The sequence below is a fragment of the Brienomyrus brachyistius genome, chromosome 10, assembly GCF_023856365.1.
Source record: "Brienomyrus brachyistius isolate T26 chromosome 10, BBRACH_0.4, whole genome shotgun sequence".
Classification (NCBI taxonomy): Eukaryota; Metazoa; Chordata; class Actinopteri; order Osteoglossiformes; family Mormyridae; genus Brienomyrus; species Brienomyrus brachyistius.
In genome coordinates, this window is record NC_064542.1 from 13491613 (window position 1) to 13563178 (window position 71566).

Below are 71566 nucleotides of genomic sequence, written 5' to 3' on the forward strand. Positions count from 1 at the left end.
ATGCTTAATTGTGTTTGAACGCAAAATTAAAGTCTGTTGTTCATAAAAATGGGCGTTAAATAGCCTAGATAATGGTCAGGTTAATCGAAACATATCATGTCAGAAATCCCGGTTTAAAATTCAGTTCTACTCTGTCCCGGACTACTTTGCTCATTTTAACTTAAGGTGTTCCAAGTCAGGCATATAATTCAGCACACTATTCATATAATTCAGAAATCATTCAGCGTTCGGTGTGGAGAGGTATTCTGTCTCATGGTTTATATCCTGGCGTTCCATACCTAAGCCCTCAAAAGACGGGGAATGGGACAGCGCTAAGCCCTAAACCCTCAAAACCTCCACACGCATTTGCAGATCCGAGGCGGCAGAAGTGTAGCAAAAATCATGTTTAAAAAGACAGCAAATTGAGATGTCCGCCTGAGTTGTAACTGATCACTTGACTGTAAATACAGCTCTTGGAGCAAAATACTTACACTTTTTAGCCATTAATACCTATGTACACATTTACAGATTTGTCAACACACATACAAATCTCAGTACACTTGCAAATCTCATTACGCATACGAATCTCATTACGCACTCGGGTTCTGAATACACATTTACAGATTACTGTTCGCATTTGCAAATCTCAGTACGCATTTACAAATTCTTTTACACATTTACAAATCTGATTACGCACACACGCATTGATATACAGTCACGCGACTCTCCATATACATTTGAAGATAAATTTGCTACAATAATAGCGCTATACATTTCCAGTCCACAGATATATGGCCGCCACTGCACCGTGGCTGGCAGCACTAGTGTATGGTGTGCGACGGTTTCCGCACCAACTGCCGGCCGGCAGCGTGAAAGTCCCCGCGAGCCGCTCATTCATTCATCTCGTGCTCAGACTGTTTTATAATGTCCTTATGTTTCATACAGTTTTACTTCAGTGACTACCTGTATTATTTTTCTCTCTTTACAAAGCCGGGTATTTTCCGTTACCAGGTGGTTCTGATTGGTGTTTTTTTGCTTTAACACTCTGGGGATGGATGTTAAAGGGTTGAAAAATACTTCACGGCAAGCAATATTTAGACATTTTCATTAAACATAGGAGCATTTTGGTTCTTGGACAGATTATCAAAATTTCTTTTTTGTTGTAACCTTCACTTTTCCCATTTTTCCATGTTGCGGCTTGATGGTAAAATTGATTACATTCATTTTTTCCTCATCAATCTATCAATACTGCTTAATGACAACAAAATGAAAATAAAAAAGTGAAACATCACAGTAACATATTCAGACCCCTTCCTATGACAACTGAAGGTAAGCTCAGATGTATGCCATTTCCATTATTCATCTCTGAAATGTTTAAATAGCTTACGAGGGACGAAGGACTCGAAGGCTGACGTTTCTGACAAATCAAAGTAAAGCTAAGAGGTAAAGCTAAACACACAGGGACTAAAACGAAACAGGATCATGAAGGATCAAAACAAGAAGACTACAGCGAAGAAAGACACAGGCTAACAAGAGGAGCAATGGTACTGAGCAGACTAACGATGGTGAGACAAACAGGTACTTAAATACATGAATTTAACAAGGGGCAATTAACAAGCATCAGGTGTGGCCCATCAAGCCACGGGAGTGAGGGAGGTGGGCAGGATGTGACATTCGTTGCCCACCAATGGTTAATTTAATTGATTAGACCTGATTTGGAAAGGCACAGAACTGTCTATACAATGGTCCCACAGTTAACAATGTACATCAGAGCAAAAATCAGGCCGTGATGAATAAAAAATTATTTAAATGATTTTTGCATAAGACTTCAACATAACAAAATGTGAAAAGGTAAAAGGGTCTAAATACTTCCTGAATGCACTGTACAAGCAACGATAAAAACAAGATAAAATCAAAGTAAAATTGGCAAAGTTTCTGCAACGAATATTGCATTACGGCTACCTTTACTGCACTTATTAAGTTAGATGGATAATATTGCAAACAGAAATGGTTTATTTTAGAAAACTGAAAAACATTAGCGTCACAAAAACAGAGCCAGGCCATTTCAGAGAAATGAAGCTGGTGGTGAAGCATAGGAGGAGAATGAATCATGAGAACGGTAACAGCGATGTTCTGGGGGGAAGCGGGGCAGTCAGTGCTCAGTGTGCATGAGCGGAGTCAAGATGAGAGCGATAAACACAGAGCTTTACACACTGCCCAGCAAACGCGCCTGGACTGAGTCCAGCACTGATGCCGACAAGCCGGATTAAATGAGGTGAGGCAGCCTCTCTGTTTCTGGGCTTTCTGGGATGATGATCAATCTTCCAGCAGTAAAGCCGCCTTCCTGATTATGTGTGAACACTGCAACCAGCTCACTGCTCATACCATGTTGCAACCAGGATGCTCCCTTCACAACTTTTTTGTGCTGATTTGTTCTGTATCAATTATTTCCTCTACTATTAACCAAAGGTGGTTCATTCCAGCAGTGTTTCCTGCTCAGCCATTGCTAATGAGTGGCCTCATAATGTAACAGGTCAACAGGTCAGCTCCCAGGAACAGCCCTTCTGATCTTAGAAACACTCCTAGATTAAATTACTCCAGTTAAATATCCATGTGTAAACGAAAGAAGTTACAAGCTGTATTAATACACCAGCAAAGCAATTTAATGTACCAACTGAAAGTTTTTAGGACTCCTGCTCTCTCCCTCAGAGCACTCATACTCATACTGAGCACATTCTCAACGATCACAGGAAAAAATCTTGCGATAGCCCAGAAATTTGAGAGTAAAAGAATGAATTTTTGACTTTCTGAGGTTGAGAACTTGAATATGAAACAAGCTAGTTAAAAGTTCCTGGAGGGCTGATGCTTTTTATCCTTGAAGTACTAAACCTTAAGTTGCTCCGCGGAATTGTGGCATAAAGGTACTCCACCACGTACAACACAGGTAAATTACAACTCATTGTACTTAAGACCATAATCTAAAAATGTATACATGAATTAACCATAATAAGTTTTTAGTCACAGAGGAAAAAGTGAAGTCCCAGCAGAGGACATATTTGGTTTCAATATTCACTTAGGAGTTGGTTATCAAACCAAACCCCATCACAAGTGCAGGACTATCTGTGTAAGGTCACCAGAGACACACAATTTATCACCACCACTCATGACTCAAACTATCTGTTTTCCAGATACAGTTTTTTCCATGTTATTTTGTTATTCTTCAGTGCAATTTAAGGTTAGGTGTAATTTATTGTCTGCTGTTCCAGTTGCCATTACTGTCTGATAGATAGAGAGAAATACTTCATCGATCCTGGGAGAAATTCATTACTAGTACTGATTGTTATTCTTTGTTAAGAACCCGTTAACTGTCAGTCTGCAGGAGGCATGACAGTAAGCATCTCATTGTACTAGGAAACACATGACAGACATAAACAGGTTCACTAATGTATCCAGATTTGTGTAATGTGTATAGTTGTAAATTGGTAGTTGTTTATGTTATTGGGTTGGAGAAATAATATTTCCCATGATGCACCTGCACAATCCTTTTCATGTTAACATGAATCAATGCCCTTCCTGCCTTCAGTTTAGCATTGCTGTCGGTTAGCCTTGGGGTCCTGACTGAGGCAAGAGGCAGAGGCAGACATGACGGAGGCATTTCTCCTGGTGAGAACGTGCACGAATAGGACCGTGATCAACAGCTGTGTCGATGCCAGGGGTTTGACAGGAGCTGGGGGTGTGGACAGAAGAAGAAGGTGTGAGGGTTCAGAGATCGATTTTGGCGGAGGGGGGATTCAGTGATGACAGAGACGGTACCTGACAATGCCAGACAATAGGAGACACTCCGCTTTAACATCTCCTCCTCCCGTCCCTCCCCATTGACAGCTCGTAAGATCGACATGTCTGCTGTTGGGCAGAGGCTGACAAAATAACAAAAACCCTGGATAAGCCTGGGAACCCTCACTGCCCAGAAATGTGTCATGCTTTTTGAAGATGGATGTCTTACTCTTAAATCCTTTCGTGTCTTCAGTCCGTGCTTTGGAATAATAAATAAGATACTGAATATTCCATGCATTGTATATTTAAAATGGCCTAAAATAGTGCAGTCCTATCAAAGTTTCACCGAACATGTGACAGCGCCATGCCACTCTCCATGCACACTCCCGGTGAATTCTGAACACAGTGCCACAGTGTATAGGTGATGTGGTTATTTTGCTCTCTTACTGGGTAGAGAACTAGTTTTAGTAGACAGGTATTAGCTCCGTGGTGTTGAACTGCATTGAAGGTGCAGCAGATTTGGGCTGATAACTGATAACTAACGCTGGTTTGTCAAAATGAGCACTTGTGGATCGACGTGGGAAAGTGTAACCTTGAGGCGTCCGTTTTTGCTGCCCCGCAGGCAGAATTGGCTCCACCCCTTCCTCTTTCTGCCAGCTATCTTATGGGAAATAAAAACTCTCACTACCTTGACATGCCACGCCAAGGTGGGCAACACACACAGCAGTGTATCACGCTGGCACAACAGAAGGGCGCCGTCAAGTACGAAGACCATTATCCTCCATATTCTCCTTGGGGGTGGGGGAGGGTGTGTGCCTGTCACTCATTGTTTCACAGGAGACTCTGAGCTCACCCAGGGAAACCAAAGGGAAAATTAATCAAGAGGAATTGCGCCCAAAGTGACAGGTCACTAGAGAGAGCGACAAAAAATTATGTGTCTGTTTAAGGCATTGTCATCTGTCACACATGTAACAGGTCTTAATTACCGTGTTTCAAGCTATAGGACATTTCGGGGGGGGGAGGGGGGGGGTTCCACTATACCAGCAATGCGGCTGGGAAAACATAATTATGGGGTGGCAGCTAATAGGATGCTTAAAATGAACAGACCTGTAATCCCAAGGTGAGGGGCTCCAGCCCCAGGAGAGCCTCCCCTGTTGTACCCCAGATAAAAATAATTAACCTGTATCCAGCGTAATCTTCAGCTCCACTAATGGGCAATGTATCCTTTGTAAACGTGGCGGCAATGTAATAATGATCCAAACAACCTAGAATCAGAGGGAACAGGGATCTGACGGGAGGAGATACAAACTCTGGTAGGTCTCTATGGTTCGATCAGCTAGACAGGAAAACGGTTGTGAAGCACTGAAGGTCCATCTACATGGAGGCGTTGTGCTCACGTAAAACAGAGTATAATTATTTCCTGAGGCATCTCATCCATTAATCGTGGGATGCTCTCTTGCTGTGAGGTGTTGGAAATTTTACAGGGTGATGCTGTGCTGCGTAAAGCCCGTGGCTCCACTGTCCAGCTCCTCACAATTACCCCCCCAGGCTCCCTGTACTATTATCAAAGAAAACAAATTGTTAAATTGCTTTTGGGTGCTCAGTTTTGCTCTGGCCTCACATGAGGGACAGATAATTGACAGTTTAATGTCGCAGGAGTGGATGTGTTTTCTGCATCACAAACAGCACAACAGGTACATCACGGGAAGCTGGAGGACCTGCTAAAACCGTTAAAATGAAGGTTTGGATTTTGGAGTATGGAATGAAGGTCAAGAGATTCGACCTTTTTGGCCACATGCAGATGATTTTCCATCAACATGGTGCCACAAAAAAAATGGCTGAGAAGTGAGATTAAGTGAGGTTCATACTTGTCAGACAGAGCATTCCAAGTGGCTTCGGGTGCAGCAGTATCAAAATTACATCAGGTAGCAACCGGTGTTCCCAAAGGCTGAATCCTTGGTCCTCTCCTCTGGTCTCTCTACATTACCTTTCTAGGTCAGATCATCCAGTCTCATGGTTTGTCCTACCACTATTATGCTGATGACATCCCAGTCTACTTGATCCACTGTCAATGCTTGGATCTCTGCATGCCTGCCTGACGTTGCAGCCTGGAGGAGGGACCATCATCTCCAGCTTAATCTCTCCAAGACTGAACATATTGTTTTCCATAACAGCTCTATCATTCGCCATCGCATCACTATTCAGCTTGGAGTATCCACACTTTAGGAGCAGATTTACCCTGTATAACATAAAGAAGATTGTTTGTCTCAGTATGCAGCTCGGCTTCTAGTCTAGGAACTTGTTATGCCAAAATCTGACTATTGCAACTCTCTACTGGCAGATCTACCAGCTTGTGCTATAAGACCAAAGCAGATGATTCAAATGCAGCAGTATGTCTGATATTCAATCAGACCACCACATCACATCCCTCTGCATCTCTCTTCACTGCCTCTCTATTGGTGCTCGGATCAAGTTCAAGTTCTTGGTGCTGGCTTAGAGGTGCCTGGACAGGCACCCATCTCCATCAAAAGGCTTCTCAAGTTCTATGTACCATCTTGCCCCCTTTGGTCAGCAAACCAACAATGCTCAGAATTCCCTCCACCACATGTGAAGTGTCACCCCAGGTGGTTCTCCAGTGTGATTCCGCAGCAGTAGAACGAGATGTAGAACCATGTTCAGTCATCAGACTCCCTCTCTACCTTCAAGAAACACCTTAGGACCCATCTGTTCCATAAGTTCCTCTAGTAACCTGAATGTTCCTTGAATTTCACTTACTTGAATAGTCTTATTAGATTCATACTTTGCTAACAGATATATGTGTAGTTGTGTAGCTGTTGAGTAGCTAATGCTCCAAAACTGCTTACACGTGTACCTGAGCATTCGTTGTCAGCTCAACCTAGCTGCACTTCCTCCTAGATTCTGTGACAGTATGAATGTCTTCAATGTGCCATTTACCTCACTTGTTTGTTGCTTTGGACAAAACTGCCTGCTAAATATGTAAATGTAAAATGAGATGAGCTTCTGATTGGTCAATAGGAACAATGGTAGGACATGGTAGTGTTTGGGGAGGAATAAGGTTAGTAGTCAGAAAGGAGGAGAGTCTGGCTTCCATGGCTTTGCAGATTTGAGAGAAAAACTATTTTTTGTATGTTGTTCGGTACCCCTGGCTGAAAAATCCTGTGGGTGCTAATAAAACCACCTGGTTCCAACCTCCAGCCCTCACGTCCTGTGGATCTGAAGCACCAGGCTCATAGTCAGTTTTAAAAAAGCTTCAGCAGGGCCTCGTAATACTTTGACAGTCAAAACTTTCTGGCTTTAGTTCACGATTTTTACCAAAATCTGACAAGATTGAGACATTTTTCAAGCTTGTGGAAACTTGACTGTATCAAAAATACTTCTTGTATTTCTGGATGAGAAGAAGGGCCACATGGTATTGGGGACAGGAGAAGGAACTGGAATTTTATTTGCGTCAGGATTTTTTGTTTTTAGGGTTACAGTAACTGGGGCCAAACAAAAAGAAGGTTTTAAAAAAATAACATAAGTTTGGGCATGGGGCAAAAATTGCAGGCGTCAGAATGTGGACATGGACCCAAGTTAACGAGAAGGTCAGGAAAACACAAAATTGGCCCATGTTCTGGCCAGTGGATTAGCCGGTTGGATTCCTCACTCATCGATCTGCAGCAGTGTGTGCTTCTGGCCAGGCACCTATGGGGAATCGAGTGACTCTCTCCTCTCTGTGCATTTCACTGTGTGATAAAGCCCACAGCGCGTACAGTGACAAGGAGCGGGTGGCTGACAGCACACACAAGATAGGAGGTGTGTTTAAGTCTTCCACCCCTCCCAAAATGGCATGTGCGAGAATTGTAATGATTATCAGTACAAGGTTGGGAGAAAAGCAGAAGGAATCAACCCCCTGCAGCACACATCACAGTACGACCCACTTCTTAAGGTTACAGCCTTCATGCTTAACCATCTGTCTTTAGTCCCCCAATTTTCACTAGACACTCCGGTCTGCCCCAAATGTTCCAGATTTTTAGCAACAGTCTCAGCTTCTATATTCCCAGTACTACAACTGCCTGTGTTTACTGGAGGTGAGTCGTCTCCAACCATGAAGGAGTTCTTTTTATTATATAGAATTCTGCATATTAGCAGGAAATAGAAAATAAATGAGGGTAATATAATGACAATGGGCAAGTGGAGTCTCTCAACCATTAGAATCACAATAAATTATGACATTAATGTCAAGAGTGCATGCATGGTAGATAGCAGAGCAGAGGAAGATTATCAGAAATGATGAGCAATTTATTGTGCTCCCACCTGTGTAGAAAATCCACCATCAGGGCATACTCTCCATGCCACTCAAACCTCAGATGTCTTCACTTTCCTTCATCCTATTTAAGTGGGGGGGGGGGGGCTAATGCCCCAATAATGGTCATTCAGAATCTGTGAGCACTGAGGTCATAGTAAAGCTGACAAAACACACTTTCAAGAAGGAACATATCAGTGGGACAAATGGGGGGAGGGGTATTGATTGCCCGTGTAAACCTTATATTTTGTAGACTGGTACCTTGAACCTACGCCTTGGGACTTAAAAGGACAAGGACACAAGAGGGAAGGCAAGAGATGCCCCCCCCCAACCTATATTCCACGACACGTAAGTGTTCCATGATAAATATCCACCTCCACTGCTAAAATGAGAAGTATGTGCATGGCCATGTAGTCTCTGTGGTAAATAAGTCCAGGCGCTGCTGAGATATAATCAGGGTCAGAGTGGGGTGGGTATAATCTACTGTGATGCAGCTCCTTAGTGCACAAATACCTTTCCATGCCTGTAAGAAGATAGCCACAATAAAGAGACCTCACAAGGCCTTGCAGTCTCCTTATCACCTGTCAGGGTGTTCAAGCATTCCCTGTTCTATATGTTTAGAATGCCATAAATTTTCTAAACTCTATGCACACTTCCACTTTTCATAACCACACACCCAAAGCAGGGTCACAGTGAACCTGGAGCCAATCTTCAGATGTACAGGACATGAGGCAGGGAACACTCTGGATGAAATGCCCGTCCATCACTGCAGGAACTCTGCCCAACTGTAGTTCCTCAGAGGAAGTTCCTGAGCATTTCTTTAGTTCCTACACCAGAGTACTTTTCGATTAACCAAAAATACTGGGGTGGGGCTTATATTGATATACTTGCTGGCTGGTTAACCACAAGCACCAGTGCTTACTTAGAAGCTACACAAGGAAGAGAGATAGAAGTAATGGAGCAAAAACTGAGCAGACAGGATTAACGAAAACCTTTTTCGCATGCATCCCCATATTTCTGCACTGGAAAATGTGATCGATAACCAATATGCTTCTGTCCAATATCACCGGTGCCAGCACTTATTATTGGTATGACATTATACTGCTTTTTATTCTGTGGAAAATGAAACATCAATCTGCTGGCCAGATTTAATAGTAAATTATAAACATGTTGTGGGCTGAATAAATAAAATGCTCCGTCCTGTGGGACAAAGCACTCAGGACGCAATAACTAACTGACTGGCAACTAACAAAACGACTTTTACCCTCCACTATTTTGGGATGGATGGAAGAGTTTCATATGAACCTATTTGAGAAGTGTATGAGTTTTTTGCATCTCCCATGCTAATTTAATATAAAGGGCACAATTCCTAAAAGTCACAATTACATACGAAAGTGGCCAGGAGCTACAAAAGTTCCCAGTCGAGACAGCCCAGGAAATTGGAACTAGGAAAGAGGTTCTGGAACTTTATTGGGAAAGCATCTGAAGAGCAAACTTCTTACAGTAGAACTTGATACTGGATGACCGGAGGAGGCCCAGACAAACCTGGGGCACCTTAACCCCACACAGACACACAGAGCTAGACTGGGAATCAAATAAACCCACATCCTTTAAAATGTGAGGTTACGCGTACATTATTACCCATTACGCCACTGTGCTGAAATCTGACCATTTAACCTGCTTGTTATAGCAAGGTAGTTACGTCCCAAAGTATGAACTGAAAAGCTTATTCTGATATATTAATATTCAGTCTGCTCATCTTTGAAGAGTTATGCTAATCTGTGCATTTCTATTAGCTGAGGGGAATCTATACTTCACACAGATGTCTCTCATAAGTGCTGTGGCCAATCAGCAGGGTTAATTTGCATCATCTGTACCAGCAGGTGGGAAAAAAAATGAGAAAGAAAGGTTAATTTCACTAGTCAACCCTTAAAAAATGTTTCTGTGCAGGTTAAAATCAGTGCAAAAGTTAATTTTCTCAGGAGACCATGTTAAAAATTATGCAAAATTATCCGGCTCACATACATTTTGCATAAAATCTATTGTTAATAACATATTATTATAACTGCTTCACCATGCTGTTATATAATCAGACAACCTCGGACTTTTTTTTTTGTCTTCTAGGACAATTCTTTTCAGAAGATGTTGTTCAAGCCATTGAAAGCAAGATCCCCACAATACACTTCAAGCAGGCATTGATGCAGGCCTGTTTGGGTTGTGTGCAATGTGAAGAGGGACATGGAAGGGCTGAGGTCAGGCAACATATCTGTAATTAATTAATTGTTTAGGATATAAAGCAACCTTTTTCAAAAAGTACACTCCATCTTTTTCCTGTCAGTTAGTCTTTCATTAGCGCTGACATGGCGGCTTTGGATGCTGGCAGTTCTCAGCCAGCTTGTTTTATCTCAAGGTTGTTAATAAACTCCCCGTTCCATCTTACAGACCCTGTGTCGCTCCCCATTCAGCAGACACACATCTTACTGACTGATAACTGACAGTAGAGATCCAGCAGAGAGCCCTCATGGTGAATGGGATCCTTTAATAAATTAAAAAACACAGACAAATTATGTCCGACACCCAGAGGCAGTTCAATTCTGACCCCGGTGCCTCTTTCTAATGAGAACGAACCATCGGGCAAATCTGCCCCCCCCCCTTCCCATGTTTAAACAATGTAGCAGTTTATTGTGTTCGATAAAAGTGTACCCAGAACGATAAATACATCACAGCAAAGTGGCCAGTTAAATTCCAGGACAGATGTCATGTGACTAAAACCGAGATGCCCCAAACTACACCTGACACTCTCCACGATATCACATGGTCTGACAGAACACATCAGCTATGGATAAAGGCTGAGTGGCAATAGCACAGTACAACACAGTGACCAGGAGTTTAATAAGCATTGGGCTCAAGATGCAGACATCAAAGGGAAGAGGCTGAACCGTGGAGAGATGGAGGGGAGGCATCATCTGGGTGCTGGCGCAAGGCAGCTGAGCCCTCAGTTGGCATAGGAGCTGGCGCAAGAACAGTGTAAGAGGTACTTGAAGCCACATGCGCACTTCCCCAGGGCTTAGGGTGCGTCTGCATGGGAGTGAACTAGCCTGGCAGCAGCTCCTCGGCCAGGGAACACAGTCAGGGCGGACCCCAGCCAGCCTCCAGACAATGCCTGACCCAGTTTCCCCGAGCAGATAATGCAGGACACTTCAGACCTGGCACGCGTGTTTCTCACAGGCTTCTGATTCTTTCCAGGTGTGTTTGTTGCCTTTCCAAGGAAACACCATAAAAACCAGAAAAACAAAAAGGCCTCAAAAAGCACAGAACAAAAAGCAAGTTACACTGGAGACTCAGATTTGATAGTCACTGTACCATCTCAGCCAAGCGGAGACTCAGGGAGCATAAGATGTCTCACACTTCATTGGGTGGGTTCAGATGGTGGGGTTCCTCTTCTGCTGAAGTTTGGGCACCTCTGGTGCTTACAGAGGAACAAGGCAAAAAACACTTTCCTCTAAGCATGTTACAGCAACCAACAAAGACCGAGACTTGAAAGGTGCAGGTATCTGACAGCACACACAGGGGGTCTCTGCTAAGGAAGCATGGGAAGACCTACTACAGGATTAATTGTTAAAAAAAGAGGAATAAAATGAATCTGTGAAAACTATGTTTTTCTGGTTTGGTAGAAAAAAGTCCATGTGCAAACACACTCACCCCCATCAACAGGATGCAACACCAGCAAAATTACAGACTGCAGTGGTAACGCAGGTAAGTAGGTAAGTAGGAAGCTATTCAGTAGAACACTCAGCCTCCTCAGGCTGGTCTTAGGGATGGTTTATACTCTACGTAAGTGGTGCTGCTGCTCATACTTTCACGTATAGTTTACATCCACCTGGAGAATTAAAGGTCATGTCCACCAGGGGGCAATGCGAGAAAACCATCTTGGTCAGCTCCTTTGTTTCCGGTCTTACTAATTTGTATGAGGTTATAGCGTGAAATGTTGTACATCTTCTAATAGTTAATATTTCGTGCTTAGTATTAGTACTGGAAAAAGATCATTTTTTGAGATAATCACTGCAATATTTGTCAAGCAAAAAGGAGTTTTAAAGGAGAACCTTGGAACTTGAATGCCTCTTAACTCGACCAACTCAGACATCGAACAGGTCTGTCTAACCAAAACTCGGAACATAACAAAACAAAACGATCCCGCTAAAACTTGTACTGATTGAGACGTGTCTCTGTTGGGCTGACACTAAGGCAAACAGACCTATACTGGGATGCTGATGCCTATGAATGGCTCTCAGTCTTATGCTACCTCTCGACCAAGTTCAACATGCAAAACCTGTGTTTCTGTATTGAATGTGATTTTTTTTGTGTTTTATCTACAATACATTTAGTGATACAGTAATAATGCCCCCTAAGAAAGTGAGCAGTGATAGTAGCAAACTAAAGAGAAAAGCAATGAGAGTAACTGTAGAACTTAAAACGGAAATTACTGCGAGACTTGAAGGTCGTGCACGTGTGTCTGCTCTCACTTTGGAGTGTGGGATTGTCATTTATTTTATGTTAATTGCTTTTGTATGTGTGCTTTTCCATTTGTGTAATAGTTTTATATTGATTGTTAATGCTTTTTATCATTAGGTAGGTAGATATGTTTAAATAGGCAATCATTTGGGAGTCTGGAACGGATTAAATTCATTGACTTGGACCTCGACGAAATCGCACCTCTACCAGCCTTGTGGAACGAATTAAGTTCTTGTTCCAGGGTACCACTGTAATTAAATATTTGAGGATCATGGTACATATTTCTGGATTGTCTTTTGTGGGTTACAAATAATAAAGTCCAATAAAAACTTCCATACAAGTGTCACATCCCATGTTACATGTACCCTTGCAAACTGTCATCTAAATAATGAAAAAATGTTGCCGTCGACAGTGCATTTTGTGACATTGTGAAATAAACGATAGAGCATAATAAGAAACGATAGACGTTTTTATTTCATCATTCTATACATATCGCCATATTGCACAGACCTGTATGGCATATTCAGGACAGAGGTCTTCACAGCTTTCAGGCAGCCTGGGACTAATAGGCCCTACCTCATCTACAGGATGATTGGCTGCTGGAAATCCCAGGTGACCCTCTAGGATTGGTGACCCATCATTATCTCCATTACCACTAGTAATGCTAATAGGAATGCTAACAAGCTGAAGTTTGCAGCCACAGGATGAAAAGAGTCACTCCATTACCGAACGGCCATTCCCCACACACACATTAATCCGGCCACTTCATCCTCTTTGCCTTTCGCTTTCCCTCACACATCTCCATTCAGAAATTCTCGGAAGTGCTCCAAGTTGACCCTCATTTCCATCATGCCAAGAAAACAATGCAGCAGCAGCCGCATAAAAAAGCTGAAAAAATTCTGTTAAAAATGATTTCTTTCATTTTGTTTGATTTCACTGCCTGACGGCCTTTTCTCTTTCATAAAAACACCAAACCCAATAAAAACCACAACTTAAAAACAAACAAAATAAAGGAAAAATAAAGGAAATGGCCACTTTCATACATGTGAAGAACTGCTTACAGAGCATATTTTATAGAAGTTTGCTCTGGGTAAAAACAAGAGGTTTTTCAGAAATCATTTAATTAGTTTTAGCGTTCAGTGGTGTTTGGCATGAACTAATGGCAATACAGATAATTATAAAAGCATATAAGAAAACAAACAGGTTATTTTCGTGAAGCCATTAGTCTTGTAAACCCAAACACTTTAAACAGGGGACCTATGAATACCTATGAGAAAATAATAATCACTTTCCACTAAAATCATCCAGTGAACTGGGTCCCATCCAAGGGTGAAAACCATTGACTGCCTGTACTCTACTTTAGGTGCTTAGCAAACACATTTATCCAGTATGATTTACAGGTCTTGCAATATTACCACCATTTTGCACACTGTTTACAGAGGACACCTTAAGGTACTGGTAGAGCCTTCAGTCTGGGAGAAATAAAGGATTACTGTGTTCTGTCAGCCAGGCCGGGTTCTTCCCAGGTTCTGTTAGTTTTCCATATTGGTTCTTACCAGGTTAAACCAGCTGGTGATTGAGAGCTTGCAGTAATCCCACCCACTGGGTGTTATAATGGTGTGTTTCTTTCAACAATACTTCAACCTACAACCTTCTGGTCAGGAGCTGAGCTTCTCCACCATAAAGAAGGTGAGACATAAGGTAGCCAATCATTAGAAACTAGGGCTGAAATTTCCTACTTAGGATCTTCCATTTAAACTCTGCCAGTCACCTAGCACATCATTACTGAGAAACACATATACTATTCATACTTTGCAGCCACTGTATTTTCCATAGTGAGAAACAAATAGAATCAACTGGGAATGTTTTAAAAAGACATGACCAGCTGATTTAAACACTTGGGCACAATAATGAATAATGAATATGAAAAGCCCAGCAGGCAGCTTCAGATTACTTAAGATAGCGATTAACCGATTTCAAATCGAAATTGCGATTAGAAACATCAAAATTAGCAAATGACAAAGGCTGTGATTTAGGAAATGCATTATACAGCATGTCTAATCCAGGGTTTAAAATTGTCATGTGGATAGTTTTACAAATTCATGCCATGCTCCATTCTCACCAATCAGAAGGGACACATGCTCCTCACGTGCCAGTAATTCTCACCAATCAGAAGGGACACATGCTCCTCACGTGCCAGTCATTCTCACCAATCAGAAGGGACACATGCTCCTCACGTGCCAGTCATTCTCACCAATCAGAAGGGACACATGTTCCTCACGTGTCAGTCATTCTCACCAATCAGAGGTGGCCCAAGGTGACAGCACATACGCCCACAAACGGCATACACATGAAACCCAAGGAAAACCTTGCATTTGCAGTGCGAAAAAATATTGATTCCTCTGCTGAACTATAAGTGAATTACCTGCCAATTTCATGGTCAGAGATTGTTTATAGAAAGGTCCTATTGTACAAGCAGTGTTAGCTGCAGGATCTCTATAGTTTTTTTATCACTGGAATTGTTTTATTTTTATCATTACTTCATTTAACTTAACACAGTCACAGCTTTTGTGATAACTGTTTGATTGTTCTCTGCTAATTAAAAAAAAAAGTAATAAACATGTTGGAAGCAATTCACATTTTCAAGTTCTCATCTGTGCATTAGAATATAGACAATTAATATTTTGATGTTATTTCATGTGGTAATGTCTATTAGGCAGTAAACATTGAACTTAAGCCTGACTTTTAAAACATACTGCAAATGAAATTGCAATATATGTCAGAAGGATTAGATATTTTCCCCAAATTGTTCAGCCCTAACTTAAGCAGAGGATGGGCTGACAGAGCACGTACGCATGCCAGCCCTCACACCTAACCAATGCCCCCAGAGGCCCCAATTCTCAGCAGCCCTGTCGCTACCCAGAGAGCTTCGACAGTGTGGCTCACAGCACGCCCAGGGGACCAGCAGACCACCACAACACAGACAGCAATAAGAAGCTGTATCCATCAACTGGCAGTGATGCCAGAGCGCCTGGCTACAAACAGAAGTAAACGCGATTGTCTGAACTAGTGATGGGCTAAGAGGATTTTACTGTGTGCAACCAGCCAAAGGAGGCAAAAACACAGCACGACCCTCATCTTTCACCAAGCGAAAGAGCACTAATTGAGATGAACTCGAGTTGAAAGAAACAAAGTTCCTCGTCTTCAAAAATTCAATTTTCAAAAACGATTAAATATGATTCACGGCTGAGAAAGAAAAATACCAACCCATCACAGTACGATCGGCTTGAGAGGTCCAGGCAGATTGTGTCCCTGAGCCCTGGAGTGGATGGAGCCCCGGTCAGGGTCAGCCCAGGTTGTTCCACCCTGTGTCCCTTCCCCGTTTGGCCAGCAGGCATTGCTGGTCATCCCGTCCCTCGTGTTGTCAGTCTTTGGCTCAACACATTGAGCATGCAGCTGCCTGTCTTTTGTTCGAATCCTGCCTCCTCGGTTTTTGTAGTTTGGTAGATTTTGTTCCCTTGTGTTTTAATTGTATCCGTTTTCTAGCCCCAGTGTTTTTTTATTTGTATTGGGTTTTGGTTTCTGCTCTTGATTGTGTTTTTACCTGTCAGTTTTCTCCATTGTTAGATTCTGTTTCTAGTTTGAGTTTCTTGTTTTAGTTAATTAGTTTCACCTGTGATCTGTTTTCCCAGTCTTTGTGAATTAGTCTCACCTGTCCTATGTTAGTCTTGTTACCCAGTTTTAGCTTCAGTATTTAAGTCCCTGCTTCTGGTCAGTTCCCCAGTGGTTTGTTAATTGAATGTTAGTTGTCCATGGTTAGTTATGCCTGCCTGCCCGCCCGCTCCTTGTTTAATTCTTATTTGGTTGCTGGTATTCCTTGTTTTGGTTTTAACCCCTCGTGGTCTGCTTTTCTTTTATTAGTGTCCCTAGTGGTTTTTTCCCCTTTGAAGAAACCCCAGTGATCCCTGAACCACAAGTGAGTCGTCCGCTCTGTTTCTGCTTGCACGATGTCACGCCATCGGTCCAAATCCGCCCTGGTCCATGACAGCCCCTGAACTGAGCTTCTGTGCCTAGTTTGCTGCAACACTCACATTGGCCTAGCAGAGTAGGGAAGGAAGCAAAGGCAAGGAATTCTGAAGCAGCAAGTATTCAAATGTTCTTGTGCCAACCCTGCTACCAGCAAGAGAACCATCCCATTCTGGCCAGAAAGCTGTGTTGCAGTTGGAGTAATGTTATCCACAGGGTGCAACCAGGGGTTGTACAGAATGGAAAAGGAAAAGAAATGGAAAATGGGAGATATATGCTATGTGAACCTGTGAGATTATGAGGAATTTTAAGATGAGCAAAACAGGAAGATACTAGCATTCAGAAAGCAATGCAGAGAAATGAACCACAGCAAGAACATTAAAATGGGGAGATAAGGATAAAAGTTCTAGAATTGATGGCTGGGAGAAAGAAGAGATAAAGATTGTAAACCTGAAATTTTCTATCAAACAAACACCAAAAAAACAGCTTTTCATGAGTCAGGGATTTTTACAGACACCCAGCAGATATTAGCCTGAAGGGTGGGGAAAACTTCATTAAAGTCTTTGAAAAGGTCACATTATAGTATATGACTGCAGGATAAGGTCTCCTTCATTGACAATACATGTCCCCTGTTTAAATATTCACGCCCAGACTCCACAGCAAGTGGTGTAGCAATGGAAGTAACATACTGGTCTTTGCCAAGCAGATGCTGCTGACTCTGATTATTTTAGTTCTTCCCATTCTAATAGCCATACCTACATTTATTGGCATTTTGTTTGCTTTTACATTTAAGTCAAGATGAACTTTATTGTTCAGCTACACCAAACATTTCACAAGTCCTAGAGATATATGCTCCATCTACTTGTCTTCCATAATTACTTATCTTATACAGGGTCGCCGTGAGCCAGGAGCCTATCCCAGGGAATATTGAGTAAGGAGTTCTGAGTCTAGTTCATTACTGGGCACAGTCACACAATGAAAAAAGCACCACTTTATCTAATGGTGAGTATAGGCAAACTCCATACACACAGTGGGTATGGGATTCAAATCCCAGTTCTGGTGGTGTGAGGCAACAGCTACCCACTGAGGTCCTCTAAGTGTTTATCCAAAGTAGGATCAGTAAGAAGTTAGCCTGGAGCAAGGGCATAGATTTGGATAGGGATGGTAGGGTCATTTTCCTACCAGTACTGCAGGTGGACTGCATGTGTTTAGGGTTTGGGCCTGATTTGGTCCCTAGTGTTGAAATCAAACCACGCCCTTGGCCTGGAGCCTCTTCCAGGAAACGCAGGAGACAAGGGCGTCCTTGGATGGGATGATTATACCTATGCTATATATTAATTTTTTTAAGGACAATTTGATTGGTGATCTCTCTGAATCAATCATTGTTCCTTCTGCCCTCAGAACATTTTTTTGTGTAAAAACCCCCCTTCAGAATAGCTGGAGATGTAAAATATCATTCTAAGCCTCAATTCAGGTGAGCCCAACATTTATGAAGTTATAGATCTTCAAAGTTAGAGATGAGGAGGTTGCAAAGTCATTGACTACTGGAGGTTCTAAAATTACTTACACATAGTAATAGATAGAGTTGATCAGGAGTTAAGCTATTCATAACACCTCACTACAGCATGAATAAAAACAAATTATTAGGATTATTTAAGATTATTCAGTGGTTTTCCCATTAAGACAGATGTCTCACTGAGGAATCAATGATCTTCAGTCATACTCTATGTGCAATATGTACAATATTATCAGAACATCCACAGCTACACAAGTTAAACTCTACTGTCCTTCCAGTGAATTTTAATGCAGGAATTTAATACGATTGAACACTGAACGCCATTCTTACCACAAAATAACATCAACAGTATATCTGTATGCATACATGGTAACTTCTGACTGAATTGTAAATTTTCAATTCCTTTATAATAACTAAGCATGAAGACATGGCTCCGTACGTGATAATTACCCAAGCTAAAAAAGAAAATCTTTGTTATTATTTATGCTAGACAAGTTGGTAGGCTGATAATAAAAGTAGGGGCGGGCAATGAGCTAATCATTTAGTTATTAAAATATTGCATGCCTGTCATTAGTTTACATGGTATAATCTCACACGGAAGCCCAGCTTTTGATCTTATTCAACACAGAAATGAGTTTGGAGTCAAGGGTGTAGTTTAGTTTGTTCTTGTTGAGTGTTTATATCATTTTTGAAATTTGTTTTGAGAAACAGCACAAAATATTTGCAGTTCTGCCTTCGAGTCTCTTGATGCCCCTGCTGACACAGTGCTTAACGAGTAACGAGCCAAATTTTCTTTACAAATTACAGTGTTCAAGAGACTACAAACAAAGCTGTGAATCTGAATTAATGATTCTGTACAGGAGAAGGAATATCAGTTGAGGCTGATCATTTCATTTGAATAACACCTATTCAAATAACGAAATAAATGAACAATATACAATGTTTGATTGCATTGCTCCCTCTCTTGGTCAAACAGTGGTGTTCTGCTCCACTGCTGCTCGTTCATATGACATCTAAAAGATCTTGCACACCTGAGCTTTATTTTTGCTTTTTTTATTTAAAGGAATATTAATCTTTAAAAGGAATGAATAAAAAATGATACAAGAAACCTTATAAAATGTACATAATAAATGGTTGATTTAAATGTAACGTTCAATTATTTTACAAAATATACAAACTGGTAAAAAACAAATACATACTTATAAAGATAATAAATAAATAACACCGTAGCTTCTACTCATTTTTCAGTGTCCAACAGAAAGTTTCTGAAGATAGTAAAGAGGCAGAATGTGCATTAGAGTGAGCACATGAGAAACAGCTCTCATTGCAGATTCAGATTCGGGAAGGGACTGGCTGACAAGCGTGCATGATGATGCCAACCAATATTCAGCAATAAATTTGCAATAAAAAAGCACTCTTAGTTTTGGATAAAAGCTGAGTATCACATCCACAGCTAATCAAGCAAAAACTATGCTGAGGTATGCCCCACTGGAAACCCCTCATCAGAGCAGTTAATTTTCACTGCCTTCAGCATGCAGTGCCAAATCGAGACCAACATACACTGAAGCTTTCTGACCAAGAGAGCAGGTCCAATGCAGCCGAGGTAGGGCTACATAACTAAACGTTTTTAAAAGACAGAAAAGGGTGTCCTCAGTTCTGTTACTACAGATTTTTGTTTCACTGAATAACACTGGAATTTCAGCTTTCTTGTTACTCCATTTTCCATGACTGTGTGACAAAGTGCACATTAGCTTGGGGATTTAGTTCACACCTTATCTTGGATTTAAATTCATAAAGCACATGATCCACTGTGAAAAAGATCTACGAATGATCAGCGACGCGAGCTCGTCTCCGATAAAACACCGTGTCAACAGGGGAATCACGACAAAAGGCAGAGAAGAAAGAGGGAAAGCTGGCAATATTCTGCACCGGAACGTAATTAAAATGGCACAGGAAAGGAGCAGAAGCCTAGCAAGAAGCCTCTCTGTCTTGTCATGCAAGATCAAACACAGGCTGACAAAAAGGATATTGATAATCAGTGTATTTGATCTCAGTTTGCCACATGGTTACATTTTTCCCCTTTGAGCTCCAAGAGAGGCCCTGCTTTGAGTCTTTGAGGAAGGCGTTTAAGCTGAACTGCTGCAATAAATACACAGCTGTATGAAACTGGTGAAAGTGCAGAATTTTAAGGATGTTCTGCAGAAGAGTGCCTGCTAAGCAACCAGAATGAACACATAAATACACATTGATTTGTAATTTATAACGAATAGCTTTCCACTCTGGCCTCTTAACCCACTCACTCTGCTCACCATTCCCCTCCATCCCAGGCATCACATACCATCTGTCTCTTCCCTGCTCATCGTTATAACCCCCTGGGAGAGCAGGGCTTGCTGTTGGAGGCCAGGCAGGAGATTCTCAAGCACCAGCTCAAGTCATAGGATTCCTATACTGACATATTCACACTGGGGAGCACCACAAGGATCTATTGCCATTGCTACAATGAGCTGCTTCTTCCCCAGAATGTGTATATGAGTATGACTGTGAGCACACGTACATTCACAGTGAGGAAATAATCCGTCTGCTGCATGTTCACGTTTCTTGAGTTTGAAAGGTCCAGGCCTCCATAATTGATGAGGCTCACCTGACATGGACTTTTAAAAGTTATGTATTTTTACAGGGCCAAAGGTCAGGCTTACTTTGTAGCTCTGGGCAATAAATGTTAAGTTTCTTTGGGGCTGGCAGTCCAAAGACCCCTGTCCCACCCTATGACCACCTCCACTCCACAACCTGCCACAAAGCCATACTGCATGGTTACTCTGTGATTGAGAAAAGTGAGCCAAAGTGCCCTTCACTCAATGCCGCACTTAATGAAAACGCGCCTGCCCTTCACGAGTGATGTAAGCTTTACCTAAACTGCTGCACAAACACAATTCGCATTTTAATTATCAAATGCATCCAGGCACGGTTTGAAACTCCACACTTGGAATAAAAGCTTAGAATTTCAGCAATTTCATTACTGTTATGCTTCAAGAGAAACTGGGCAAAACGAAACTGTGAGTCTGTGTTAGTCCTTGGGTTACTTACAGTAGGTCACTGTAGAGGTGACTGTATACTTTTATACCAGTATATCAGAACACAACTCGTCGCTCTTGACATTTCACCCTCAAATCTAATTTATAAACCTTTCAGCTGACCATGGCTGTATATATCCATCCATTCAATTTCCATAACTGGTTATGCAACACAGAGTCACTTGAGCCTGTAGGTTATTCCAAAAACAACAGGGAATATGGAAGGCGACATCCTGGACAGGATGCTAGTTCATTACAGGCATGCACACAAACATTAATGCCAATTCAGACAGGCCAAATCATCTAACTGCATATTTTGGGACTACTGGGAAACCTGTGCAAGAGAAGAATATACAAACAAAGGCTAAAGATTAGCAGTGGACCAGCACAACAACACTGGACAAAAAAAGGGTCAGAGAGACGCCAGATCTTAAAGCGATGAGCATGAAATATGCACAAAATTCAGACTAACAAGGAACAGGTTAGTTCAGCTGACCACAACTAATAAGGAGAAGAACAAAACAACATATAAAAGGGACATTTCTCTCTTTGGCTGGAAGTTTGGGTGCCACTTTAGCATTTGCTCTACTAACTCAGTTCACGTTTCAACGTGTGCTCTGCCTGCTCAGCCCACAATATAACCCAGTGACTTCAACCCCCCTTTGGATTTATGCTGAGTATCTCCCTTAAATATTTGAAAGTTTAAGAATAAAGTGATTGAAAATGTAACACAATAAAATGCATATGTCACTGGAACGTATTTGCACTAGCACATGCTAAAGGAGCACTGGGGTGTCTTTACTTATTACTTTGCAAATTCAAGTCATCAGCAGGTATCACTTTTTAACTGACAATTTTTCAACGAAACAACCTACAGTGTTTTGGCAAGTATGTTCTGTCCCAAGCCACCCTTGTCCAGCTACGTACCAATAAAGCACCATGTCATGGTTTAATTCACCATGTCCTCACTGGCATATCTGCTGTGTGCAAGATGACCTGGGCCAAACAATTCATGGTTTTTCTTGACAATATGTGACTGAAACTCAAACCCAGGGAAACCAATCAGAGGGCAGTCCACAACATAGCATTGCGTTGTTTACTAAGGAAATTGGGACCATTTTCTATAAATGGTTCAAATAAGAAAGATTTCACAATAACATGTAAAAGTAAAGCAAAAAGGCATATATCCAAGATTACTGGGAATAACTATCCTTACCGTATTCTTGTTAGTGCAAGACTGTGTGATTGGGCTAACCTTGACCAGAGGGATGCATCCCTCCAGTATGTTCATCAGCAGGTGCCCAGGGTGACATGAAAGGGCAGGATCCTTGCCAGAGGACATCACCATTTCCCAGATGTGCAACTCTCCCTTACCTCGGTCCCTTTTAAGGATGTGAGGTGGACATCTAAAAAGCAAAAGGAGTGGGGGGTGTCATATTTTTTTCTGCTTGTACAAAGCACTGCACTTCAAAGCCAGCAAGCACCTGCAAGTCATGTAAGAAAAGACACGCATGGTAAACCTCTCATACTTAATTCTGTCAAACACGTTGTGAGACTGCAGGAAAGAAGAAATGTTCCAGAAAAAGTGCAAGGTCAGAGGACAAGCCCTTCTACTAATTAGTAATGGAGAATTAATTGTTAAGGATATAAAGCAGAATCTTTTCCATAAGGAAATTTAGAGCATACAGCTGTCTGGAATGTTGGCTCTGTTCGCCCAGTCTGTGTTCTACTAAACATTTACTTGTTCCTCTCCCCATCTATTCACAATCCCAGGAGACTGTAATCTTACATGTACATAGCTACAGTTGAACACATAGAATTTTGACCTATGGCTATTTTTTGGTTCATTTTTATAGAAATTTAATTAATATTTTTTTCTTGGATCCATCTCTTTATTTGAACTCTGGGTCAAGGTGGGTCAAGACACAATAGTTATTTTTGCAATGTGCCCAACTCAACACATTTTCACTGGAAATGCGCAAGGTTAAAAGTATACACCAGTTTTAACTTAACTAATACAGCACACATTGTGGAAAAAAAATACTCAGTTACAATCACAAGAATATTTGTAGCTCATAACTTCACACTATGGGTGTCACAGGGGCATGGATTCCCTGGCAGATTCCAGGGACCCCCCCACCCCTACCCTCAACAAATTCTATTTCTAATTCTTCAGCCCAGGCAGAGGGCCCAAGGTGACATTTTGGGGGGGTGGGGGGCAAAATCTCTAGCTACTGTATGCCCCTGCTTTACAGCCCTGGAAATGAACAGACCTAAGAATAAGAAACCCATATAAAGACCAGGGGCGGCATGGTGGTGCAGTGGTTAGCACTGTTGCCTCACACCTCTGGAACCTGGGTTCAAGCCCCCGAATGGTGTGTGAGTGTCCCCTGCAATGGGCTGGCCCCCCATCCTGGGCTGTTCCCTGCCTCATGCCCATTGCTATCAGGATAGGCTCCAGACCCCCCACAACCCAGAAGGATAAATGGTTTGGAAAACAGATGGATATAAAGACCACTTAATACATTTAATCGAATACACTTAAGTAGGCTGTCATCAGTTGTGTTAAACATCTATACTTATATCTTGCTGGTGTGACATCATTTTATTGGCTATGTCAGAAAAATCAATCACTGGCCTTATTTTTACAAGGTGGGTATTATTACTGAGACTTGTAAAGGGGTCATGGGGTACTAAAAAGTAGCTTTCATTCCTCAAGCAGATTTTGCCCTTTATAGTGATGTGAATATTCAATAATCTTTGAACCCTTATAAAGAGATTGAGAATTGCTTGTAGTGGAGTTTCTTCCCCCATTCTGACGAGCAGCAGATTATTAATAAGGTATCATAAGGTGTTAAAATTAACCAGACATTTAATGCTAAAAGGCCAATGCAACATGTAGCCTAACAGGTACATGTCTAAACCTAAACTACTATTATTGCTATACTAGATAAAATCAGGATGCATGTTAACCCAACCTGTTGATCAGGGATTGTCAACCTGACGTGTTGTGTTGATTGAGAACACGTGTTAAAATACCATGTCGCAGTTAAAAAAGAAACATCTAAAATATCCATCAAAATTCGCTATGGTGTTGAACCCTGTCGCTGAACAGAAAATGTAGACATACATCAATCAGGAAACACCTCGTTTGGTTTTGGCGTGTAGTATAACGGAAACCACTACATATCCTGTGTCTTTCGTTTTAAAAACAGTTTGGGGGAATTACTGCATTCTAGCTACTATCTAATGGGGCGCACATGAGTTACGAGAAGTCGCGTGCTGCAAGTCATCGCGAGGACAACCATAACTGCCGTTATTGACGGCGTTAGCTTTCGCTAAAACACAACTTCAGACATTCAGAAAATCTGCTTGCGCCCGTATTTACGTTCTCTGTGACAACAATAGAAAAATTGTCTGAACGAAGGACGTATTACATATTTTTGAAAATAATCGGGATATGCATTGTGAAACTTGGACGTCTGGTCACTAATTATGAAGGTAGCAGCCTATACCTGCATAACAAGTACCGACATTCCTGTTGGACCTGGCAAACGACATAATCTATCTTGCCAGATATCACTGGCAAACACACGCAGAAAACAAATGTTATATTACTGGGTATCACCAACCAGTTTGTAATTAAAACTGCTACTTTATATTCATATCCTCGCCTAACAGCCAGCTTTCATACTGCCGTCCAGGAAAGTGACATGAGGAAGTTGGAGTTTGCGCCAAGTCATATCCAGCAACCAATGAACTGGGAGATGTCGTCAGTAAGAGGCGGGCTCATTGGAAATTTCAAATTTTATTAGAAGCCAATCGAATTTTCTTTTAATACTACTAAACGAGTAAGCGTTCTCCGTTTTTCTTTCTCTGCCATGCTTCTGAACGAAAACAAAGCTGTGATTCATACACATGGAACGTTTAATAGCAATGGCATATAAAACTCAAGCAAAGTCATTTACCATCAATGCATTAATCTATGCAGAATATCAGACAGTACTGATAGTTGATAATCAGACAGTCAGTTGTATTGGTGATTTTATTCACGATGGCCCGCACACTATCTATCCTGCACATTACATGTAGCTTAAAAGCTATGTATTCAGTTATTATTTATATGGTAATCTGGCTTACTGTTATAGTTATCCATCCAGTACCATACATGTGCTTATAAAATGTATAACGTGTTATTATGTCTGTTTTACTCATATTTTTGTGCAGCCCTTGCCTGGTCACAGTATCACAAAGATACAGAGTTCAGTCCTGGATTCACAAAGGCCGATGAACTGAAAGGACATCAGGCATATGAATTATATTTATTTTTAGGCTAGTGCCATCTGAGTGCAGATATTACATCCCCAGATGAAAAAGGAAGTCGATTTTCATACTTGCAATCTGCTTGTGAGAAAAAGTTTATACCAGCAGTTCTGTAAAGGCATGTTTAAAGCTTAAAACTATAACTTACCAGGCCTAGAAATGCATAGAAAAAAATACTCAGAACGGAAGAGGTCTACCCTGTCACACACATATGCACACTTGCACGCACGGACAGATTTGAAAATACAGCTGGAGCTCTAAAACAGGAAGTGAACGCTGTCTTGTGTTCTCATCACTTACAGTTTCCGCGTGCAGTCTTTACGCAAACTAACTGATCTCTCATTAATTTCTGTCCATCCTTCCGTAAAGGTGAGTTTTGTCTGCTTTATCATTCAGATATCTTTACCTGTCGATTTACTTTGCATTACTTCCTTTTTCTGCCTAACAGTCTGTTGAGAAAATTTGGTTGGGGGATGAAGTGACACTGAAATGGCTGAATACTAATCAGAAGAGACCTAAAAAAATCATAGTTGAAAGGTTTTTTCTGAAACAGTGGATTTATAAATATAACAGGATATATATGTATTTAAAGGTGATCAGACAGATGCTGGAAACCAGCCATGGAAAATGTTTAATGGCTGATTTGGACTGAAATTGAGGTATTTCTGGGACTGTCCACACATTTTTACATGAAACATATGCAACCACTTATAAAGTGGGAGCTAGATCTAGAAAGGTTACCATAGTAATCTGTCTTTGCTGAGACCTGCTAACTTCCTGTGGCCTGTGTATAAAGTATGGCTCAGTCTAAAACAGTATGCATGTATTAATAATTGATAAGTATTCAGACATACTCCAGCCCTGGCAGGACAGGAGGAGGATGAGTCTTGGCAAGTAGATGTGTTTTAAAATGTCCGCACAGTACTGACCATATATTTATTCATTGGTGTGTCACTTTTCTGTGCTTCTTTGACAGCACTACGGACAGAACTGTAATGCTTTACAGCCTCTGGGAACCCAACATATTTCCCAGTAATCATGACCACTTCTCAGACGAAAGTAGCTTTATTTCCTGTTTGTCACATGACCAAGAACTGTGTACTGACGGTTTTCAGCGCTGCTGTTGACTGTCTCTCTGATAGCTTCTGTTTTCCTTCTGCCTCCTGTCATGCTCTACATAATTTAATGATATAATTTGGCTGGAATAGTTGCACATCCAGTCAGATGACTGAAAAGGAGATTTCAAGCTTCGTCTGGCAGTTTAAACTGGGCTCAGGGCAGTTTGTGTGACTAACAAAAGCTCTAGTTTGATATTGGAATTCCCTGAGTATGCTTTGGCTGAGTACTGTTCTCCCGCTATAAGTAGATGGCTGTGGATGAAGATTGGCTGAGCAGCCGACTCAGACTGTGCCAGCTGAACGCGGATTCGCTTCAGGGACACAAACAGGTAGGCCCTGCTGCGCACTGTGCAGATGCTTCCAGCAGGCACCAGGGGGAGACAAAGCTCTGCAGACTCAGGGCGCAAACCAGCCTGGAGTGCCTCTGACTGGACAAAGGGAGATTTACACTCATCTACATTGTAAATAAAGTTTTTAAGTACATTCGGTACCACTTTACAATAAGGCTCCTTTTGCCACTTGTAAATGGTAGCAACTCGTTAATAAAAAGAAAACATTTATGTGTTATAACTTGTTTAAAATTGTCTATTAATAATTTACATAGTGTTACAACCTAATTTATAACCAGATTATAAACCATTTATGAACCTTTTATAAATGAATTATTATTCTGTATTAGAAAATAGTGGTTTTATGGTGCAACCACAAATACATAGCATTGCCTTATGCACACTTCAGGATGGAATTTAAACAGGCCTAATCTGAGACCTAGACTGTGTCTTGCTTCTAGGGTTTATTGGGGGTGACTGTCAATTATCAGTCCTTCCCTCCACCTACATATGAAAAGTCCTCAGTCCTGAGATCACTTGGAACATACGCCCAGGACCTGAAGGATGCTGCTGGTAGGGAGGTAAATACAGGTCAGGAACTACTGGGGGCAATGAGAGATCAGATCCTCAATCAATTCGCCCAGACACTGGCCAGAAATGTCATGCAGTCTGCTAGGTCTCAGTTGGGGAATTCCGTCTGTGGGCCCCAAGAAGATGGTCAGGGTGAAGAGTGGGAGGCTGACAGCTCCCCCAGGTTTCCTGTTCTCATGGAGGACCATGCGTGGGGAGGCTCGCACAGTTCAGATCTTGCTCAGGAGCAGATGGGAGGTGAATGGGGGGTAGAGGGGGATGACGACGAGTCGACCTGTGATGAGGATGTCCTTGATTCTAACGCTGGCCTGCCCAGTGAGGGCTCCATTGACTACCCCAACCCTCCTCCCACCTCCCCCCTCCTGCCTGAAAGAGCCAGCAGCCCCGTAGTGTTCTGCAGGAATCTCAAACGGGGGCTGGCTAATGGATTCCGTCCTTCCCCACCACCCCCGACCCCCAAAGACTCAGTGCAAGGGAGTCCCACCTACAAGGAGGACAAGACAGAATTTGTGGCTCGGCTCCTGCGCTCGCTGTCCCTGGAGTGCATGCAAGGAGGCCTGAGTGTATCGAATGGTGAGCAAGATGAGGTAAGAAGAGATGCAGCCGCCCAGGCGGAGGTGCCCGGACTGTCAGAATATGCCATGCACCTGTCTGCGGAAATCATTGGCTTTCTTGCCACCCACAACATGGAACATCCAGAGGAGCCAAACGGAGGAGCACTCTTTGCTGGTAACCAGTCCATGTGCGCTCGCCGAGAACCTACTCCGTCTCCTGGATGTGACCTCCAGCTGGTGAACAAAAGCCCTGTGAAGACATGTATCTCCAGCAGGTCAATGGGCGACGCATCAGGGTACGTCAGAGTCCACGCATCAGCTGAGCAGTGCGTAGAGAGGGCTCTGGCAGCAGCACTCCAGGAGGTGGCTGCAAAGCAGGAGATGGGTGGTGACGCGTCTTCACCATGGAGGCATACCGTGGACATCATGCCTAACAGCAAGGCTCTAGGGAATAAGGAGGCCTCATTGGCTTCTGAATCTGGGAAAAACAGTCTGGAAGAGTTTGCAAGCGCTCTAGTAAACAAGGCTATGCAACAAGTCGTGCTTCAGATGCAGCTGGACCAGGAGCGGAGAGCACACCCTAATCCTGGAACCCAGAGCTGTGGCAGAGTAAGACCGATGCAGTGTGTTCCACTTCCTCCTCCCAGCTGCTGCTCCTTCGCTGCAGACGTAGCAGAGGAGGTGCTGAGGGGCTCTGTCTTAGAAGCTGCCAAGCAGGAAGTAGAAATGCGGACGAGCCATCGGGGCCCTGGGGGGTTAGAGATCAGGGCGTTGCTAGGCAGCCAGACACCTGGCAGCTTGCAGGTCCTGCAGGCCCTGCTCCTCTGGGCTGCCGCCTCCTACGTGGACGTCAGGAAGCTCCAGCTCACTCTGACGGACGTACGGCTTTACACGCAGGTACGCCAGAGCTGGGTCACTCGCTTATATTTACTGTGGATTTCCCTCAGCTGAATGTCACCACTTAACTAGACGTAGCTATAATGTACAACCCAATAATCCATCCATCCATTCTTAATAAATACCGAATTATGTTATGATGGTCAGGTGTTTTTAAAAAAGTGCTCCAGCAACCAATGAACACACATACATACACACGGTCACACCGAATGGGCAATGTGATGTCACTAAGTAACTCAAATAGCACGTCTTTGGACTGTGGGTGGAAACCTGAGTACTTGCAAAAAACCCACACGGACAAGAGGACGCCAGCTCGTGGCTGGAACCTGTTTCGAACCCATAATCCCGACAGATCTGTTTGCCTACCCGCCACGTTACTCTCACATGATTGTTCAATGCAGGAACCCAATGCGACACCAGCAACCCGTTGGTTGTCCCGAAACCTGAATAAATGTAGCACGTTATTGGCTCGTATGCCTGATTCAGTCCTTTGTGATTATAATGACAGATTCACAGCCGAGACCTAATCCAGGAGGGAAATTCCAAGCAAAAGAACGCACTTAGCGACCAATAGCATTCTCGTGCTCAGGGCTGGTCAAGCCATTAAGCACTCCAGCAACATTCAGCCCAATAATTCCAACTTTCCCGGTTCATTTTATATATCCATTCTGAGTATATATTTTGCATATCCAGTATATTCATATTCAGCATCTGTATATTGTCTGGGTGACACAAAAGTACCATAATGTGTTTATTGCTTTTACAAAGAGATGATGAAACCTTCATAACGGTAAGAGTTCAAAAGATTTATTGTCATTTGTAGAAGTACAATGAAACACTTGCTTCTGTACCTCCCTGGAGACATAAACAATATATAACGATGAAGAACAATAAACAGCAGTGGCAGAAAAGTGAACTATAGCATACAATATAAAAGCGACGTACAATATATACAGTAAAATACAAGTAGGATAACAAGGTACTGATATTTAAAGTGGCAGTGATTAATGAATAATAATGCCAATTGCCATGAAAATTAATTAACTTGCATCCTGTCAGCTGTCAGGCTAGGTTTGTAACGATGTTAACAGCCGCACCACTGATTACCGCTGTTTTTCCGTTCAGTTCTGCACCATAGCCCAGTGGGCACAGCTGACGGGCTGGACTGTGGGAGACCTGGTCGAGTCACTTGTGCGGTTTTGTGAGCAGCTGGCCAATGCGGAAGCCGGTCCGCATGACTCTGCTCTGCTGGAGTGGCTGGAAAAGCAACTGGGACAAGACAGCTGACTGGGGAAGCGGCAGAGCAAGGCGACGGACAGCACAGCCACAGAACTGACACAACGAACGGCAGCACCAACACCAAAAATAAGACTGGGTCAGTTGAGGTCTGCCACACATTTTTCAGTCCATCGTCACATAAATACACATGAAATGTCATTAAAATATTAGGCAGAAGGTGGCATAGTGGTGAACTAGCAAAGCCAGCACCCATGGGGCTGTTATGTACAGTTACACAAAATTTCACCAGTAAAATATTTAACTGTATAAATGTTCTAATTAAAAGCTTTTACTTTGTGTACCCTTACGTGTGTTTTCTTTCTGCCAAAGTAATTCATTTGCCACCCTCGATGGGCCACTTTAGAACTATCCAGTCCCTATGGAGGGGAACGGGAAGCACAGTACAGGATCAAAGCAGGGCAGAGATTTACACACCTTTCATGGTCACATGTTCATAATCATTCTGGAAATTCTCAATCTCTCAAAACCCGCAGATAATCTGTGCGGAAGGTTGCGGTCAGTACTGTGTTTACCAGACACAGTTTTCTATAGGCACTACCACGTCTCATAAAGCTAGTGTTTTTCCTGGAGCAAATCTAGTTAATTCCCTTCCGCATGGGTGTAATGGAGCTGTGTCAGCTTTTATGCGACTTCCTCATTCCACGTGGTGATGTCGCTTCCAGAGAAACCTGTGAAACCAGTGACTAACCACAAATGTTGCCTTAGGCCTAGTCCTATTTGTGAGAATGTGCTAATTATAACACACACTGTAGGGTCACTCCAAAAACTGTTTTACATGAGTAGTATCGACGCTTTCGGGGGGGAACCAAAGACTGCTGCGTGATGTAATATCTTCATTCACACGGTATTGTTTACACTGGATCCCGCCTCCCCAAAGGAACTATGTCACAAATACATAAGAATAGATTTAGCATTAAATCCAGGGGTTCATTTTACATTATTAGCCTCCTCAGAGGCGCTATCTTCATTGATATACATTTCTTCTAAACACCATCTTAATCCTCTCAAGCTTCTGGATCCCATCTTAGCAGTCAGAACGTAGATCTACAGCACCTGTGGGCAGCATCAGTTTGTGTCAACTTGCAATGACTGTGTCTCTAGGGTGGCATTTCTGCTGCAGTGAAATTAGAAAGCAATTCGTGTGAAAGCATTCCGGCAGAGCCCTGGGCTGTATCAGGAGAGTCATGTTGCAGTAACTCAAAGCCAACAGGCTGCCTGTATTATCTTATGCCAGCTGTTAGTATCAATTAAAACAATGATCTTGATGGGTTTGATATTCCAAATGCATGATATTAAACTACAGTGTTTGCTATGCAGCATCAAAAAAGACTACAACAGGTATGTTAATAATGTTAAAAAAGTGCCTGCAAGAGATATTAGACAGGGGTCACCAACCTGATTTATAGTATAACAGGCCGAGGGGAATGATAAAAATCATTTTCTAATGATTTTGTTATGTGAACCAAATACAAGATTTATTTATCAATATCCAGCATAAATCTACTGGTAATGAACAGCAGGCTGCTTGGCAAAGTAGCCCACGTTTTTTGAAAAAGGCTGTACGGTATTTACGATAATTTCCATGACATAATCTTGCCCTTTAGTCTAATTAAAACATGTTGATATCTCCTGGGGGGGCTTGCAATCCAGTTTTTTTTAACCATCAAAAGCCGGACTGTGGTTTACGCCACCATTAGTACAACATCAAAGAGGAGAGCGTGTAGATCAAGTGAGAGGAGACTCGAAGCCACGTCTGTACAGCTTCCCAGTGGAACAAACAAACGCATTAATAATAACCATACATCTACAAAATCAGCTGCAGACGTTATCTACTTTGTCGTAAATTATGTATGCTCCGTTTATACGTATGTTCCCGTGTAGTTACCCATCTCTGTGATCAAGCTTTTTGCCCCCAACCAAAGCCGGTTGTTTTATATTTATTTCACTTTCCTTCTGCCGAGGCGCCCTTTTCTGCAGTTCCTTATTGCCCACTACATTTGCAGTCTACGTGCGTATATGGCCTGCTTTTGACTCCTAGAATAATACAGGCTTTGGTTCCCTTTGTGAGTGCGGCGAAACCCCGAAAATAGTAAATACTTAACACAGACAGCTGTGGCTGTAATGTATATTTATTTATTTAAAAACCGAATCTGATCAGGCTTTTTAAACAGCTGAGTTACCCACTGGCTTATTTACTTCAATTATTTACTTTTGGTGTTCTTTATTTGTCTTGGCTTATCGGTCTTGCGTTTTGAGTTGTTCATGCAAAGTTTCTTGAGAAGCGAGAGTTCAGGGTTACCAGAGTACGGCAAAGATTTAAGATGAAATACAAGCAGTTACCAGGGCAAACGCAGGGCTGCGCTAGCAAGCACATCTGGCAACCTTGTCTTAAGCTTTAGTACCTTGAGGAAGTCCGAACCCGTCTTCGCAATCTCAGTTAGATTTGTTCTGCGCCGCAAAAAGACACACAAGAGTAAACCAACGTGGGAGAAGAAATACTGCCCTCCGACGCAGAAAGTTTCTTTACAGACTCGCAGACGGTTTCCTTCTTCATTGTGTTTACTTATTAGACGGGAATGCGATGGCTACTCAGAGCAACCAGGATTATTTCAGATCCGCGAGTAATGAATCGTCCTCATACATGATGGTTCCTACGAACAATCGGAGTGATGCGCCGTCCAAGCTGTGGATTGCAATGGTCGTTATTATTGTGGTGGTGCTGCAAATAGCCTCCACTACAGGAGTCTTTCTCTACTTGAACATGTCGATTTCTCAGGTAAGATGACAGTACATTGATGCCTATGTAGTGCCTATAGAAAAAAATACAACTCGGAGTTATTTAACCATCGTACAAGTAATACACGGTCCAAACAGACTCGTTTTATGCAGTTTTTGAATTATGCTTGATTTAGTTTTTTCTTGGATTGTATAACTGTATAATGAAATATCATGCTATCTCAATTTAATGACATGACAGCAGCAACTTGACCTGATAAATAAATGTAAGCTACGTTCAAAATATTCCCAACATAAGAACTTGTATTACTATAATCTGTTATTCTCAATTTACGTTAGGTTGTATGTCTGGATGACATATTTTGCATGTTACATATTAAGATATTCTTTTCTGCTAGAATTCAGTAAGGTTTACTTTCATTTCTTTTGTTATAATCAGACCTGCTGCCCAAATAAATACAAGATTAATTTCTTTTGGCGGGTTTTCCTGCGGTCTCTGCAACTGTTTCTGGGCAATATTGCTGCGTTAGAGAAACTGACAGATCAACTGGAGAAAACAACGGCACCGAAGTCATCGACTCTTTGTATAACAAAAATATAGGCGATGATCTTCTGACGGTACTCTTTATATCTCCGCCCTTTTCAATACGTTGCATATTAATGCAAGATAATTGATTTTGCTGTAATTGATATTGATTTTTAGACTAGCTTGCGTTCCTTATTGTGACGAAGTTTAATATATATTTGCTAGTTTATTAAACTGCCCTGTGGAAACAACTTGTGGCCTGGTACACCTAAGTGTATTTGTGCTTTTATTGCTGCAACAAATTAACAGACAGCGTTTACAGATGGAATATATACAGATGGAATCTGATTCAGATTTGTCCTGTCAAATAGCCAAATACATTCGCTAAGAACGCTTATTAGTTCATTAGAATTGTCGACATCCAGACTGGTAACCAATTTGAAGCTGAGAAATCGAAATAAACTTTTAAAAGTTTCAGCTTGAGAAAGCATTAGGATCCTGCCCAGAGTAAATGTGCATAAATGGCGAAAACGTTACTCTACTTTTTCCTGCTTTTTTTAGAATTAAAAAGTAGGTATGTCAGAGCACCTAAGTCCATGTGATTTTTTATTTATATATATTTTGTATAATAACATCCACGCGTTTAATTAAATAGTAAGGGCAAAATTACCATCCATTATCCTTGCATGTGAACCGATGATCTGGTGGAAAAATTGGTGGAATATCTTTAAATTAATCTCACATTATATTCTTCAAAGAATGGAAAGGAAGATGCCATTGGATTTACACTTTGTCCCTTTCTATAGGTAACGTTTATATAACGATTTAGGTTTACACGAGATAAAACTGACATTTTGACTACATTATATGATAAGTAATTCAGAAAGAAACAAGGATAGCTACAAAGCGAGGATTTTTTGTCATAAAGGCAACCCACTAAGCTTTATTTAACATACGTATTACATTTGTATTAACATTGTAATTAATAAACCATGATAATCACCATGCATTAAGCAGTAGTTATTGCCCCTTCAAAATATTTGGAGTAACCGGTAAATAGTTTTTCATTGAATAACTAATGTAAAATTTAGAAATTAGATTTTTAAATATACTGTCACTTTTATGTAGTTTACCGAAAAGAAAAACACACCTTTCCTCAACACTATTTGTCGTAGTCTATCGTGACAGGACTTGAAGTAATTTAGAAGTCCGTCTAAATAAGTTAAACCGGCGAACCAGCATTCTGCCCAGGATCACTACAGGCAATCTGCTAGCAAGCATTGCCGGCGCACCGCAGGGCATTCTGGGAGAAAGAGCATTGTTTTATTGTCTCCTTGGCGATGGCATCTACCGTTGCCCGGCACTTCAGTACATGCACTTGTCGTACAAATAATGGACGGCAGCTTGTGGGTTACTGTTCATGTCGCCATAAGATTGGGGTATATAGACTACCCCCAAGTTGGACCCATAGTCCAAAAGTCACAAGTCTTTTATTTATCATTTGGTTTGCTGGAGATCCCGGTAATAGCCAAGCTGTTTCTTCATTGTACGGGGACACAATTCAGAAAAATGGAGGGGAAGGGAGGGGTATCCAGTGCTTCCATTAAAACTGGGGAGACACAGACAAGGCTCTATGTCTGGCTGATCCTCCAGACACCGTCGAGTGACCAGGCGGATTTAGTCTGTCGGATCATTCCCTTGTCCTGGTCTTATGTGACGTGGATACGTCGTTCGCTGCTAAAAATAACAGATAGTTGAATATGTGTCTTTGGTAAGCTACTGGGTTTCTTCACAGCACAAGTCATTATTTCGCTTTTATTTTCTTGGAAAACACCTGCCAGAAGAAAATGTTAAGGGGGAGTCAAAGAATAAAACAGGAAGTCCTGAGGGCAGAATACTGACCCAGTAAACAGACCAGATGCAGAACAGCAACAGACCGTGGAGAGATGAGTGGGTTAGCTGGATACAGGGTTGGTAGGGGGGTGATCCACCCCCAGCCACGGTGGATCAGGCTAATGGACTCCAGGTCCCAGCTCTATAAACATACTTTAGCTTAGCATAAATATCCAGCACATCACTGTGGCAAGAACTGGTGTTGGCCAATGACAGACCCCATCTGGTCTCTCAGTCAGAGTGGCAACCAATGGCAGAACTGGCCTGCGACTGTATCAAAAAGGTTCAGCCAGTGACAGATTTTGTTTGTGGACACAACAGCCAATGACGGGCCATGTAGTAACATATAATTTCTCCAGGTAGCACTGTGATGTGGGGTAGCAGGGTCAGCTGGAGTGAGCTAACATCACCGCCGGAAGACCGTCTGACACATGCCTCCTGCACTCTGCATGTTTCTTCCTGGTTCAGAGATATTCTGGAAGGAAAGGACGTCTTTGGCTGTCTGGAAATTACTATATTGGGTGATGAGTAAGAACCCGAAGCAGGAAAACACAAGTTCTCACACAAAGCAACTCTAAACAAGCATTTACAAGCAAGCTGACGTAAATCCATTGTAAACGAAAGCAGCGAACAAACGCATCCCAGCTGTCAGTTCACTCAAGGTGCCCGTGACCTCGCTCCGTCCTTAATACGAGTCCAGCGGTGTGGCCGTAATTGCTACAAGCTTCAGCGGCAGTGGTGGATTAAGCAGTTTGGAAGGGGCTTCAGTGAGTCATACGAGTGCCGTGGGGTCCAGGAAGGAATCCCAGCCTGCCAGGCCGACCACATCTCTTCACAAACGCCGTGCAAGGGCCAGCAAACAGCTCCGTTTGCGCAAACCCTGTGAGAACAATTTATGGGCTCGTCGGGGGAAATAAAGCTATTCAGCTCTGCATGAAAGCAGGGGCCTCCATCAGGCAGTCTGTGCAGTGTATGGCCCCTCCTTCCTCCTCTGCCTGCTGGGCGAGTTAATCTTCACCTGTGCACATAGGTGTGCTTTGAACCTGACACTGAACCCTGTGTTTTCATTCCGCTTTGCCTCTCTAGCTTCCAGGAATCCAAACTGCAGCCACAGAGCATGGGGGTGCAAAATGCCCTCATCGCATTCACCCGCATGTTATTAGCTCTGCTTCTCCTCTTCCTCTCGCACTTCCTTGCTTCTGTTCATTCTTCTTTATCCCACTTTCCTTTCCTGTGCCACTCTACTCCGACCTCAATGTCCCTCAGAAGGTCACCTAGGGACATCTTATGAACTTTCTCGTGTGTGTCTCTGGGCTTTCAGAGAGCAAGACAGCTTTGTCAACACTCCTATGTTTCTGTGTGTCCAGGTCTGTCCACACGAATACTCACCCTGCTGATAAAGGGCTGTGATTTTGTTTTAGGAGAACTGACAACACTGAGGAGTCAAACAAAGATTAAAGTCCATGGGTAGAGTGGGCAGGGCGCCGGGTTGGTGTGGGGTAAAGTTTCTTTTGTTATAATTTGCTGCCGTTACTTTAATTCTATAATACGTGCCTTTAATCAATAATGCCTTTGTGCTCAGGCAGCAAAAAAGGAGCAGAGACGCTGCATGGCTGAGGGTGTAACTAAATCAAGTCTGGCAAACACACCGGCCTTGATGGCTCAGACCAGACAGAACGCCGGAGGATACAGATGATGCGGGCGTGGAAGCCTGAAAATTTACTTGGAACTGGAAGTGAAATCTTCACCATCTTAAAAAAAAAATATGGGAAGAGGAAGAAAGAGAATCAGATTAAATATCTGCCGGATTCTTTTGTAATTTTGTTTCTGGATTTTCAGTGATTTCTGCTTATTCTATTGGTCTTATAACCTTGGTATAGCAAAGGAGGCATTTTTAAATCCATACGTTCCTTAGCTATCCCCCCCCCCCCCCCCCCCCATGACCCTGACCAGGATAAGTGGTTCGACGATGGATGGAGGCACAGATGGATAAGCTGTTTGTTATTTTTTTGTCTTGCATTGAATGACCATTTTATATAGTTCTTCTAGTCACAACATCCAGTTTGCCGTCAGTTATGTTTATTGTCGAGGACTGGCGGTTAATTTTGCCATAGAAACCCTCTGAAAATATGCAAGACTGTGGAAATCCAATAGCCACAAAATTAGAGTATGTATAAATCTGGTGAAATATCTATCCATCTTCCAACTGCTTATACAGCAAAGGGTGGGGGGCAGCCTGGAGGGCACAGGGCAGGACACACACACACACACACACACACACCCACTAAGGGAAATTATAGAGGCGCCGTTTTTTCAAGCCAGATGTTTTTGAACTGCTGGTGGAAAGCAGTGTACCAGGACTAAATCCATACAACATAAGAAAAAAGGTATAAAATCCTCACATATGGGTGAGACCTATTTGGAGATATATGCGTGAAAAAAATCCATCCATCCATCTATCTTCTAACCACAGGGTCGCTGGGCCCTGGAGCCTATCCCAGGCAGCACTGAGCATACAGCTGGTAAACACCCTGGATGAGATGCACAACAAAGTAACAGTTGTGTTTGTACCATTTAATTCAATAGAATATTAATCATATAAATATATTAGAGCTGTTCTCCGAATTATGCTCCACCCTGGTCTGAAACCTGTCTGGCAGCTCGAGTTCCTTTACGACGCCAAGACTTGTGGGACCGACAAAGTATGTCTTAGCCTTATGTCCCTGCGCAGAAATATAGCAGAATCATGGTGTAATAAATGCTAGGCCATATATGGACGCTGCTTCTATCTGGCTGTCACGTTTATGGAGAAATGGGGCGGCGGTTTATCCCTAAAATCCATGCACAGACATACACACTCGCATGTGCGTGCACAGAGACACTGCCCCCCCCCCCCCCGCCACATGTGCATAATTTACTACTTTAAAAGTCTGTTTGGGGTCAGGCAGCATGTTCCTCCATCGCTGGGGCCATGCACACAGTCACTTGAACGCACAAGGACACACACACACGCGGGCTCTGCCCTGGAGCCCTTTCCTCCAGCTGACTCCCAGAGCGACTCGTCTTACAGAGGGGCCCCCGGCCCCCGTCGGCATGTGGCACGTTGCCTCTGACAGCCACGCCAATGCCGGCGATTGCACCCCTCCATCCTGGAAAGGCATTAACTGCTGGCACAGGAGTTGGATTTGTGAGCGCGGCCCAGTCGGGGAGGATCGCTGCCCTGCTCACAGTCTGCCTCCCCCCTCTGATTGACAGGTGAAGAGTCAGGGCATGGAAGAGGAGCTGCGCTGCCTCGGTCTGCTTAACGCGCTGGACAGGGATCACGATGTGCCCCTGGATCTGGCCCCGCTGCTGGGGGAGCCCTGCGTCAGGCTGGCCGAGGGGATCCGGGCTTATATCTCCAAGGTGGGTCCACACTGCATGCAATGCCCCAATCCCCCAATAAAAGCGTAACATTTGGTAAAATCGGCCTGATTTACGACTTTCCCAATGCAGGCCCTCATGTCGTAGAAATGACTAATTAATGTCAGATATACCCGAAGACTGCCACCTACCAGAGAGCGCAGCAGAAATCTTCGTCCAATCGGCACGCTCCCCCCATTTCCCCGCCCACTTTCCTAAAGCCAATCATTCCAGAGGCCATCAGCTTCCTCTTTTTGTCTGTAGGAGCCAGTGCATTTCCACCAGTCCTTCCCTTTCTCCAGGAGTCTGTTGACAGGCTTTTGTGGGAGTCCGCGGGGGGTGCCAACAGGCGGTCAGGGTGGGGGTAGGCTCAGTTCCCGATATCGGGCCTCTTTCTGTACCGAGTGGCTGCCGACCGGATCCGGCAGGGCCTGTGTGGCATTAGTGCCTCAGCAGTGTGGCGCCGGAGGGACAGGCGGCTCGTGGAAACCCAGGACAAAAGTTTTTTCACACGTCTTCAGTGACATCTTCGGCTATATTTGGAGCGGGGGAGGTGAATCAGCATTTTAAAAAGCTATTAAGTCCCCCCTGCTGTTTTCTGATGTTTGTCAGCCCTCTCACTAAGAGCAGTTGTTCCCAGCACACATGCCCCTTAGATTTAACCACCTTCTGCCATCACTGGTGTCTCTGGTGAGAGTAGATGTGCTGAGTGGGCACCCAGCATATGATCCAGCCCCACCTACACCCTCTGCTCCCCCCCGACCCTACCCCAGTCCCAAATCCCTTCCATCAACACCCACCCCTTGCCATCCCCTCCGCCTCCCTAGCCGCAGTCCTGGGCAACATCAGTGGCAAGTCCTCTGGTACTAATTGGCCGAGGCTGCTTTCCATTACCGGGGTGGTGTGTGTGTGTATGGGGGGGGGAGGGGGGGCTCAGGCCTGCCTTCGCCCCCCCGCTAATCTGAAACACATGCACCTCTTCTGAATAGAGGCAATTACGGAGCCCTGGAATGCCCTAGCTGAGCTAGCGAGCGGCTGGGAGACAAACAGCCGTGGACATGGCGCTCTCGTCGCACGAGGAACGCGGCCAGATGGAAGCCATTACAGAGACACTCCTCACGCTCCTTTTGCTGCTGAATATCACCCCCCCAGGTCCCTCAACACAGCTCCCCCACCTTCTCAGAGCAGAAGTAAAGATGGGGTGAGGCTTAGGCTGTTTGCATGGTGTTGCAATCCAGGTGTGTGGGGGAGGGGGGGGGGGGCTGTGTTTCACAGAGGGCCTGTGTTTGCATCAGCATCAGAAGCGCTGTGCTTAGGGACCCTTCCTGATTGGCTGGGTAAGCTGTGTGTGGCTTCATGCCTGGGGCCCTCCTGCCCCCGGGACACATCACTGGGTCGTGTTCATTGCTGTGCTGGGTCCTGTGTCAGGTCCTGTAGGAGTGGGGTGTGGCTCATCAGGTTAGGGCACTCTCATTATAATCAGAAGGTTGTTGGTGCTAGTCCTAGGATCAGCAGAGTAACTTAACCTTATTGATCAGAAAGTCACCGGTTCAAGTCCTGGGGTTGGCAGGGAGATCTCACTGTTGGGCCCTTGAGCATGGCCTGTTCAGGGACTGGCTGACAATGCTTTCACACAAAATGTATGTTACTTTGGATTAAAACCTTGGGGACCGCATTGGGTGCCATGCAGGCTGGGGAACCCTGACTGGCCCTCAGGCTGATCTTGGTTTCCCAGAAAGGAGTGTGTCCACGTGGAAGTCGTCAGTGCGCTCTTCGCACCGCTGTTCTGGCAACACATGGCAAAGTAGCCGCTCCCTCGAGGCGAACTGAAGCCTTAGAGCGATTTCTTGTCAACACACGCAGGGCGAGGCAAAGCAATGATCCAGAATCCAAAGCCTTACCCACCTAAACTGTTTGGCAAGGCTTCCCCAGGCCATCACCGCCCACGACGTGGAGCAGAGAGGCTGGCAGGCAGTTCAAACACGTTTAATGACTCAAAGGGCTAATATCAAGCTAGTTTACCAACACAAAGGCCTTATATCAAGCCAGTTCAATGAGGAAACAGAATACCAGAAACAACAGCTAGGGAAAAGATTAACCTCCATAGCTCTGGGTTCTGAACGTCATTAGATTATTGTTGGGGTGAACTTTAACCTTGGTACCAAGGAGCACTGCCATTACTCACACTTACCTGTATCCCTAGGGAAAACATTATTGTGTATCGTTATTTGTGTGATAAATAGGTGAGACACCTTGTCTACTGGTTATTCCTTCCCACTCCTTCCCACACACCTGTCATATGTTTACTGCCTTTAATATAATCTATATGCATTTCCTCATTTTCTTACAAGCAGCCATTGCCACTGTGTCCCTTAACAGCCGCGTTTGATGTTGCAGGTGACTGAGAGCGTCATCTCCAGGCACACGTTACAAGGTGAGAGGTCGCCACCTGGATAGAGTGCTCAGCCCAGGCTCCCTCACTGGGGGGGTTCTACGGCGAACTCGCTGTTGCCGTGGGGACATTTGCCTGCGAAGGGCGTGTCCCATTACTTAGCTTCTGCCTGCCAAAAGAACAATGTGACTCGAGCTCAAATTCCAACAAAGAAAATGTCAGACATCTTTCTCTCTGTTCACTTCACTGTATCTGTTCCTCACTCTGTCTCTCTTTATCTGTCTCAATCGCTCTCTTTATATTTCTTGTTCTTTCTCTCCATCTTCATCCTTCTTTTTCTGTCTTTTTTTTTCTCAGGCCATCTCTCCTTGTCTCCGTCTTTTTTCTCTCCCCCTCTCTCTCCATTCGACTCTCTCTTTCTCTCTGTTCGTCTCTCTCTCTTTCCCCGTCCTCGTCTTTCTCTCTAAGACAAAGTCCGGTTCATGGACATTGTATACTAGCTTTGATCGCTTGACCAGCCCTGATCATTGTGAGTGCAGATAAGCTCTTTGCTGATAGTCTTGCTATTTCCAGCTCCTGAACAATGTAATAAAAACATTGTTGGCATGCATGCACGTGCACACGTGCGTGACACGTCTGTTGTTTACATGGTTTTTCTGTGTCATCGTTGTCCTATTTTCAGAAGCGAGAAACCTCCCTCGCACGTCATTCAATGTGACGGGGTCGAAGTTTGTCACCATAGCAACGCAGAGGCCATCGGCCCACCTGACACTCCGGGACAGCAGTCTACAGGGTAAGGGTGTTTGTTTATATGTACGCATGCATGTGTCTGTGTGTGGGTTACAAGGAGAAATGGCAGGTTTGTGTGTTCACGTGAGGGAGAGGGAAAACGTGCATGTGTGACAGAAAATGTGTGTGTCTGGTTGTGTCTGTGCGTGTGAGATTTACACAGCCACAAGGATTAAGGAGGTTAGTGTGTCAGAGGGATGCGGTTTTGGGAGAGGGATTGGCCACCAAGAAAGGCAGGATCGGCAGGGGTGCTGTGCTGAGCGATTGAGATGTGCGGTGCAGTATTGAGCTAATCACCGAACTGGGGTGGGACGGCCCAGCAAAGGGTCAGGTCCCTTGATCCTCTGGAATAGCTCAGCGAATATTCATGCATTTGCTAATAAAGTTTCATAACCAGAGAAGTGCAACAGAACCCAGATCGACATCTGCTGCTCATCTGTACACAGCTCTCCTGGGGTCCTTCAAGTCCGGCTTGGGGGAACCGGAATGCGGGGTCCAGTCTCAAATCGGTTCCAATCGAGGAATGCGACTGTTTATTTATCTAACCCCCTGCCTGCTTGGTCCCATTTTTTTTTTCTTCTTTTTCCTCATCCTACCTCCTTCTGTTATCATCCTCAGGGTCTTCCCACCAGTTCCAGACCCCCCAAGCGGACCTGCACCAGTCCTGCCGCCACCAGGTTCGCTCCTGGGGGAACCAGAGCTTCGGCTCTCACTTGTACAACATGAGCCTGGCCAACGGGCGGCTCCGTGTGCCCCAGGATGGCCGCTACTACCTGTACTCGCAGGTGTACTTCCGCTACCCGACACCAGGCGAGGGCGACCAGGACGGTGGCAGCCACCAGCTGGTCCAGTGCATCTACAAGAAGACCTCGTACCTGCGGCCCATCCTGCTGCTGAAGGGCGTGGGCACCAAATGCTGGGCACCTGATGCAGAGTACGCGCTGCATTCTGTCCATCAGGGGGGGCTCTTTGAGCTGCGGGCGGGCGACGAGGTTTTTGTCTCTGTCTCCTCCCCCAACATGGTGCACGCTGATGACTCCTCCAGCTACTTCGGTGCTTTTCGCCTCGACCTGTGAGCGTCGGCTTGGGGAGGTAAGCGGGGGGGGGGGGGTTGGGCGGGGGCTGGAGACGAAGGCTGGAGGGCTGCCATCAGCACTGTTTCCTACAAAGGGATCTGATCGTGTTTCTTCTGGGGATTTATGTAAACGTGACAGAGATCTTTTGACTAACGAGATTCAGACGTTCTAAAGTCGGCCCGCGTGGCAAACGAGGAGCTGTGAGAAGGCTACAGCTCTCGCTTGACTGGCGGGCGCCGATGCTGCGGGTACCCCCACCCTGGTGCATCTCAGGATGAGAATTCCACGGGCCAGTAGGCCGTCGGCTCGAAAGGCAGCCAGAACCTCCAGCAAGAGCGAGAGACAAGGAAAGTGGGAGGCTCCTCTATGTGGAGGAAGGAGCACCATCCATCCGTGCCAGCCTTGCTGTGCATGGTGCCTATCCCAGAACACACAGAACCTGTCCTAGAATGTGTGGAACCTATTCCAGAATGCAGGATACCTGTCCCAGAAAGGGAAACCCGGACAAAGGGATCTGTTCATCGTACACTACTTTCCAAGACTTTGAGCAGTAGGATTCAGCATGGGGGAAGTGGCTGGGGGGGTGGGGGATTGGAATTTAGGAGAAACAGTATGCTGGCATTCGGAATCTGCAGTGGGGGGGAGTGAGGTCACATGTAAGCCGATTTCAGTTTTAAGTGGCTTCACTCGAGCTTCGACAAACATGCACGGACTTCACTGGGAGCTGCACCACTGGGGATTTTGGCCTGACGTGCACACTGTTTGCTTCCTTTAATAAATGGCACACCAGCAAATATGCACACAGATCTCCAGATTACCCAGAATGCCCTGCAGAGAACAAACATACCTGGAATGTTTTGGGACGGCTCTGTTATCGCGGAAACGAAACGAAAACCACACCTGGGATCAGATACAGCAGGCAGTATGGAGTTCCGAGGAATGCTCATTAATACTGCCTGGTACCCTCTCTACATGTCACGGCAGGGGAAGGAGACGTCCTGGTACCCTGCAGAGCTGTGGGACTTCCCAGTCATTCCCCTTCATGTCTGAACAAAATCTGAATCTGACAAACGGGCACTTCAGAACTGCCAAAACTGGCAGCATGTGTATATTTGCCACAGGGGGTGAAGGAGGTGAGATTTTGGGTGTGTTTGAAATCGCATACTTGTTTGTTACGTAGTAGGCGAGATATAGTATGCAAACTGAGCAGCGTGCCTGAATCCTCAGTATGGATGACATAGCAGGCGAACGGTACCCGGATGACATACATCATTCTGCTAAATTCTGAAGGGTGCAGGTGAGGGATGCTATGCTATCCCACGTGGCCACTGGAGCTGCAGAGACGAAGAATGTTACTTGCTCAGAAATGTTTGTCATTTACGTTGGAAGAAGTGCCATTTCTGTACAAATCGAAGTAGAAAACAATACCCAGTTACGTAAGTTGACTTGAATATGTATTTTTTTTTCATTGTTTTTAACTTGCAGGGGTCAAGTTATGTCGGATAGTATGCTAGATGGGGACCAGTGTGCATACTGTTCTCACACGTATGTGCAGTGTGTACTGCATTAACGGTGAAGTAGTAGGCTTTTGACAAAATTCTGTACCTCCTGTGTAAGTATGTGATTTCAGACAGAGCCTTTGCTTTATGTCAGGCAGAGGGGAGGCAGCATCCCACAACATACCCAGTGACTGCCGGCCCTTTTCGTGATCGATGGGTCGGGGTCCCTGGTCGTCCTGAAATGCAGTGTGCGTCAGAAAGGCCTGAATTTCCGGACATATATTTGGGTGTGTGAATGTTGCTAATTTCCTGTAAAAAGTATAAAAATGCTTTATGGTTTAATGGGGCCTTCATACTTTCTGTGTCTGTGGCACAGTTTTACTACATTGTTTCTCGGTCGTAAAAATTAAGTAAGTAATGCCCCATGTTTCCTGGGATGGGCTGCAGAGCCACCCCCCCCCCCCACCACACACACACACACAATCCCCACCAGAACAGAAGATGGATGGATGAAGCTAATGATTGATAAATCTGAGTTTGTCCTTGATAATATATTCACTTTCAATTGCCTAAACTACTTAACAGTTCTCTTATCAAAGGCAGGGATGGATTATGGGTTGTGTGGGCCCCTGGGCAAAACGTTCGCGAGGGCCCCCCCACCACCACCACCACCACCAGCACCACCACCACAATTCAAGGGCCCTTGGCAGCCAAACGCCCTCCCTATAGGGTCAGGGGCCCTTGTAGGCAGAGGATCAAAGAATGTAGGCCCTGTAAAATAGACAAACGAAAATACATTGTTGATAAGCGTTGCAAATTGTTTTGGGCTAGGGGCCCCACGGGCCCCCTGCACCCCAAGGGCCCCAGGGCAGCGGCCCCGCTGGCCCGGTCCGTAATCCGTCCCTGATCAAAGGCAATAGTTTCTAGGACATTGCTGAGGTATCTCTTCCGTATTTCTGCCTGCAAAACCAGTTCTGTTGTTGAACAACAAGATAAAAGTTCTCCCACCAATGAGTTCTCAGCTACGAAGACTGTGCTTCATCTCAGCACATGTAACAAATGGTTCTGTCAAGACTAGCCCACCTCCGGCATGAAGGTCCGTGTAGGAGGTGGAGTTTTCACGCCAAGATTCACAGTTTTTTTTGCAGTTTCGGGGAACAACGTGATAAACAATTTTGTGTAGAAAGGAACCTCGCTCAGTCCTTTGCAGAAAGATTTAACGTTAAGACTGAAATGTGGTGAAATATGGGCAGGGAAACACGTCTTAGAAGCAAAGTGAAATAATTAACTGAAAACCACTCTCTAACTTCCTGAGCCAGCTGATGTTTTGGGTACCAGAGCAGTCTGTTACTATTTAAAACACTACATGATGAGAATTACCCTGCAAAATGTACAGTTTATAAACTGAAACCTTGTTTTCTTGATGTTATTCTTGAAAGTGCAATTCTTTATATATATATATATATATGTTTTCTGTAAATATTTTTTATGTAATAAAATTACTAGTTGTTCGCTGTCTTCCTCTAATCTGGTCAATCTGAATGCTACACTTGTGAATGGCAGTGTGGATGACACCCCCCGCCTCCCCCACTTTTGTGAGTCAATGTCTGCCGCGTGTGTCTGGGTCCCTGTGCATCATCGCCGCCTCCAGAAGGCACTAATTAGGCCGAGATCTTCATCGTCTCCTCTTGGATTCCCCTGGGGTGCCGCTGTTCCGCTGATGGGTGCAGCAGGGGAAGCTCTGCAGATCTGGTGGGGTGATGAGGGGACATGCCAGACCTCTGAGCTCATGGAGGCGATAAGTGCCGTCAGTGAAGTGCCTCCCAGCATGCAGCAATGTCTGGCTGCGACGCCCACATTAGGCATGCTTCATTATGGGATGTCATGGTCTCAGGACACACACAAACACAAGTGAAGAGCAAATTTCCAAATCTTCGTTGTTTCTCAGACCGCCGATGACCTAAACTCAGGCTTTCTCATTGTATGTTACAGTATCGGGAACCAAAACTCATTCAGTCCTCATGTAATGAAGAACCTTCGTTAAATTTCTGAAAGTCCACAGAAATTTTCTCGAAAATGTGAATCTTGGAAATTTATTCTTTAATGAAACACTATGGGCAATTTAGAGAAGCCACTTTAACATAAACTCATGTCTTTGGACCGTAAGACAGAACTGATGCAAGCATGAGGAGAAGATACACACTGAGAGAGAGAGAGCGGCATTAAACGCCCCCGACCAGCAGGCTACAGCGCTACCCACTGGGGGGCATAAACATCTCTCAGTTATATCTGGAATATGCGAAAGGAGTAACTCATACCATCTGAATGGCCACAAGCTTGGATACTGCATGTTTTTTTCAGCAGTTTTAGTAAAACTGCCCGGATTAAGGGACCTGGAGTGTCAGTGAGCAGCACCAATACCGCATGCAGACGTGGTTCGAGACCAGTGACAGATCTGTTGTGAGCCGACCTTGTCTGTTCTGGTTTCCACATGGTTTTCCAAATTCCTGATGCTAATCTTCTCTTACTGTGTTTGTGAGCTGCCTTATCTTATACCATTGCCTCACGCCGCTGGACTGCTTGAGATGGTCTCTGGGTTACTGCAGTCATAAGTGGATGGATAGATGGGTTTATGGTAAGGGCCTGAATAGATAAACCAGTAGCTTCCCACCTTGGACTTGAACCAGGAACCTTGTGGGCATGAATGCTGTTTCTCCTTCTGTGGGACACTGACTGTTCATTGCAGCTCATTTAAGCTGTTAGTTAGCCTAAACTAATCTTCATTTTCTTTTTTTCAGTTCCAGTTACCTCGCACTCATTCGTTTGGTTCATTGACTCGTTCCAGTTTAGGAAATGCCGCACCGCACCACATTCCCATGATGCGAATGTTGATGCAGCCGGTCGGCTCTGGCATGTGTGCATGGAAGCGCTCCTTCCTGTTTAGGTTTCCTTAATGCCCCCACATACTCCCCTCCCCTCCCCTCCCCTCCTCATGGACATTAACCCTAATCTAAGGGTTCATAAAGTGAAAAGGCAGGTGTGGAAGGTAGGAAACTATACTTCCCACTGCAATCTTGTCTACTGAGGCTTGACAGACCCATTGTGGTTGCAAGGTAGGTCCTGGGGGTCTGAACGACCTCGTGCTCGGACAGAGCTGCTTCAGGGGGTTCTGCCTCAGGCAAATATGCGGGCTTCCCCATTGAAAACCTGAGGCCCAGATTCTGGCACCATACAAACCCAACCACAGAACCACAGGGCAGGGCGGGACTCGTTCCCCTGCCGGCTGGAGCATTCCCACCCCTCCCACATCACTGTGCGTGTGCAAAACTCTATCTTGGCCCGAAACGGTCTGACAGAACAGGTCGATTCCACACCCCTTAGCTTGTGAAATTCCAGATTCATCTAATGTCTCTTAAACACATAGATACACGCTTAAACTCATCTCATTCTATGCGCTGCACTAACACTTTGAAGTTTAAACTACATATTTGTTTTATAGGCAGGGACTCTTTTATGACTTTTAACTCTCTCATCCCAGTCATACTCAGGGATATTTAAATGGAGAGCGATTATGGGGTCGCACTCTGATGTATGGTGTTAGGAGATGGAATATTTCAGTCCTGTACAAAGCCTCTCTGAAAGTCTCCCAGCCCCGGACAGGCCGACACCACACCCCACACCGCGTCATTTTTTCAGCATTCTGAGAGCATTTTTTCATTGTTATAACTTGATGTTTTAAGCCATTGTGGAGCCAGGAAGAAGACTTTCTAAGCGTGGAAGTGCGTCTGGCCGGGCGACCCGCGGGTTCAGGGACGGGCCGAAAGCGCCCGGGTGGCCTCCTGGCTGGGCCCGTGCCAGACCACAGATACCCCACTCCAGCCATCTGGGCCAAACTGGGACCCAGTGCCCTGCGGAGAGCTTTTGGCGCCACATTCCCAGAACCAGTGAATTTCCCAAATGAGAGAGAGGAGCAAGAAATGGAGCCTAACGCTGCCCCCCCCCCCCCCCCCCCCCCAACCCCAGCAGGCTCGCTCAGATGCCTTTGGAACACAGCTTGGCTGTATATTTATTCACACTGTTGGAGGAAAAGGGGCTTTCAATAGGGTTATACCACTGGATGTTAGGAAGGGGTGGGGGCAGCAGGACTATTCAAAAATAAGAGTCCCATTACAGGACTTTAGTAACAAGCAAACAATTAAACTTCAGTTAGATGGATAATAACATTTGTTTGTTCAATAAGAGCCTATTGTCTTACTTAATATTGTTACACGTTTATAGTATTGCCTACAATAAACAAATCAGGGTTCACTCATATCTTCCTTTATAGACGGTATGACACAATTGCAACCAGCTGGACCTCAGGATAGCCATCCTACCAAAGGGGGGGGGGCATTTTCCTCCAGAAATTTGACTGGCTCAGTGGGTCAAGCTGATCTACAGAGTGTAGATTCAAGCAGGGCGCCTGGGTCTTCAGAACATCATACTGGTGAGTGACCCCCAAGTAACTCTCAGTTCTAGGCCTTTGCACAGCTGGCAGAACATGAATGCAAGAGTTGCTCTGAAATACCAGAACCTGCAATCTTCCGGGTCACAGACGCAGCTCCCTAACCGCTACACATGGCAACCCTTCATGCGAGGGAGCACATGGCTACTGTTAACCCCCCTTGCAAGCTAACAGTAATACCATCACAAAGAGCCCAAGAAGGCCTCTTGCATTCTCTCTTTGTACGTTAAAATGCTTAATCTTAAAATATCTTAGATAGCTTATTATACCAAGGAGGACTATCAGGTGCGCGAATAAACAAAAAAATAGAAAGAGTTCAAGAAACCGACGAACTGCTTTTTCTATCGTGTGTATTGCAGGGGATTTCCGCGTGAGCTCACGTCAGGAATCCAGTGAAACTCCATCATCTCTCTGCCCCGTATTTACTGTCCTACCAAATGGGGTCCTGGCATGTCCCATGGAAGATGAATGCAGATACGTCACGTGAAAGGGATCCCGTTTCCAAAGCTGTGCATTTGTCTGGGCCACCCGTTGCCTCTCTTTGAACTTTGTTTCATAACTAGCTGGAGTGTGTGATTGTGGTGGAAAGGTATCTCTTGTCCAGGTCGAAACATGAGCAGTCAAAGGTATGCTGACTTTACTCACATTTGACATTTGAGATTAATCCGGTGCACTGGTTAGCAAATTACACCAATCATAACACTCGGATTATCTCCAGACAGCACCGATTGGCTAATGAAAGGCTAACCCATACCATCAAAGTACAGCCTCTCACTGCATATATTATTACTCTCCACGGGAAGCACATTCACAGAGAGCTGCTTATTCATTCTGAGTTCCTCTCTTTTATTATTCTGTCTGTTTTGTTGGGTCTTCGACTGTATCCTGACCTGTGCAGCCTTTTCTCTCTCGGTCCTGATGAATTTAATCAACACTCCCAAGAGTGTAATGAATAGTGAACTGAAGAATCATATAAAAATAACAGATACTGTGACTCTGTTCTCCACAACACTGGCATGACAAAACCCATTTTAAACTGAACTGAATGTAGATTCCATATTCTGTCAGTGTGGATCCTTTGTGTCATTTGGGAATAAAGCTGAACATTTCCCTAGAGGCACACTGCACATATACAGTCTGGGGTATATATTTTAAACTTGATGTTCGGTTTTTTCTGTAAATTTATAACTCCAGGCCAACTGCTTGGGTTGCTTGTTGTATTCTGTGATCCATAAAAATTAATATTTCCACCACTTCGTCATTATAATATAAGAATGACTCCGTTTGGTGTGTTTTTATTCCACAGAGCAGATCGTTAATCATGAGGTTCCACCGACTGAGTTTTATTTACACACAGAAGACTTAAAATTTAGCCATGTACCGTGTCCAGTCGCTTGCCAAGTATTACACATCCTGCCACACTGAAAGTAACAGCTCCTGAGTCTAATAATCTACTGTGTTCAACAAAAGTATCTATGCTGCCATATTTTTCTTCTTCGCATATTTGTCAGGGCGTCACTAGAGATTTATGAGGTGGGGGGCTAGGGCTTTATTAGGGGGGTCGGATGGAAATTGCCCAAATTATTTAAATTAATTAGTGTCCATTTATTTGGTGGGGGTGGGGGGTAAAAACTGTAAGATGGACACTTGCCCGAATCAGTTTTTCCGGATTATTTTTTTAACGGATACCGTAAAACCCAGTGACAACTGTCCGGTAAATTTATGGCAAATAATTGGCATCTTATTCGAGAGGCGTCGGCGATCAGAGGGCTTAGGCAATATTCAGATTCACTGGACAGAACAGGGTTCGGGCGAGGTGCGCCGTCAGTCGTCGGACTTGGCAGTAATGGAGGTTTAAAAGCAAAAGAAATCGGGAATACCAGGCAGGCAGGACAGGAAAAACCACACGCGAAACGCTCAAACTCTACAAAAACGAAGGTGAGCTCTGCTTGACGCGTATAAGTCAATTAGTGCAACTGATCAGAATTGGGAACAGGGGCAGGTAGGGAGAAGGCTTCCCTGATGGTGCCAGTCGTGCAACCGGGGATTTCATGTGGGCGAGGATGTAGAAACTCAGTGTAACGTCATCGGGACTTCCCCGGACCGGTGGGTGACACATATTATTATATTTTTATTTTTAAATAGGGCCTACCATGCAATAGACCTATATCAGGATTTTTCTGCTAAAGATCAATCTTTTATTTATTTTAAAGTAACTAATGTACCTATATTTTCTGATCCTTTAAGTCTCTTTGTACAAAAAGCAAATATAGAACCGGAAACTATTTTTTTATTAAGATAGACATATATTTTGAAATCGGTTTCAACGGTTCAGCAGTTTCAGACTGTTTTTTTTTAGATTTGGCACTATCACTCGAAAACGCATTTCTGTTTTATGTATATATAATGTTGGAAGATCCTTACATTTTTGAATTACGACCACTGGCGTATAAATCGAATATATTGAATACGTTGATAAGTGCTGACACCTAGTGGTCATTTTATTATTTATGTTGACATGAACGGATCAGAATTTAATTTTTTAATTTGTACAAGTGCTATGTATATTGCTGCATTAAAATTATATTTTAAAAATCATTTAAGTATTTGGTCATTGCGCATGTGCAGTCTGTATATTCGCATGGTTTCTCCGTTGCAGTGCAAAAGCATAAATTGCATGTTGTGTGAATGAGCCCTGCAATAGACTAGCATCCCATCCTTGTACTGTGTGTTGCATGGGACAGTCTCCACCATTTTAAAGCAATGCATGCTTTGTTTAGCAAGCAGCCAATAGTAGAGCATTAAAAGCGATTTATCTGTCAATACATATCTTCCATTGGTGCCACTTTACACTTTGTAAATCATTACTAGAGAATTATAAACAGGTTATACCACAGTTTTCTAATGAGTTACTACCATTTGTAAGGGGCAAAAGGTAGCCTTATTGTAAAGTGGTACCCTTCCATTTTATATCTTGGCATGTGTACGTGCAGTATATCTACGTGCCTGTATCTGAATATCTAACAAAAAAAATACCCCCTGTGACCAGTAAAGTGGGCCTATATCTTACTTATCTTTTATTCTGTAGGGACAGTTCAAGGGCCCAACAGCAGGCGATATACCGTATATCATGTTGTATGCTGGTACTGCACTACCAGAATGCCATACTTCTGCTCTTAGTTCTGAGAAACAGCGTCTGAAACACCCATTTGCATCCAGCCTGGTTTTTGTGCATGTGAAATGCAAAAGCACAGCGGTAGGAAAATGCAATCGTATCCAGATGCTGAGTTCCAGGTGTAAAAATAGCATGGAGAAAAGAATCCAAAGTATACATTTTTGAATGCTCTCGGTATATGTAATTATCAGTGAAAACACGAACCAACACTGCAAATGCAAACCTTCATCGAGACCAGATTAAGCTCATCATTACTGAGGCGGTAAAGCAATTAAGTGTGAAGACTGATGTCGAAAGCCAAGACCACCACCTGGGCAATGGGCTGCAGAACTGTGAGACCTTCCAGAGGCGGGCGAACTCAAGGTGATCGGAAAAATCTAAGGTTGTACAGAGAGTCAAATCATTAGATGGAAACCATAACGCTCAACTGACAGCAATTTTAAAGCATTACAGGCGGATGAGTATCTTAAAAGTTTAGTTTTGGATGTGTAAATTCCGCAGCACACTGTTGGGAATTACTCCGATTTAAAAACTTTTGCGATAACCCACGACCAGCGGGAACTGGCGCACTTCCCACGCGGATGTAATGTTTCTCTTCCCAGGGTTCCCACCCACTGGGAGTGGGTGTGCTCAGGAACTCCGCACAGTCTGGATTATAACTTTGTGTCACACTTCTCTTCCGCATATTATTCCCCTTTGGATGACTCGATTTTGCCCCTTTTCTGCATATGACATCACTCTACTTCAACAACCTTTTTCATCGCAACAGGCTTATCTTTAAGAGATAGTTGACGATGTACTCAGCCACGATGACTCGGCATTCAGTCAACTGAATTAGACACATCCTGGCATGTATTTCCTACATGTTGTGTAGTCTTTTCCATACCGCCCGTGTGCATAATACTTCCAGCCTTTCTTTGTCTTCGTCTTTTGTCTTTCCCTTGTCTTCGTTGTTGCGTGAATTGCACACAAATTTTATTTTATCAGGGCACTCTGAGTCACTTCCCTTAAACTGTCGAGCAGACCGCTTGCAAACCGTGCCGAAGTAGTCTACACTGGCTTGCGATTTGAAGTGCTCCAACTGTGCTGGGATCGAATGTTTTTTTTTAGGATTTGTGACTCATCGGAAATTCCCAGGGTCTACTTAGTAATTTTATTTTAGCTAATTTGAAATCTATCCCCGTTTCCCCCCCCCCATATTCTACATATTTGGCCAACTGGTTTTGCTGCCTGTGCATTTTTCGGAAATTTAAACACAGGTTTTCTTACTACTTGAAAAGCAACCCATCCTGCCTTTAATATGTTAAAGTCAAAAATGGAATGACTTGTAATTCCCGAAGGTCCGTTTTCCTTACGCATAAGACAAGGGTGTATGTTTGGTTTTAACACTAATAGGAAGCAAATCAGCCACGAACCCCCCGCCCCCCAAATAAACACGGTACTCCTACGCTATTGGTAGGACATGTGCCTACCGGGGGCAGACTTACCATAAACTAAGGGTAGGCAGCCATCGGGAGCGTCATGACGGCAGAACATCCAGAATGGACATAAGACACTGACAAAACCAATACTACATAGCCAGTGTCTTTACATACTGTCTCAATAGGGAGGTACACAAAATTCATGGCCTCACAGGCGGAGTAACATGTAGGCTAAAGCCTTCACAGCAAAAGAGGGAAGATTTATTTTGATTTCTTAAATTTGCTTCCTCGATCCACCGGCGTGATACCTCAACGCCCCCCCCCTCCCCCGGTGAATATTACCTACAGCACTCCCGCCCCCAATCTGATCGGTAAGTTTTAAACTTACATGTCAAAGAAAGTTTGAAAACTTACCATAGGCACCCTGCGCTTTGATTAGAATATTATTGATGTCCCATTTCATGTCAGCCTAGAACCAAATGACAAGCTAGTCCGCCCCTGAGCCCTACCGTCTGTTCCCAAATGTGCACCGTTGCATAGATATATAGGCAGTCAACATTATTCACTTCATGTGGGGGTGGCCTGTTCTAAACATTTAAAATTAGATACCCCTAAATACATGCAAACTGAAGCATAAAAACTATGCTACATCCCTTGAGTTTTATTTTATTTATTAATTTAAAAAATAGAATTCTGGTTCAGGGTGATGTATTAATCCAATAAAGGAATGGAAACATGCTAAATGTTTTGATTAAATATTATTTATGGTACATATAGTCATAAAAAACTAACAAAAAACAGCGAATGGTTTATCTGCTGGTATACAGCCATTCACAAGTTCGGGTGCAAGCGGTACAGCGCGTACAGAGTCCGCATAACGTGCATAATGGTTATATACTTACATTCTGCTTAGGCACAAAATCACTCTCAACACTTCTGAATTGGACTGATATCACAATAAAATTAATACACAAAGAATTTTTTTGGAGGAAACATTTATAAGGCAATAGTAATAAGCAGCATCGTAATTTCTCTCTATTGAATTGCATCCAGTTTGTGCGCCGCAGGTTAACGGTGAGAAACAGCAGAGTCGCTACCAGGATTAGCTCACCCTCATCCAAAACCAGCAACTCGAATTCCAAACCATAGTCAGTAAATATCCGTGTCGACCTACAAGCAACACTAGCCTGGTCTGCAAAAAAAATAAAAAATCAAACGACTGTACAAATATACAAAACGTTGCAGTGCCCATGAGCTTTAGATGAAATTACAAATTATTAATGAGAGACCTCACAACCCTAAAAAGTACATACAGTATTTTCTGGAACCAAAAATACACACAAAAAAAATTTAACTTTGGTATCCTGCAGAAAGCCAGCCATGTGAACTGGCCTCCCAGGACGCATCACAGCTTTGGCATGCCGGCCTGGGGACGGAGTGAATCGGTGTGCCGGTGCGTCTGTAAGAAACATTGGTGGGGGCTTTGGAGGACACCAGTTTATCCACAGCAAACAAATAAATAAATAAATAGTGAGATCGGGAGCCTCATACATATGAAGACGGGCTCCCGACGCATGGGGTAGGAGGTTCATTCCGGGCCGACTGCTGATCCAGAACAACAGAGCTCTATCTGCAGGGTTTGTCACGGCACCGGATACCCACACAGCTCAGACTGGGCTCCAAGTTTTGGGAAGATCCAGAATTGTGACTCTGCAAATTTACTAAAAGCCCTTTGGTACTCGGTTGAGACTTTAGAATAAAATGACCCAATCCGTTCCATCTTCCACCTCCGCTTCTCTGGGACAAGATTGTGGTGGGACTGGAGCCTATCCCAGGAAGCACAGGGAATAGGCCGGGGGACACCACGGACAGAATGCCAGTCTGTACAGTACATACACAATATGAGCAATTTGCAAACATCCAGTAAACCCGACGCGGGGACAGGAAGCAGAACCACAACCCTGAAGGTGTCAGGCCACAGCGCCACCCATTGAACCACTAAATTAGTGTTTCCTATTAAATGCATTCTGAGAAAGTTTCTGCATTTCTGCTCACCGTCGGGAACATTCTAGTTACGGCATTCCGCCGTCTACCCGCACAGCCCACTGGGAAAAATCTCACTCCAGAAATAGCGCAGGAAACGGGAGCATAATTATGGCACTGTGAGATAGCATGTGTCCATGGGGGTTCCGGCTGTGATGGGAACCGGGCCAGGTCCAGAAAGGTGTGCGTCTGTCACGTCAGATGGCACTAAGACAGGGACAGTACTCAGTAGTGGTCCTGGTTGGAGAACTGCGGACGACAGTGCCTGAGTGTTTGCAAACACTAGCAGCTGAAAGCCATGACTGGCTGCTTGCTGGGGCTGCTGTCTGGGTCCACAAACGGCGGTCAGTGATGACTGGAGCCCAGGCTGTCAGTAGCACCTTCGTAAGTAGCCCTATAGTCAGTAGACACCTTGATCCCAGGTCCAGGGGAAAATGGTCACTGTAGCCAGGCAGTCAGTAGTAGCCAGAGCCCAGGTCCAGGGGCAGCCCGAGGCCCAGCCCCAGGCTCTCCTTCAGCCCGCGCAGCTGCTCCTCACCCAATCGGATCTTGTCCTCCAGCTGCCGCTGCTCCACCAACAGGGCAGCCTTCATCTTGATGAAGTGGCTGTAGTCGCGGAGCTGCTCGGGCGTGAGGCAGCGGCCCAGGACGAGGCACACCGCCTGCTCCCGCCGGTCCACGTGCTCCTTCAGCTCGCGCGCCTCGCCCAGCTGACTCAGCAGCTGCCGCTTCTTCTCCTGCAGGGGGAGCTGCAGAGCAGAGTTAAATGGTTACTGGTGGGAGTTGTAACATGATATGTCAGGTACAAGATGTAAACAGGTAGAATACAGCTAAATAAGAATAACTAAATAATCTGTGGTCATGAACAAAGTATATAAAAGAGAAAGACCATCCTAATCAATTAGGAAATCCAAGTATTAAATTACATTGATTGAGCAGACACTTTTGTCCACAGTGATGAGTAGGGTCAGCCAGTTCCTGGAGCAACTGGAATAAAGGTCTTGCTCAAGGACTCAGTGATTAAATAGGATTCAAACCAATAACCTAGTGATGGACAAACAAAGCTTCATGAACCATTTGCTGTATTTTCTCCTCCCACTAGATGGTGCTCTCTGTTAAAAAAAGGGCCCAAAACATGCCCCCAAGTTTTCATTATTTCTAATGGGAAAATTCACTTTGATATACGAGTGCTTTGGATTACGAGCATATTTCCAGAACGAATTATGCTCGCAATCTGAAGTTTTACTGTATATTGAAATTTTTGCACAATAGATATCAGTTCACAGGCTCTACAGGTCAGGAACTTCAGTCCCCCAGAGCCAGACACACATCTCAATTTATGAAAATCCACAGTATGGATGGTTAGTGACGTGCTGCTTGCATTTAATAAATGCAAGCCCATTTCTAGGACCCCCTTTCCCCCACCACCCACAGTGACCCCTAGCCCACAGCCCCTACCCACCTTCTCATGATGGCCTGCATCCGGCCCAAGGGCCTCCAGGGCGCTCTCCACGCGCAGCAGCCGACCTGACAGCGACAGCAGCAAGCTCACCACCTTGTCCAGGTCCCCAACCAGCATGCGGAACTTGTCCACTTCACCCGGCCTGCACACAGCGAGCACCAGCGCCTCCACCTCCTCGCCGAGCTGGGCGTTGGCACGCACCTCCTCCTGCAGGCCCTGCTGCGCCTCCCTCAGTACACCCAGCTTCTTCCTCAAGCTGTCCATCAGCTGCCTCTGTGAGGGGGGGGGTGAGGACACAACCCTGAGTGCCCAGTCATAAACATAATCTGCCCCTCACATCAACGATCACCTTGTAGTAATATTATTATTACACATCCACAGGACATGACTTAACAGATATGCTCCTGAGATACACTCACTCTATTTTGTCCCCTGTTGTAAACTTTGTGTTTTTGCTCATAGATCTCACACTATACATGCCACTTGATTAAGTCCTGTTGTTCCTGAATGACAGTTAAGGCTTTAAGATGACATCAGGCACGTGTGGGGGTGTGCTTTTTGTGTGGGGGTGTGCTTTTTACCATCCCAACACTTAATTTATCGTAAAAATAATAATAATAAAAAAATGCTTTTCCCCCCCCTGGATCTCAAGGGAATATATATTCAAACAATCAAGACAGACAGTAAGCCACCATTAATCTGTATTACTCAAAACAATTTTTAATACTCTGTGAAGCCTACAGTTAGGTGCATGATTTTGGTTCCATGTTTTTGGGGGTTACCTTATAGGAGAGCTCCTGGTCGTCCTCCTCGTCGCCTCCCCTTGACAGCTCCTTAGCACTGCAGGCTGTGGAGCAGCAGTGGGTACGCCCGGGGCCCGAGACTTGAGGTCCAGGTGGCCCCTGTCTGGACCGCCTGTGGTGGGCAGAGGAGGACAAGTGAGGCTTCAGAGCGGCAAAAACTTCCGTTACTCATTTTAATGTCATGACTTTGTCCCATCTCCAGCAACCGGGAGAAGGAGAGATTACGTCACTATGCTTTTTTTAAACCCCACGGTGCTGTGGAAATAGCTACCCACCTTTCCAGGCTGTCCAAGCTAACCCGGTGGCTACCTCTCCACATCTCCGCCCTCTGCTCTTCCTGTCCAGCAGGGGGCAGCAGCTCTGCCAGGAGGTCGGCACGATTCCTGAACTCGGTGTCGGTGGCCGACAGGGCCGCTGTCGGACAGCATGGGTGCCTGGGAATGGAGGGTGGGCGGGGCTCTGTCTCTGACAGCATGTCTATGTCCGTCTCCAGGACCGTGGCAGGCTGAGCGAAACCCTGCACCTCCGTTTCTAATGTAGGCTCGTCATCGCCGCAGCTGTCCTGGAACTCGTCGATGTCCGTCTCGAACGGCTGGCTATCCTCTGGGCGTGCAGGGCCGAGTTTGGTCTCCTTGGTGGACAGTAGGCTGCACGGCTCCCCCTGGTGCCACGTCGTGGCATTTATGGACGTACTGGCCTCGTATGGTGGTGTCATATGGTGGGGGGTGTTGCCTGTCACGGGATCCCAAGGCCCACAATGACCACCCTGCGGGGGCCTCCTGTCCCACTCCGCTGTGCAATGATGCGCCATGGAGACAGGTTTCATGAGATTTGGCCGATCTCCACCAGCAAGGACTGCAGTCTCTGAGTCACAAGACCTGCAATGGAGCAGTAGCACCAGGTTACCTTTCAATCATTTATATATGCAGCCGTTTACCTTGCTGAATCATGGCAATGAGTGTCATTTCCTGAAGTGAAAAAGCAAACAAGTCAAGATAGTGTAACCAGGTGGTCTATAGAGTTGGATTAAGGCTTTAATCTCTTTGAGGTGTAGGTTTGAATCCTACTGATGTCACATGTATTTTTTTGCTATATGTGGAAAAAATTCTGAATACTGAACCAAGGCAAGGTCAGCTACCGAGACAGATTACAGAAGAGAGGAGCTTATTTACCTTTGACAGGGCTCTGCCAGTGGGTGCAGCCTGTTGGTCAGCCTGGGTGGGTCTGGGTGTTGGATTGGCAGTTCAGGTTCCCTCGGCGGCAGAGCCACTGGCCGAAACGCCCCATGTGGAAAGGTGGGGCGGCGCAGGGGGGCCAAGCGTTCCTGGGAGCATCGCTGGCACTGCCCAGTTTCCACTCCTAGGGGCAAGCTGTGGGAGCGCTGCCGGGTCACATCAAGGTCAGACTGTAGGGGGCTCTCTCTGTGAAGGGGGCCTGAGGGCTGGGGGCCAGGGGCATCCCGGGGCGGGGGAGGCGACGGGGTCGTGAAGAGGTTTTGTTGGGATGCCCGCCGGCGGTGGAACTCTGCCCAGTTGGGTGGTGGAGGCCTGGGAGGAGGAGGCCTTTTCTTCCTGCATCCTGGGCTGCTCTCCTCCTGCTCACTCAGCACCGGCCCCACAAACTCCCCCGGGGGCGCATGTGGCCGCCACACGCCCAGCCTTACGTCATTCTCTGACAGAGCACGACCTCGCTGCAAGCACTGCTCCCCTGCAAAGCGTGAAGACAGTCTGTCCGCCGCTTTGGAGTCACCCCAGCGGCTCTCATAGCCCAGATGTCCAGTGCCATCTGCTGGCTGGATGTCTCTTCTGTAGTGAGGGTAGTCTCTGCAAAAAGCAAGATGACAGATCTCAGCAGGAGGGACAGGATAAGACAGAATTCTAGTTATATAAAGGAAGGACCTTTCATGTTAAATATTAGACACTTCTATTCAAAGCAGTGCACTTATTCTTTTTTAAGGAAACAGGCTCAGCCAGTCCCTGGACCAATCAATGGAAATGAATGATTGCCGTTGCTAGGCGATGTGCCTGACCTTTCTGTCAGACTGTAGTTCCGGCTGAGGTTGGTTTGTTCCTTCTTCTTCAAAGGATGTGCCTGGAGAAGAAATTAACCAGCTTTTTACCCATGGACATGTGGGGGCTCAGATCCGAGATGAAGGACACAGCCCTGCGCCATCTGACCTGGGGCTGCTTCTGTGACTGAGCAACAGCCAACACAAACTCGTTCCTGCTCCCCACTGACTCAGATACACATGTGCATTGTCGCAGAATTACAGCTACGCATATCCTGCATCCTTTCTAAGTCATGGTTCGTGATCTATTTTATATCCCCCACACTGGCAGACCTCTCGCCTTGCGGGGCTTCCAGTCAAGCCAGTTCAATACACTCGCACATCTGGTAATGCAAAATGGGAATGGGATTCTGGGGCGATTATAAAACACAGGTCTGGATTTTCACCATGCCATTCTTGCTCCCTCACCCAAAGCAGGGGGGGCTTGGGGGGTGGGGGTATATGACTTAACCCCAAACGACTGTAAAAATACCACAAATGAATGACGACCTAAAAGAATTTGCACCTGAAACAGCAATGGAGGTCATTTTGAACACCAGATGTATTTTAGAATTTCCCCAGAACTCTGTCCCCATCTTTTGTAGTGCATTTTGATTAAATGCAACAAGAAATCAACATCATAATCACCATGTTCCAGTAACCTGAGTCAAGTACCTTAATAGAAAGTGTGTGCAGTTAGATGAGGAGAGCATGCAAACTCTGTTTTAAGCACTCCCAGTGTGGGCTTGGGGGGTCAGGCTACTGTGCAGAGCAGTATATATAATTCTGTATGTCAATGTTTCCCAAACTGGCCCTCGGAGACTCTTAGAAGGTCTACGCTTTTGCTCGATCCGAGCTCCCTGCCAGACAGTCTACATGGGGGCCCAGAAGACTGGGTTGGGAAACACTACTCTATGTAATGTGGGTAGAATCGGGCCCCATATCGGGCCCCCCACCTGGAGAGCTCCTCTGTGTCTGCCGGCAGGGCATGTGTTCTCAACCCAGCCTTAAGGTGGGTCATACGCTGCTCTGCAAATAACACATTCATATTTGGAATCAAACACCAGCTGGATTTTAAGACAGGCGGTAAAATGAGCAGCCATGAGGTGGGACGGGTAGCAAGGGCCTTGACCATGCACCTGGGGCAATGGAGGGGCATGGATACCCTGGCAGATTCAGGGGCCCCCAAAATCTACCGTTGGGGGTCCAAAATATTACCTAAGGGGCCCGATATCACATTTTACCGTGTAATGTAGGGTTACGTTATGTAAATTAATACCCAGCTGGCTGAACTAAGAAACTGGAAAAGGGAGCATTATGTGTGAATGGTCATGTGATCTGTCTGCTTGCTCACCTCTGCTGGAATGGGTCTGTACCCAGGGTGCAGGGGCTGGCGGCCCTGACACCCCAGGGCGGTCACAGGGCGGAAGGCTGACCGGGGGTGTCTAGACTCTGGGTACTCCGTGGTTGGCTGAAGAAAGCTCTGGGAATGGTTTTGGGACCTAGTGTCTTTCTTGGTTCCCGGTGGGGGGCGGACTTCCTCTCGCTCACTCATGCCCTGCCCATGGCCCTCAGCAGGGCGCTGGGCACAGCCCTGGTAGGAATACCGCCTCTGATTGGTCACCAAGGCATTCCACGGCGGGGTCATTTGGGTCAAGCTCTGGTGTCGTTGATTCTGTGCCTGGGAGCCCAGTAGGCTGGACATCGACACGCTTCGGCTTGTTTGCTCGAAGAACCTCATCCTGTCAGCAAACGGGAGGATGTCACACTCGTCAGTTCTGGAGGAGCGCGAGGAGGCAGTCCTGCCCCCACCCGGCCGTGCCCCCATGCCACTCTGCTGCTCAGATGCTGCCTCGGGCTGCAGTTTATGCTCCGGCGTCCAGCGCCAACGCCGCACCTTCCCTGCTGAGCCAGGCTCATCCGCCACCCGGGCACAAGCAGGCCTGACTGTTTGAGGTCGCTGGGCCACTGGCGGAGGACACCTGCTCCTGGTGGATGGAGATGGGGGGCGTGGCTGAGGGGCAGATAGCCTATCGTGTAGGGCTGGGGCACTGGGGGCGGAGACTGGGCGGGCAGTCTCTGACTCCTGTAACTCGACCCCACTTTCCTCCTCTTCCACAGTCTCATCCCCATAAAGGAGTGTGCTGGGCCCTCGATTCTTCTGCAGCTGGGCTTTCTTGCGCTGGATCTCGTTGCGCAGGTTGGTGGCGAAGCGTTCGTTGTGACGCCGCGACCTGGCCAAGCGGCGCTGTCGGGACGAGCCGGGCTTGGGCTGTGATTCGGCGCCTTTATGCTCCTCGGCCTGCACCTCCACCAGTGAGGAGCCTTCGTTGGGTTTCCCCGCTTTTTCATCAGCCGTCCCTGCAGGCATGCTAAGGGAGCGGCCCCAGATGCATGGGACAGGCTCTCCGGAAGGTTCCGGTTCCTGCCCCGATGCAGGTGTGGAGCTCCTGCTTCCATCCAACCTCCTTGAGGCCTGGAGGCCGCTTTCGAGAACATCTGGCTGCTCCTTTGCAGGAGACCCAGGACATTGGTGGCTGGGTGACGGAGTGCGATGGGACAGCCTTCCGGAGAGTTCCAGCTGCTGCAGCTGATCAGACAGTAGCTTTTCGGGGGCGCTGTGCCTGTGCCCTCCAGTCAGATGCTGCCGCAGGGAGGACTGAAAACCCCCACTGCTTTGACCATCTGGTGGCGTGGGACTGGGGGTCAGCGAACCCGCCTCAGGGGCGGACAGACATGTAGCTGGACTGCTGTCCCTGTAGCTGAGGGTGTAGTACTGCTCTAGGCCAATGCCCTCGCACCCGGCATTGACGCCTGAGTCACACTGGAACCTCCTAGGACTCAGGTCTTGGTCAGCGGGTGGATCTTCAGCGCGACATTCAGGTGAATTTGAATGATTGGCACAGGGCTTGTCTAGGGCTTCCACATGCCCCCTGGTAGCCTGAAAGCTGTCCCTGCGCATGGGGGGCTGCGGGCACCCCCGCGCTGCTCCTGTGCCACCCCGTTCCTCCTCGCAGCTGGCGGACGATGGCTTGGTTTCCTGCATTTGGGAAAGGCAGCCATGCTGCTCGTTCAGCCCGCTCCCCACCAGCGGGGGGCGACTCTCGACGTTGCGACCCAGCCCCTGGAGCAGGTTGTCAGTGGAACTGGCCTCGCCTTGCCGCAGTGACACCGTGCAATCTGAGGTGTTGGAGCTGGCCGAGAAAGAGCTGTAGGCGGAGTCCCGCTTGTTGTTGAAGATGGCCGGGTCCACAGGAGAGAGCTGGTTCTCGTAATAGCCCTGGCTGGGTAGGTCCAGACTCTCCATACTGCCCAGAGAGCCACTGTGATCAGTACTGCAGTGTCCCGACAGCTGATTCCACTGCAACGACGGGTCACTGCAACAGCATCAGGGTCATGTGGTCAGCATACCCTCACTTCAACGTCAAAACAACACAGATTGTCCCATTTATCTCATCCTCCCCAGTACCACAGGATGTGCATGCAGCGATGGTCATAGTAATCTACAGGAGTGAAAACTTCATTGTACACGTCATTTTGATAAACGAGTTTATCATGCAAATAATTTTTCATACAAGTCATTTTTAATGTTTGAATGAAGAAAGGCTCTAGTGGTTTATTAAATACATACAGAGTAGTACAAGAAAAATGGTTCATGTCATCGTCACGTCATCATGTTGGTGTGATGTTAGCATTAGCATGAACCAACAGCTGTGTTTACGCCACGGAAATGTCTGTTAAAGGTGTGGTTACATCCAAACGCAAGAAGCCCGCGTTTTGCATTGTTCAAGAAACAACACATATAGTATTAGTTATATATGGACTGAAACACGGTTCCTACAATAAATGTATTGATGCAGTCGCTTGTGTGACACATTTGAACCCACGGCAGCGATGTGTGTATGAATGTTAAATCTGATGTCCAGTCGGAACCAAACAGCCGCGGGCCAGATAAAACACAGGAGAAGGTACCAAAGCCAGGAGTCTCGGGGGATCTCAGTATGAAACGAGCTCGGCTTTGTGTAAACATTCCATTATTCCAGCCAGTTAAAGGTAATTTAAAGTAATAGAGGGAAATTATGCTGATGAAATCAGGCTCTCGTTATGAGGAACATGCACTGAAATAAATAAGAGTTAGTTGTCTGTTAGTGTGCCGAGGTACAACGACAGCGGCCTATTCAATGTATTTATAGACAACAGCGGCATGTAATTGTGAATGCTGTCATTTCGGGAGTGTTTTTTAAAAAGCAGCTACAGGAAAGTACATTCTTCTGCAAATACCAATGAAACATTTGTACAAAGAAAGAATGGCTTCTTAACAGCCCCAGGCAAATTTACTGAACCCTTGGGCGGATCGTCCACGGCTCCTGCAGTTTATAGAAAGAGTACATGCTCTTTTTAGTTTAAACACACAGGTTTTCCCCCGGCACTCCCACCGGTCAGGGCAAAAAAGACGCCTGAATTAAGCCCTAAAAATAACGGTAGCATCCTGTGTGGCGTATGTTGACTTTGGAGGTGAGATCATCGACTTCCTCCTGATTGTTTTTCTTTGGAAAGCTGTCAATGGCCGAAATTCCCAACACGGCAGAGACCCACTTCAGGCATCTGTTTAATAAGGGCATTATATTAAGCGTTTTATTTTTTTAATTTTTTATTAAGCATTATTGCGAATCGCATTAGCGGTTTCTGAGTATTATAGGGTCTTGCTGCGTTTGAGTGGGTTTCCCCAGGGTACCGTGATTACTTCCCACTTTGAAAATCATTCTTGCTAATGGTGGAAACTCTGCGAGTGACTGACGGTGTGTGTGTGTGTGTGTGTGTGTGTGTGGCAGAGTGCCTAAACCTCTGAAAAGCCTACAAACATAACTGGATAAGTAGTTGCTGAAAAAGGATATATAATTATATATATATATATATATATATATATATATATCCATCCATCCATCCATCCATTTTCCAAACCGCTTATCCTATTGGGTCGCGGGGGGTCCGGAGCCTATCCCGGAAGCAATGGGCACGAGGCAAGGAACAACCCAGGATGGGGGGCCAGCCCATCGCAGGGCACACTCACACATCATTCACTCACACATGCACACCTATGGGCAATTTAGCGACTCCAATTAGCCTCAGCATGTTTTTGGATTGTGGGGGGAAACCGGAGTACCCGGAGGAAACCCCACGACGACATGGGGAGAACATGCAAACTCCACATACATGTGACCCAGGCGGAGACTCGAACCCGGGTCCCAGAGGTGTGAGGCAACAGTGCTAACCACTGCACCACCATGCCGCCCCTATATATATATATATATATATATATATAAAGCCCATGTGAATAAACATAACGTTAAGGAATGGTTGTCTTCTTACCTGTTGTCAGCCCCAGAATGCCACGGTGCGCTGAAGGGCATGGAGTGTAGCTGCATGGCAGAGGGGGGGTCCGGACCGATGCTGGGGGGTTCCGACAGCTTGGCCAGGTGCCAGGAGTGGGGTCTGATAATGGGTATGTTCCGTCTGCCAGGTGGGGGACAAAAGGTAGCCATCAGGAGCTGATATGTAACAGAGGATGTTAAAGGTCACTGTAGGGGAATGACAGACATTTCAGCAAACAAACCACAGGCAGAAACAGGTCACTAACACTTAGCTGAAGATTCTAGAAACCTGCAGGTGAAACAGAGAAGAAGGTGTGTGACGCTCAACAAATGCAGACACCCGCGTGTGCAATAAGTAACTATCACTGTGTAAACATATCGAGTTGGGGAAGAAATGACTGTTTTCCTTGAAGCTGATAGTCCGCCTGACCATCAGTATCTATCCACGGCCACCTCGCAGTTTGGGGGGCTCTATGGATGGGTCACGAGCTGTGGACTAGCAGACCTCTCCCCCCCCCCCCCCCCGGAGAGACACAGTCTTCAATCACTCTTTCAGCAGAATCACTGGCTAAAACCGCCAAAAAAACTGACCAACAGTCAGGCAGAGACCTGCCAATACGGTTACAGGCCCGGATACCACAGACAACGGATAATCCTGCTTAGAGAACCTCAAGCTATTTCTGTGGCAAATCCAATTTCTAAACATCAATTCTACATCTTGCATTATCCCAGATTGATTACCGAACCATTACAGATTGTCAAATAACCTTTTACTAAGGGTGTCAGTACACAATAATCAAGAGATGTACAACAGCCAAGTTTAATTAATTTGCGTTATTCCCCCCCGCCCACCCCCATCAAGCGTTCTCCAGCACAAACACCTGTATCCTGCCCACCCATAAACCCATCCTGTCTAGCTCATTCTCCTTCTATAGGTTTCCACTCCAGAACCCTGGCACCCTAAGGATTCACACAGCCGTGAAATGGTGAGAGAGAACCGGGACAAGCGGCCGCTCACCAGGTCTGTCTTATGAAGGCATCCCCCCTTTCAGGTCCACGTATAGATTGCAGAGTCTCTTCTGACTCCACGAACGGAATCCTTTACCCCTCCCTACTTCATAGTCAGGGGAATCTGTCGCTCTCTCTGGTCCACAATGCAGTCTTGCTGGAATGTGCCACAACGAGTAGGCTGACACGGATAAATCCCGGTGTTTCCCATGTGACACGGGAATTCCCAGGTGTCCGCTGCCTGAGTAGCCGTCAGACGCTAACCCATCTGACCATCAGTCTCATTAACATCACAGAAAAAAAGCTTCTTTTCCCTTGCTGCTAGTCCTTTCAGTGACTGCCTGTGACTCGAGAGAGAGAGACTGGAGCAGAACTTTGCGGGAGTCTGAGATCGATGGTTCACTGTCACCAGTCTGACCGTTCTGGGCAGGAGTGAGCTCGGACCACTGTGTTCTCATACTCCCGCGGTCCTGGCGGTCCCCCTCTCAGTGACGCTGAAGGAAGGAAGCCCGCCTCAGTCGGGGAGGAAGCAATGCTGGGCGGAGATAAAGGTCAGCCAGTGGCACGCCGCGATATGCTGGCCTCACTTCATTGTTGTTGGAGACAGCAGGAATGTGGGGGCTCTCTTCCTTTTCCTATGGAAGCCATTCGATTGGGTAGGGATGCCGGTCGGGAACACAGAGGCCTCTGCTAACTCCTCGCTGTACGATTTACGTTTACTTGCAGTGTTCTCTCTGCTGATATCAAAACACCACCCTGGGTGTGACTGTAGGGGCCTGAATGAACCTGCTCTTTGGACTGCAGATGCCTTAATATTATGAGATGGACAGATCAAGATGAAGTGTGAAGGTAGCTGATGTTCTAGGGACAGAGAGGTTGCCTGATGTTTAAGCGAAGGACAGTTCATACTTGGTCTGTACTCTGAGGTGGTTCTGTCTAGGTCAGATGATGTCTGGGTTTAGGACATCCCAAGGAGAGAAGCTAGATAAACCAAGTCTGATACCTCAGCATCTTCCACACCACAACACAATAAACCTGCCACTGATAGGCCATGCTGTATGAGAAAATGTAATCACAGTGCATCATGGGATATGTTTTAGAATCACAGTGTATGTATCATAATTTAAACAGAGCTAGGCTGAGGTGAACAATAGGTTCTTTGAACAGTAATTCTTTGGCTTTGTTTACCCCCCTCAACCTCTTCTGAGTCACAGCTGTGGAAATGAGGGGGGGGGGGGAGGTCCAACACAGACCTGCTATAAGGCAGTTGGGGGCAAGGGGTCAAAACTATTTCAGCTGGGTTGCCTGAAGAAGTAGGTCACACTCCGCACTAGCAGTGTCCTGGGCCAAACCATGTCCCGTTAGATGGATTCATAGGGTTCTGGCCCGACCCGTCAAAGCGCAGAGGAGCGACATGCGAAGGGCAGCTGCAGGGAAGCAAAGGCATGTCGGGTTCAGGGGGGAGAGAAACAAACCCCCCCTCCATTACAAAAGAAAACAAACAGGAGAAACAGAGGCTAATGAGCTCGCCTCCCGGGATGCGGCCCGGGGGGGGGCAGTGGGAGACAAATTGCAGTGGGGGCATTCCCCCAGTGGATGGAAGAGGGAAAAGCACCCCCCCCCCAGCAATATTTATTTTTTCTGGGCGCCCGCTTTCAGAGCACAGCCGCATTCCAGCTAATCAGAGCAGGGAGACGGGGTCGCTATAACAGCCCCTGCAGGAAGGGTGCCGCTCACCGCAGCAAACCCACACAATGCCCCGCTTGTTTGTTCTGCGTTGTTTTTGGTAGCTGAATTGAATAATTCCCCAAAGCAGGTGACCCTGGGTGCAGCGGGAAGGCAGGACCCCCTCCACATTCCTGAAGCATCCTCCTTTCCCACCCTACCTGTAACAGGATGCAGCTACGACTGACTTGGGTGGGAGGAGGTGGCTGATTGGCAGGTGTAGCAGGGGCTACAGGAACTCCAGCAGTACCTGACCCACACGTACTGGCTGCTTTGAGGAAATAACTGACAGTGGGCTAATCAGATGCCACCAAAAATGGGAACTGGAACCAATGAGAGCTGTTACAGAAATTCCTGAGATGAATACAGGAGCCATCAGACAGGGCCTGGATTTACAGAGGAATGTTGAATGGCTGGTTTGGGCTTTTTTTCCCTAATCACTGGCCTCACCAGGACACCCTGGGGTCTGACCTGTCCCAAAACTCAGCACTGCCCTTAAAACAGTGTGCTCTAATCACCTCAGTGCTTAATTTATGGCACTTGATCCGGTCACGTGCCGGCACTGGTGTGGCCCACGTGTGACACGCGACCTAACAAGCAGCCGGTCCCTTAGCCAATGTGCCCACAGCAGGATAACATCACCTACATCTGACCCCGGCTTGGTGCTGGGGGGTGCACAGGGACCCAGGATCAGTTGAGAAGAAGCCCATCTGATATCCATGAGAAAAATACACTCAGGGGCCAGTTTATTAGGTACATCTGCTTGCTAATGCAAACAGCCTGCTCCTCTGACCAGCAAATTGTGTGACTGCAGCTGAGTAGATAGAGCACAGAGGCCGGGTCAGCAGGTTCAGTTACTCTTTGGCCAAGCATTAGAATGAGCAAAAGGTGTGATCAAAGTGATTTTGAAAGTTGTGTGATTATTGCTGCCAGAAGTGTTAGTTACGGCATCTCAGAAGCAGGCGCCCTGCAGAGATTTCTCACGCAGTACAGTGTCTAGACTTTACGGTGAAAGGTATAATGAACAAGAAACATCCAGTCAAAACACTTAATTAACTGTTAATGAGGAAGGTCAGAGGGGAATGGCCAGACTCATTAAGGCTAACAGGAAGGGCATTAGCGCAACAATAACAGCTCCTACAACAATGGTGTGCAGAAAGGCTTCACTGAAGGTACAATTTACCTAACTTACAAAAGTTCTGGAGGAAAAAGCAGGTTCTACCCAGTCCTAGTAAGGTGTACCTAATAAAGTGCCTGAGTGGAGGACAGGCCGGCTACTTTGTTCACCTTAGATTAAACTCAAATCAAAGGAGATTTAATTATCTAATTAGACTGCATACACAACTCTGTGATTTTTCTGCAATAACTGGTAAAGGCATCACATTTTCAGACTTAAAGATATTTTAGGTCTTTAACTGTCCATGGGTACCCTCGTCATTACTTTCCATCAAAAAATGTTTCAAAATCCACAATTACAACTAGGTAAACAGAATAATTACACACTGACATTGAGCTGCAATCCTTACTGTAAACATGAGCAGGTTCTCTAGTGGCCTGGCTGGTTCAACAAATACAAACATTAACAAATAACTTCCCAGAAGTCGCATAGCTGCAGGTTTGGACCACGCACTGTCTCTATAAACACCTTTCCGGAAAACAAAGGGATGTTTGCTAGCAGCGCGGAAAAGGTCTGACACACACAACTCAAGAATGCAGCCAAAGGAAACACAATCAAGCTGCTTGAGATCAGATAACAACCCCCCCCCAAAGCACTCAGTCTCCCCCCACCACCAAAACAAGCAACACCATTTACCTAAACACTAAATGCAGCTGAAGTTATGAAATTAGGCTTTTTACATTGGTATTCCGGAAAGGTCCACCAAGCTGCACTTGGCTTTCCTGTGAGACTTCAGGCCCATTACAGTTAGGAAACACAGCTGTGGAGGAAGACCAGTCTAGTTCCTTAATTTGGCCTGATGGTCCAGCACCCTCTCAGAGTGACCTTCAGTAACTCTGGCTTATTAGAGGAGGCCCAGGTGACACAGCAGGTATGCGACTGGATGGCATGTGACCAAAAAGGTTGTCTGAAAGTCTCAGAAAGGTGTGCTGCTTATCACGCATGTTCATCCGTCTGACTGATAAATTCAGAATTAAACTTTGCAGGTCACTTTCTATGTCAACAAAGACATTAAGAGATGTAATTATATAACAGATCTCCTACTGCTCTCCTGTTCCTTATCAGGCCTTGCAATCTGACCATGGACTGAGACATGATTCAACTGTGAAGTTCTTATGCTTACAGGAGTTACGATCTCTGTCAGGCTGGGTTGTTGTTCCGCCATGCACCACCATGGGGCAGTGTTACACGGAGGAATCCATCCGCCTCCTTCAATACAGTGCAGCACTGTGGGAACTGGAAGCTGCCGTCCGCCTCCCCCTCCCCAAAACCCGCCGTGAGTCAGGGCAGCACGGAAAAAGGCAAACATTCCAGACGATCTCAGGAACTGTCGGGGTGTGTCATAGGGTAAAGGTTACCCCATGTACCAGTGGCCGGCCACACTGACGTCAGCCACACTGCAGCTCAGCCAGAGTAAACACATACAGCGAAACCGACCCCTCCACTCCCACAGCATGCAGGGTCGGGGGTTGAGGGGTGCAATTCGGGGGCTAAGGAGTTCCTCTTCCCTCAGCATTCTTATGTTCAGGTGCCTAGGTAGACCAGTCTAGCCCGTGGTCCACAGAAAAAAACAGGTGCACAGTGATGACCTCACTGTGTGGCTCAGTATCGTTACCTACCCCTTGTGCTACAAACTAAAGGTAGTACGCTGCTTAATTTAACACGACAGACTTGCTTGCACCTTTAAATTTGCTTCCTCCCGCCATGATTGTCCATCATTTCCTTGCGGTCCACATCAGCAGATTATGCTGGGAAAGGTAAGCGACACAGAAGAGGAAGAGGAAGGTGGGGGAGGGGCTTAGAGACACGGCGGCATGCAGGCCACACCCTTACCTGCGCACAACCATCCTCAAGGTCCTGTAGGAGCCCTTGATGAGCACCAGTGCCTCCTGGCGTGAACCGTACAGCTCGGAACCGCTGATGTTCACCAGCTCATCCCCCACACGCAGCTTCCTGCACTGTGCTGCCTTTCCACCCTCCTCGATCTGTTGGGGGGAGAGAAGGGTCAGAGGTCATGGATCACATGCATACCACACTCCAAGAAAACCCAAAAACATAGAAGTCCAGCAGGACATACAGTCAGACTGATTTTGTGCCACATATAGGCACCAAAGACATGGCCAACGTCCACAAAAAAAAAATCTTCGTCTTTACACCCTAACCTTTACAGCGGACTTTATGACTTGATGTAGATGACTTATTTTTGAAGTTATTGAAGTCA

At 45.5% G+C, this 71566-nt stretch overlaps 3 protein-coding genes across 6 annotated transcripts in view; 2 read left to right on the forward strand and 1 right to left on the reverse strand.

The window, feature by feature from the left end:
* Positions 1-25611: 25611 nt before the first annotated feature.
* si:dkey-171c9.3 (uncharacterized) lies at positions 25612-30575 on the forward strand. Of its 3 annotated transcripts, XM_049029420.1 has the most exons (5): positions 25614-25876; positions 26100-26166; positions 26874-26954; positions 27416-28996; positions 30122-30575. In XM_049029420.1, the coding sequence occupies exons 3-5, from the start codon at positions 26874-26876 to the stop codon at positions 30281-30283; spliced, it is 1824 nt and encodes a 607-aa protein (XP_048885377.1). In that variant the 5' UTR covers positions 25614-25876; positions 26100-26166; the 3' UTR covers positions 30284-30575. The 3 variants fall into 3 exon arrangements, 2 of the variants coding, with proteins under 2 accessions (XP_048885377.1, XP_048885376.1); XR_007400482.1 differs by lacking the exon at positions 26100-26166 and having other exon boundaries at positions 25612-25876; positions 27416-29786; positions 30122-30243; XM_049029419.1 differs by lacking the exon at positions 26100-26166.
* A 1925-nt stretch (positions 30576-32500) lies between these two features.
* Positions 32501-43120, forward strand: tnfsf10l (TNF superfamily member 10, like). Its single transcript, XM_049029572.1, has 5 exons — positions 32501-33071; positions 38706-38855; positions 41250-41286; positions 41927-42037; positions 42652-43120. Exons 1-5 carry the CDS (start codon positions 32877-32879, stop codon positions 43107-43109), a joined length of 951 nt encoding a protein of 316 aa, XP_048885529.1. The 5' UTR covers positions 32501-32876; the 3' UTR covers positions 43110-43120.
* An 11333-nt stretch (positions 43121-54453) lies between these two features.
* LOC125750298 (protein Shroom4-like) overlaps positions 54454-71566 on the reverse strand; it is a 28897-nt gene continuing 11784 nt past the window's right edge. Inside the window, exons 2-10 of one of the 2 annotated variants that reach the window (XM_049027886.1) lie at positions 71179-71330; positions 65434-65577; positions 61418-63440; positions 60046-60107; positions 59189-59839; positions 58292-58894; positions 57996-58128; positions 57214-57486; positions 54454-56500 (exon numbers count right to left, since the gene is read on the reverse strand). In XM_049027886.1, coding sequence (XP_048883843.1) covers positions 56207-56500; positions 57214-57486; positions 57996-58128; positions 58292-58894; positions 59189-59839; positions 60046-60107; positions 61418-63440; positions 65434-65577; positions 71179-71330 — 4335 coding nt within the window. In that variant the 3' untranslated portion in view covers positions 54454-56206. Of the gene's footprint in view, positions 56501-57213; positions 57487-57995; positions 58129-58291; positions 58895-59188; positions 59840-60045; positions 60108-61417; positions 63441-65433; positions 65578-66453; positions 67453-71178; positions 71331-71566 lie in introns of those variants that run through there. The other variant, XM_049027887.1, reaches the window with a different exon arrangement.

Bases quoted from the DNA above. Each gene is read 5' to 3' on its own strand.
- si:dkey-171c9.3 (XM_049029420.1), top strand. From the start codon at position 26,874: ATGGCTGTGGATGAAGATTGGCTGAGCAGCCGACTCAGACTGTGCCAG. The intron at 26,955-27,415 runs GTAGGCCCTGCT...TCTTGCTTCTAG, and splicing joins CGCTTCAGGGACACAAACAG to GGTTTATTGGGGGTGACTGT. The intron at 28,997-30,121 runs GTACGCCAGAGC...TTTTCCGTTCAG, and splicing joins ACGTACGGCTTTACACGCAG to TTCTGCACCATAGCCCAGTG.
- tnfsf10l (XM_049029572.1), top strand. From the start codon at position 32,877: ATGGCTACTCAGAGCAACCAGGATTATTTCAGATCCGCGAGTAATGAA. The intron at 33,072-38,705 runs GTAAGATGACAG...TCTGATTGACAG, and splicing joins TGAACATGTCGATTTCTCAG to GTGAAGAGTCAGGGCATGGA. The intron at 42,038-42,651 runs GTAAGGGTGTTT...TATCATCCTCAG, and splicing joins CCGGGACAGCAGTCTACAGG to GGTCTTCCCACCAGTTCCAG.